The 72,089-nt window shown below is 35.5% G+C and overlaps 1 pseudogene; it reads right to left on the reverse strand.

The window, feature by feature from the left end:
- Nucleotides 1-20,235: 20,235 nt before the first annotated feature.
- LOC114209888 (large ribosomal subunit protein eL21 pseudogene) lies at nucleotides 20,236-20,714 on the reverse strand (annotated as a pseudogene).
- Between the last annotated feature and the right edge of the window lie 51,375 nt (nucleotides 20,715-72,089).

Raw genomic sequence — 72,089 nt, forward strand, 5'->3', positions numbered from 1 at the left:
TTGATGCACTTATAGGGTACTAATGTTTATTATAGGAAGCCTTTTCCTAATTACCTCTTTAATTAGGTATTTTACGTGGTTATTTTGCAGTTGCATATATGTAATGTAAATACATTTAACATTGTTTTAGATTTCATTAAACTTATACTAGCACCTCCATTTAAAAAAAAATTAAAGTCAGTGTCATTTAAACTTCATCTTACATTATCCAGCTCAGTCAGATTATCCATCCCTTCTCAAAATGTATTTAAAGTGAACAAACAAAAAATGAAGAAATATAACATTTAAAAACTTTCATGTGACCACAGGAATTGGTATTCAAAATACGTACTTCGTATATGACAGAGTCTATCCACATAAATACTAATGTTCCAATGGACTGAAATTTTAATCCATCAGGAGCAGAAATGAGGGCATGCTTTCACTTCTTTGTGTAAAGAAAGGAACTTTGCTCATTGTTTAATTAAGTCTGCAAGGTATCATCTGAACACTAAAGATCCAAACAATGATAAAAGCGAGACGTCAGAGATGCCTGAGGAATCGCTGTGAGGGAGGAAAGACAAATGATTTCAAATCAAAGCAAAATAAAATTCTAGCAGAATCAGTTGACTTGAATGCCAACATAATGCATGTGTTTTCTCATTCAAATATGACTCCAAGATAATTTTCAAGATCTAGGGACCCTGGTAAGCTCAGTCAACTTAGCTTTTACAATATTTGAGTGTGGTTTGAGACAAATTTGCCATGAGGGGAAATAGAAAAGTGTTTAAAATGGAAGGTGTTTGGAGCTTGAATTTAATGTTGAGGATCATGTTGCAATGTTGCCTTATACTAAGGCTTTCTGTATATTCCAATTATAAAATTCAACTGGAGAGACGACAAGGAGATGCTCATCATGAATTCCATTCTGCAGCGGCGTGTTGCTACTGTAAGGCACCTGCTGGTCTTCTTTCGTAAATCATTTCACCTACCCCACCTGTAGTAGGACTTGGGCTAGAGAAAGTCTATTTCTAGTCAGAGTGATAGGTTTGTTCTTGTTCCTAATTCTGTCCATAATTCCTTGCGGGAACCTACTTATGACAAGTGGCTCAAACACTCCAGCTGAATTTTCAACATTTGGTTTTAGTGGCCGTGGTGAAAGAAAGTGTGTGTGTGTGTGTATGTGTGTGTGTGTGTGTGTGGGTGGGTGTGTGTGAGAGAGAGCGAGAGAGACTGAGAGAGAGAGAGAGAGAGGAGGACAAGGAGGAAGATGAGGAAGATGAGGAAAAACATAAGGAAGAAGGAACGAAATGGAGGGGAGGAAAGAAGGATGAATAAAAAGTAGGTAGACAGAGAGAGAGAGATCCAGCTACAGGTTCCCAGAGAGACAGAACATGTGTCTTAAAATAATCAGCATAACCATCTAACTCAAAGCCTGTTTTTAGTTGAAAAATCTTTTCTATGATTTTAATGAAAAAAATAGTACCTATTATTGCAAATTTGAATAAAATGAAAGTCTGTGCTATTAGAATTATTAAAATTCAATGTTGTTTATTCCAATATTTAGTAAACAAATTTCCCAAGAATAGATCTGGATGCCTGTATTACTAAAACAACCTCCTAACTGGCGTCTGCGTCTCCATCATTGTTTCCATTGCAATTCATTCTCCATATTGTAGAAGGAGTGGTCTTTCTAAAATGCATCTCATTTCCCTGCTTTCAATATTAATGACTCCCTTTTATCCATGATAAATGCTACCTAATGTCAGAAGCAACACATCGTACAGGAATTACCTAGTTACCTGACCAAAGTCTTCCTAGATAGCTACTGTTTTGTCCATCATTTGACTCTTACTGCCTAGCAGCATTTGACAAATGATAGTAGCTCAATAGATACACCCCTAGTGAATCAATTAATGAATATAAGTTTTGTACGAGAAGAATTATATGAGAATACCTCCAAACACAGAAAATAATGTATTTATAACATTAGGAACATGTTAGGAATATGCAAAGACAAAACAATATTTTAAAAATTGCTCTATGTGTGTAAGACAGTGTAACGCAGAGTGGTGATGAGGGAGGTAAGATGATCCCATGTCCCTTCTCTTATTTGACCCTCAGAATCAAGCTATGGCTTAACATAATCAAGGGTAACAAAATAACATAAAAGTAAACATTTTAAAAGACTGACCATAGAGTTCCATTTTGTAGTACCTGCTTTTAGACATAGCATTAAGTTTCGAATATTATTTTTTCTTCCAGTAGTTTACTATTTTTACTTGCTATTGTGTTTTGAGTATTTATACACACAGAGTATTTACAGATTATTAATATTTAGTATTATTTTCCTAGTGGGTGCAAATATGCACATGTGTATATATGCATAGAGAAAGTAGACTGTGGGTAGGATTCTGAGCTCTGGCAAATGGCTTCTCTATGCTTTAGTTACCTCTTCTATGAAATAAGGATAGCAATAGCACCTACTTCTATATGTCTATATGAAGCTTAAATAAGTTTACTTATAGAGTAATAAGAATAAAGCCTGGCACATAGTACACACATCAATTATTAGCTTTTATAATTATTACACATACATGATGAGTTACTAATTTGGACCCTATCATTTTAACTGGAAACTAGTACCTTATCTATACATAGAGGTCACTTTCAAAAATTTATACTAAGCTTATTGGAAGGCATTTGATAAAAGCATTTATTGGTATTTAAATTGTATACATGCCATTTTTTCTAATTATGTAACAACTCTTATAGGTTCTTGTCTTCCTTTCTTCAAATATTATTTTCATTAATTGACAGGGAAACTTGAGTTATAATCGCCAAGGAAGTTTTCTCTAGAATCAATGTACATTTAACAAATTCTACACTCAGATGTACTAAATACTTCTTGAATATTTTCCCTCATCCCTTACACTTATACAACATTTTCATTACTTAGTTCTAAGAGCAAATGACTATTATTAAAACCAAATTTTTAGAGGCTGTTAGTTTCTAGTGCAGATCATTGCCTCTAGGTGTTACAGAATCAAAATCAAAACAACTAAATAATTTAGAGGTAAATTAGCAAGTAACTGAAAATGACTTATCACAAACTGTGGTTCATATGTGGCAAGGGGGCTGACAGAATTGTTACAACTTGCAGATCAGCTGATTCTATCCCTTCCTTCCTCCCTCCATCTTCCTCCCTCCCTCCCTCCCTCTCCCTCTTTTTCCCCCAAAGACATACAAATGTATAAATGACATAGTAATGTGTTTATATAATTACATAATATTACAACTTCATTTCTCTTCTCATGAAAAATTATGCCTAAAAACTCCATAATGGGCAAACATATAATTGCCACTATATTCTTATCAGTTAGGAGAATTCTGTACGTACAAACAGCTGGAAGGGACAGTATGGAGGTAGAAGTTTGATATTTCATCTAATTTTCTACTCAGCTGTATTCTAACACCCCAACTCATTCAATCATTTTAAAGGAAATTTTAAAATGGAAAGCTGAATTTGGGTTAATATATGACTTTGTTAATGCCTCATATTGGAAAAAAATAAACACAATAATAAATACTACCTTTTGTTTTCAAACACCAACATAAAAGTGATTGTAAAAATCAAAATTATGGAGTTGGAAAGCATCGTATAGACTACCCTCAGATTTTACAGCTGAAAGAAATGCGATGCAGAGGGGATTCATCCTCATGCCAAAAACAACACATAGATTTGTACCATTCCTGGAACAAGAACCTCTGTCTTCTAATGCCAAGTTCCATGTGCTTTCTGTCTCTCAATTCAAAACAAATTATTGTGGATCATTGGTTCTTGCTAACTTGTTTTTAAGATAAAACACTTGTGTCTTTCACACAAGATCGCCCATACTTTAGAGCACAGCGAATGTGGTTTGACTCTATGCCCAATACATAGAGGTAAAGGAACATAGGGTTGCAGCAATACACCAATTTTCTCACATTGCTCATGTTTCAGACAAGGTCATATCTAAACCTCACTAGAAAAAGAATAACTGATTGTGCTTAACTTGCCCTTCGTAGAAGAAAACGCCCAATATCCCATTCTACCATTCTAACATTGAAGAATTCAGTTACAGATCTCAATTCTCTTCTTTCTCATCCTGATGTCTAAGGGTCTCCTCGATATTATTTTGCTCTCAGTGGGAAAGTGAAGACCAGAGTAACCATTTTCAGTCCAAGAGTGCTCTCTACACACAAGTCCATCCAACAGTTTGCTAAACCATGGCATTCTTGAGAGCAAGATTAGCTCTTATTTAGTGTCACTTTCCATAGTATGCCCAGCACCTGATATGTGCCAAATACATTTTAGAATAACTAAACTATTGATTCAATCAGTCATTGATCTTGAGGACTATTTTCTTCATGCTAAAAATTTACTTTAACTTTTTTCTACCTGTTTTTGTATGTGCAGGTGTGGTTTACTCTTAATTTTCCTCCCAATTTTTCTGGTAAAGAAATATAGGACTATGCACAAGGCTCTAAGCACAAACACCAGTATTTAATGGAAAGATTATTTCAAGATTACTTCATAATTTCAAATTGTAATAAAATTTTTTGGAGTCCTTAATTCTGTTTCCTTAAAGAAAATAACACTTTCCTGCTGACTCAGGATCAGCCTGATATCCATTCTCACAACCTTCACCCCTCGGGGTCTATTTCGCCTGTATTAGCACTTAAGCAGCCATTCATTATAATAGAATCCCAAGATACAGGGACAATTATCTTTCTAAATTAGTTTGTTCCTAATTAGTGAAAAAGAAATACTTGTAGCCCAGAAGTGTTTATTTTCCTTGCATCTCAACATATATGCATACTATTGTTTTAGCTTTCAGACCAACGTTATGAGCATGATTTACTTTCTCCTTCGGTACCAGTATCTATAGGCAGTAAAGACACATTAAGTAGCCAAAACCAAGAGAAGTTGTGTAGAGGTGAGCCAATAATAGAAATCAGTGTCATACCGGAGGGCAACAGTGAGCTGGCCAGTCTGATGAAGGACACACATAAGCACTGAGGTCAGGGTAAGGAAGGAAAGAAAGCCAGGTGGACAAATGAGAGGCTGACAGATGCAGACACAAAAGGTCAGATAGGTAACTGGGACGAGAAATAAATCTAAAAAAACAAAACAAAACAAAACAAAACAAAAAAAACGTTAACCAAGAGAAACCAGGACAAGAGCAAAAAGAATTAGCTTACGCAAGAACTCTTGTTGCATCAGCTGTTGACTCCACTGTTCTGGTTGCCTCAGAGCTACTTCTATTCCTCCCTCATCCTGAATGAGATGAGCCCAGGAGCTGCAGAAATGGCCACTGGACAAAGTTAGCTGGGGAGAGAGTGTAGAAGCAGGGCATGCTCATGGATTGCAGATAATTCCTATAAGATCTGCTGTTCCCAGTCTGGAAAAGCCAAACTGGCTTCATGTTGGATCTTGAGTATTACGGTAACAATTCAACCTCAGTAATATTAGTTTACTTATTAATTGAAGCCATGCATTAACATTTAGAAGGACCTTCATACTAACCTTTAAATATCATGGTCTTTTCAAAGGGATTTTTCCGTACTGTCTTCTTCTGCCAGAGACCCACTTTGGTTTGGAAGTCAAAGCAGAAAAAGGGCAGAGAGCCAGTCAACCTACAGGAGCAATGCTGGAGACCTTCCCACAGTGCTCAGCAAATTTGGCTTTCCTGTCCACATTGCTTCTTCTGGCATGATCTTCTAGGAAATTCAACATCTCTTCTTTATTAATTTGTGAAATATTTGTTGAGTACCTACTGTGAGAGAGTGGTCCACTATAGAACACAACTGTGATACAAGGACGGAGAGCGGGACGTGAAGGACTCAAAGAACGCCCCCATTTAGTCCCTCTGATTTCGACCATATTGACCTTAGGTTTCCTATCCTAGTTCTGGCTTGAAATTTTATTTCTCTGAAACCAAATCAAATGTGTTGCTCATATATTTGTGGGACATTTTTGAGACTCCTTAGGATGTGCCAGTTGGTAAAGAAGCAAAGTTAAAAAAGATATATTCCTGGCTTTAGAAATTCTATGATTTATAAAGGACACATGGAAACAACTTGAGTATTCTCTCCTCTTACTATAAGGTATTTGCAAATACATGCCTATCTATTTTATCAGAAATCAGGAGAAATTCTGATTCTGGAGTTAGAAAAATGTTAATCTCTCATTTGAAGAAAATTATAAAAGGAGAGAATCAAGGATTAAAAGTCAAAAAGCATAAAGCAAGGAGCAGAGAAGAGGTTTCATGTGTGTGTGCATGCCTATGTGTATATATATATATATGCCTATACACATAATATATGTATATTATAAATATATATAAAATATCTTTTTTCTTCCTAAGGAAACATTACGGCAGTTGAGGGAAAGTCAAATTAGGCCTTGCAGCTACATTTCTTAAACACCTATGTGAAGAAGAGTTGCTGAGTAGGCCATGCAGATTAACTTGGTGATCACAAGTTGGAAGTGGATTTTAAAGAAATCTTTGGCAGATATAGAAGAAATGACCAGAAAACATTAACAACATTTTAAAGGGCAGCATTTATTCATCACCTTATATATTCTGGATATTGTGCTAGATACATCAACATAAATTAGCACAATACTCCTAATAACACAGTGCATTAGCTAGACCCTCCCAAAGTGGTTACCAAAGGATTTTCATAGACGTCTTGCATCCCCCCATACACCAAATCAATTAGCTTTCAAACAAATTAATGAAATACTAAACTAAAACAAAAGTCAAAGGAGTTTGTTATACTACTGGTGTTCTTGTGGTCTTTAGCACAATAGAGTAGAAATTGCAAAATGGAGAATATGGTATAGAGCAATCCACACATGATTTTTAAGCAATTGAACCCCATTTTTCATGGAGTATATTGAAGTGTTAGTGTGTTAGTGCCCTGAGAAATATGCTTTGGGAAATACTGTGATCAGGCACTAAGCACTGGGAAGGAATAACTTGAGACAGAAAACAAATGACTGTTAATATTCATTTATCTGCACTAAAATAAAATTACAAGTTCAAACATAGGAGAGCTTAGGAGAAGGAAACTCCTAAAAGTTTCTACTTTGCATGAGAATGGGCATTACTAACATTTCACTGTCATTGCTATTATGTTGGGTTTTTATCTTTATTGCCTTATTTTGGCAAACTTCAGGTGACCTCATATCATGGAACTTTGATCATTTTACTCTTAGGTCTCAGCTTCCTCAGTCACAGATCCTTCTATCATGGGAAATTTCAAGAACTTCATCTCTGAATGGTAAAAGAATCACTACAATTTTAAGAGTTATGAACAAAGTGACAGGGACGTACGAAGAGAAAGAGCTGATTGTTCCTGCAGGGGGTCAGTGGGGGTGGATTTTATAAAAAGATGACAAAGGAGATGTTATATAACTCCCACATAAGCTGCTATGGTTTACTCAGAGATTTGGTCCAAGAAAATATTTGAAAAGAACAACAAAGAGAGATCATTTTAAAATGGGTTTTGTCAGAAAAAAAAAAAATGGGTTTTGTCAGGCCATTTGCTAGAAAGTTTCTGGTTCATGTTTATGCCCATCTTGTAAACGGTGTGGATCATTGTGGTACATACGTTTAGTTATTCTTGTGACTTCACTTTGTCTCTGATGCAGAATGATTGTGTGCGCTAACTTCTTTTTATAGCTTATTTAAATTACCCCTGGCCCAGTTCCAAATTTTATCTGAAGTAGCATTCTTTACTACTATATTGGGTTCATGGACAGAAGGGAAAGTCATTCTAGCATCTAGCCCCATCCTCCAAGGTTGACATCGGGTTAGAAGATTCTTGTATGAACACAATTTCCCCATAGAGTGAAGGCAGCTTGCAACAAATTCCATTTGGATTATTCCTGCAGGCCCATGGCTGAGCTATGAGTCTCCACCTAATCAATCCTAGAAAAGGTGAGTGCATTGGGTCTCAGACAACTGTAATGATGATATAGTACAATATATATAGTACAATTCCAGATAAAATCTCAGATGGTTTGTTTTTTCCACTTCTCCTTCAACACTTACCCTTAGACTTAACAATCAGAGGAGAAACTAACACTATCCCCGGTCACACTTATTCCAAAGTTATTCAGAAGTGAGCAGCAGAGAACAGAGACCATGGTCACTCTCACTGACTTCTTCATTCTTAAGTGGATTAAGAGGCTGAGTCCTCCTTTATCTTACCTGGGGAGACTAGTTAAATACCTCAGATATTTTTCTGGTTGGGCCTTCTTGATAATTATATATTTATCTTTTGATTCAAGATTTAAATTAATTCCAAAATAAACATATTGAAAAGCAAAACTGTATGTTTTACCTGCTGTTGTTTTTTTTATAAGAGAGTAAAGATAAACCAAAAAGTTCCCACTCACAGGCTAGACATTTCACCATCTACAACACAATTATCAAGCTTTCATAAGCTTGATATTATGCTTTAGAGTTCCTTTTCTCATTTTTCTTATTTTTTCCTACTTGTTTACATTTGTAGGCAATTGTAAACCTCCAAGGTACTTTCTGGAGCAAGATATGCCGTAAACAAACAAACAAAAAAAATATGATGGAAAGAGAGAGAAATAGTCAGCTGAAACTGAAGGCTACATAAATGAAGTGGCCTAAAGCAGAAAATGAAAGTTGAAATGCTAACCAAAAAATTAACAACATAAAAAGGTATTAAATAGAAAATCACTTGGACCATTAGTAAAAGTGGATATCTCCAGGCTTTCATTATTTCTGAACAGATGTGGGTTACTAAAACCAGGAAGTATTTCTATACATAAAGAAGAGAGGTCACCAGGCTACACCAGAAGTTAAGCTTATATAGAGTTCTAGCAGGAAAAAAAAAAAAATAGAATAAAATTGTTTGAGATGGATCAGAAGAGTAATATTTTGGAAAAGAGAGCTGCAGGAAGATCCAACTTTCTCTCCTAAAGTTGCTATCCAATGACTCATGCCAGTGCTACACCAGTATTTAACAAAAGGTCTACATAATTATAAAAGTTTTAGAATACAGTGAGATGCCTCTTTAAAGTCCTACTTGTTGTTTTTCCTAATTGATTTAGCTGTGTATTTCTTGTTTCTTTTGGAAAATTTCTAGTGCTCTGCCCTCAACAGGCCAGAGAGAACCCAGTGGCAGCTGCCAGAGAGGCTGACATAGTGATTGGGCATCAGACCAATATTATGGTTTCTGCTTCTGTCAGAATACAGGAAAATAAAGTCTTCGAATTCTACCTTAGGGGAAAAAAAAGGTAATCAAGTTTATTACTAGAGTGCAGGAATAACTAAACTGTATATAAAAGTATCTTATGAATCCAATGAATATCATTTTGAAGTAATTTGTATTTTAGCATATGTGTGTCACCTAGTAAGGAATGTGATGATTTCCAGTTTTTAACAATTAACATCTTGCTAAAAATGTTTTCTTTGTTGTTTTAGTGGCTTTCTGTGTCTCTGCATGTTTTGAAAATACAAAAATATGTAACTATGATTATTCATATAGGTAAAGCTCACAAGAGAAACAATGTCTTTTGAACTAAATGCTCCCTTATGTTTGACTAAAGATTAATAAACAATTCGATGGATCTCTCATATGCAAAGGTAGTATTATAATCTGTGAAAAGAGTATGACCTTACGGAGATCCTGGTTTAAATACTTAGCTTAAAATGTAAGAATAGAATCAAAATGATCATTCAAGAAAGAAGAAAATGTTTAATTATTATGAAAGTCTTTATCATGACAATATATCTAATCTTTCTAAGAAAAATATTGTATCATCATTTTTGTTTATTATGACTTCAGGTAGTGCAGTATTATGGTGCTTTTCAGTGGACATGTTGTTTTCAGAGGTAAAAGTATTATAGATGGCATCAGGTATAGTCAATGTGTAGAACCTCTGCAATGTATGTGAAGAAATATGGCTGCCGGAAAGAAATACCATATTGGTGGATTCCTCTTCTCTTCCCCACTACAAGTGTACTGGCAATTCTTCTCTTCCTCTGGATGTTCCCGCCTGGCTTCAGGCTAAGCATGGCCTATTCCAAGTGGCTGGGGGGAGGGGTGTGTTCCCAGTGTGTAGACTCAAACCTCCATCTCCAGCCTCCACAGACAAGGGCTGTGGAAGCCCCACTCCTTCTTCTAGTAGCGCACTGCTTCAAGAACTCAATGGCAACAGTTACACAAAACTGTTCAGGTCCAGACCAGTTTTGTCAGCAGGAGCTTTATTTCTGGACAAATGCTAACCAACTATCACTGCACTCTGCAATGACAAGGTAGATAAATACAAAATAAGGGCAAGATTTAAATATCAATATTTTAAGAAATTTGTAAATGTTCGGTAAACTAATTCTTTTTTAGATGATAGTCACATTTGGTTTTGCAAATGTATTCTGATAAAGTATAATGTCATGAGTTTCTCAGTCAGTGAAGTGTAACTTCCTAGTCTCTAATTGACCATGCATATGTTTAATATGTTCTTCTTCAGTAAATTGATCTCCTGAAAAACAAGGATAGATTTCAAAAAGGCAATTTCCTTTTCTTTTTTTAGATTTTGGAACAGTTTTAGTTTCACAACAAAATTGAGCAGAAGGTACAGAGATTTCTCATATATCCCCTACCCCACACAAATACAGCTTTCCCCACTATTGACATCCTGCGCCAGAGTGGTACCTTTGTTACAATTAATGAAACTACATTTTTAAACCTGATATAACGAGGTTGCAGAATACCAGGTTAAGGGCGCCTGGGTGGCTCAGTTGGCTAAGCGACTGCCTTCGGCTCAGGTCATGATCCTGGAGTCCCGGGATCGAGTCCCACATCGGGCTCCCTGCTCAGCAGGGAGTCTGCTTCTCCCTCTGACCCTCTTCCCTCTTGTGCTCTCTATCTCTCATTCTCTCTCTCTCAAATAAATAAATAAAAAATCTTAAAAAAAAAAAGAATACCAGGTTAATCTACAAAAGTCAATTGCTTTCTTATATAATGGCAATGAACAAGTGAAATTTGAAATTAAAAACCTAATACCATTTATATTAGCACCCACAAAATGAATTACTTAGGTATATATCTAACAAAATATGTACACAATCTGCAGAAGTCTGATGAATGAAATCAAAGAAGAAATAAATAAATAAAGAGAAAAATTGCAGAAGTCTGATGAATGAAATCAAAGAAGAAATAAAGAGATAATATGTTTGTGGATAAGAAGACTCAATATTGCCAAGGTGTCAGTTGTTCCAATTTTGATCTATAGATTTGACACAACCCCAATAAAAAAAATTCAGCAAGTTATTTTGTTATTTTCATATCATCCACAAGGTATTGTAGATATCAACAAACTGATTCAAAAATATATATGGAGAGGCAAAAAACCTAGAATAGCCAATATGATAACGAAGCAGAAGAACAAAGTTGGAGGACTTATACTACTTGATTTCAAGACTTACTATAAAGCTACAGCAATTAAGACAGTGTGCTACTAAAGAAAGAAGAAACAAACAAATCAATGGAACAGAATAGAGACACCAGAAATAGATTCCCATATAGTCAACTGATCTTTGGCAAAGGAACAATGACAGTAAATGCAATGAAGCAAACACAGTCTTTTCAACAAATGTTGCTGGAACAATGGGATATCTACATGTGAAAAAAAAAATAATCTAGACACAGACCTTCACATAAATGAACTCTAAGTGGATGATAGACCTAAATGTATAAAACTCCTAGAAGATAACATAGGAAAAAACCTAGACGACCTTGGGTATGGTGATGACTTTTTAGATACAATACCAAAGGCATAATTCGTGAAAGAAATAATTGAAACTTTAGACTTCATTAAATTAAAAGTCTCTGCTTTGTGAAAGACAATGCCAAGAGAATGAAAAGAAAAGCCACAGACTGGGAGAAAATTTTGCAAAACATCTGATTAAGGACTCTTATCCAAAATATACAAAGAACTCTTAAAACTCAACAATGAGAAAACAAACAATCCAATTAAAAAATAGTCAAATGCCTATCCAAAGAAGATATACAGATGGCAATGCAAAGTGGCACAACCACTTTGGAAGACAGTTTGGTGGTTTCTTGCAAAACTAAATATACTGTTACCATATGATACAATAATTAGGCTCTTGGTATTCATCCAAAGGAGTCGAAAACTGGGTCCATAGAAAAACTTGCACACAGATGGTTATAGCACCTTTATTCATAATTGTCAAACTTGGAAGCATCCAAGATGTCCTTCAGTAGGTGAATGGATAAATAAACTGTGGTACATCCAGACAATGGGATATTATGAATATTATTCAGCACTAAAAAGAAATGAACTATCAAGCTATGAAAAGATATAGAGCAACCTTAAATGCATATCACTAAGAGAAAGAAATCAATCTGAAAAGTCTAAACACTATATAATTCCAACTACATGCCATTCTGAATAAAGCAAAACTATAGACAGAGTAAAAACAGATCAGTGCTTGTCAGGGGCTGGGAAGGGGGGGGGGAATGGATAGGTGAAGCACAGAGGATTTTTAGGGCACTGAAAATATTCTGTATGATACCATAATGATGCATTTATATCATGAGACATTTGTCCAAACGAACAACCCAATAGAATGCACAGCATCAAGAGTGAATTATAATGGAAATTATGGACTTTGAGTGATTATGATGTGTCAGTAGAGGTTCATCAATTGAAATAAATGTACCACTCTGGTGGGAGATGTTGGTAATACAGAAGGCTGTCCATGTGTGGTTCAGAGGGTATGTGGGAAATCTCTGTACCTTCCCCTGAATTTTGTTGTGAACCTAAAACTACTCTAAAAAAATAAAGTCTTACTAAAGAAAGAAAAAAAAATCTCAAAACAATAAACTGATGTTTTGATTAAAACAGTTGTCACTTGCTTAAACTCATCGACCACAGGATAAAGTGTTGTATACATAGTTTAAGATGAAGAATCTTGGTTCTAGTGTCTCAATTGCTGCAAATTAAGCAACCCTTGAAGAAAAGTTCTCAAAAAGCCTCCTCCTAGTTCCTCAGAGATCACACCCATATTTGACATCTCTCATCTCTCACCCTGGGAGTCATGACACCATAGGTATCATGTGTTAGGGTGTCCCTGACACTTTTGGAATTACCTCACAAAAAGTCCAATCTTCATTATACTAATGGCTTCAGAGACTAAAACTAAGTTGATAATGCTTATCCAATGAATATTAAATCAAGACAAACCTGAAGCAAAAACTCTGCAACCATATCACAGTACCAGTCTGAGCTAAAACTGAGCCATTAAGTGGCTGATGAATCTCAGAGTGGGAGAAGACTCATCAACATAAATTTGCCATACGGTAATGACTTGCAGAAGTGTTTAGGAAAAAAAGAACCTTATCTGTCCACGAAAAAGGCTGTAAGTAGCACGTCTCCTCACATCTATATATCACTATCAAGAGTATTAGGAAAAGTTCAGAAAATCCCAGCAGTCATCAATTCTCATCTGTGTTTAATTACCTGAAAAATCCAAACAAGTTTGAATCATCCAAGGCTGTGGCGTTTTCCATAACCAACTGTTTCTAATAAACATACATGAACAGAAGCAGTTCTGCTTTCTTAACCCTCAGCATTTTGAAATATCTGTAGAGAGAAAAGCAATACTAGAGAGAGCACAGAATATACCCTGTGGAGTGTTACAAGGCAGTACACTCATTAAGTACTTCTTATGACACTTTAAATATTTTACTCATGAACGCCATATAAAATTACAGTCTTTCTAATGTTGCAGTTGGGACGGCTTTAATTATTGTATGTCCATTGTAACTTTCCCTCATGATTTTTACCCTTGATTCTTGCCCAAAATGCAACAAGAGCTTATTTTCGATAAATTCAGACTGGTGTCATCATTTCTAGGATAACCATACTTAGGGTCATTTATGGCTTTGAAAGGATCCTTTGTGATAGTTAAATAATCATTTGTCATTTCTCCCACATTAAAAAATCATCTGATGATGACATAATTGAACATCAGTTGGAAAATCATTAACTGTAAACAGATACTGATGAGCTTTTTAAAAATCTACATGACATAAATTATTCGTAATCTATAACTATACAAAGAATAAAAACATGATGTGAAGGTAATTCCTGCCTCAATTAACCCTAAAGGCGAAGTACATGGTAAAACCTCACAAACCTCAAATGATAAGAGGAAAGTTGGCTTGAATTACTGAATACCTTACGAGAATGCACCATTAGAACCTTTAAACAAAAAATAAATAAGTATGTTTAATTTAAGAACCTACCTTTCTCATCTAACGTGTCAGAAGAATAAAAGGGCTATTTTTAGAGTTGCCACTTGGATTTTTTAAAAACACACTGATGCTCAGTTAAACAAATCTTTTGTTCTAGCCCCATAATGGCAGACACTATCTTCTCCAGCCTCATGGCACTGTGGATACTAAAGACATAGGATCTGTACAACCTCACTCACATTTTTTTGCCCTTCGGATTCTTTTAGGCCAGTTAAAGACATTGTTCAATAGAAAATAATTGCAATATAATGAGATATGTTATATTAGACAAATACACAAAACTGCAAAAGCACAGATAAGAAAGAAAATCTGGTGTAGTCTATTACTCTCATTATTTTGTTTTAATCAGCTTTAATATATGGTAAGTAACAAGGAAAACGGGCAAGTTAAGCCAGTATCAGCACTGAAGTGCCATTTTCAAATACTGATCATGAATAATCTTTAAAGGAACTGCCATCCTGGGCGCCTGGGTGGCTCAGTTGGTTAAGCGACTGCCTTCGGCTCAGGTCATGATCCTGGAGTCCTGGGATCAAGTCCCACATCGGGCTCCCTGCTCTGCGGGAAGCCTGCTTCTCCCTCGGCTTGTGTTCCCTCTCTTGCTGTCTCTCTCTCTCTGTCAAATAAATAAATAAAATCTAAAAAAAATTTTTTTTAAATAAATAAATAAAGGAACTGCCATCCTACAATCTTTAAAAAGTTCAGGTAATACGACTTTTTGAGATTGGGAAACAAAGAGCAAAACAATGTGACAGGGAAATAAATCAAAGACGCAGTTCCCTAAGACCTGTTAGGGTCTTAACTAAATATGTTTCTCCAATTAAGTTGGCCCTTGAACCTAAATAATTGTAATAGTAAGAATTTTTTTATTATACATTTATAATATATAGTTGACTGCTACATGTTGAGACACTAGCTAGTAAAAAAATGTTCTGAATAATCATTAGTTTTTTAATATGCATATTTCATGTCAATTATGACTTACATGAAAAGTGAGACTATGTCACTTTTTTGTTGTTGTTGGATTTCAGTCCTTCCCAGGAGTCTTAAAATTATATTTCTATTTTGTTTATAAGCACAAAGTGTAACTATCAGCTTTCTATTTCCTTCACAGGCCACATGCCATGTTGAGCCATAATCCTCCTCTTGTTCTGGATGTATGAATTCTGTCCATTTGTACTTTTCAAAGATTTTAATCAAATTACATATTTCATTGTTAGTAAAGCTGTAAGGTTTCATGAGATTGCATTCAGAAATCAGTTGCTGTGAGAGGCTTGTTTTCAAATATGTGTAACTAATGCATCCTGGTACATACAGATAGGAGCAAATACAAGTCTGACCTCCTTCCCACTATTTTATGTATATAAGTCTAAGAGTTGATGCTAAAATTTCAGAGTGAGATAAAATAGTTGCTATTCTATAGAACATCACAAAAGAAATTACTATAAAGATTATGTGAGTCACAAATAAAAACATTTTCCTGTGTTTGCTTCTCATGAATTATTTTCAGCATTTGGTTGAAGGATAAAATATTATCAAAAAGTTTTCCATGAACTTACAATTTTTCTCCAATATAAGATGACAATCTCTGAGTTCCTGTTTTATCTAATAAATGTCTAAAATTACATGTAAAGTAGGGTGCCCTTGTGTACATATGTAATTATGGAGATGAAAGAAAGTAAAGAAAGATAATCATTAAATTTTACTAAGTTGCAAATGGTCTTCTAAATCTGCCTCTTTCTGACTGTGTGTTATACCTTAATATTGCTCTTTACTGATTCTAACTTTATGCATCCTTGGGTTTTTCAAGATTGAAAGGAAAATAGCCATATCTACCAAATACATTTAGGCAGCAGCACCATTTAGGACCAATGAAAGCATGTTGTAGCAACATAGTGATCATCTTAGACTTCAAAGGTCCTATCAAGACTCGCCTGATGAAGCCTTCTTCATGGACTCTCCTTTCTTCTCAGAACTCCTGTTGTCTGTACTAAATGCAGCCTAACCAGAAAGGGATGGTACTGGGTCTTACCACTACTCTGGTTCCCCCAAATCTTTACCATAATAACTGCAGTAATCAAACAGGGCATCTTAGTTGAGCACTCACTCTCTCTTTCTCTCATTCTGGAATATTTATAATATTTATGTCTATAAATACCATGCATCTATTTTCATAATAATACCTTAAAGGAGCATTTAAATGAATACTTTCAAAGATGATCAAAAAGTGTAGCCAGAATGACTGAGCCCACATCCTATACAAAAAACCATATGCAATGTGTTCAACATATTAAAATGTATAAATGTGGTATAATAGAGGATAGCTGTCTCTGATTTCTCTTCAGTGAGGACCAAGAGGTAAGTGTTAACCAGAGTGACTGAGATTATATCCTTGTACAACCACCATGCTGTCTGCATGCCCTGGTCTATAGTTCCACTTAGCCAGTTTTGCTTCAAAACCTTTAGGACTGGTCACACAATACTGTTGGTTTCTCATTACGTACTCTAGGGATGGCTGACACAGTGTTATGCTCAATCATTCTGCTATGCATCTGTAGGGTCTGGGTGTGCCGTGTTGGCATTACAGGTAGTAGGTGTTAGTGGAGTGGAAGAGGGCTACAATGGGTTAAGTGTCTTTTGGTGTGATTTCTCAGTTAGGTGAAAGTTTCCAATGGGTCTTCATTTGAGCATTACCATGATGTACCCTGTGATATAATATTGAGCATTCACTTAGCTGCTGTTTAATCCTTTCATGTCCCATTACATTGCAGTTACATTTGTAGAATATATTTTAAAGCTTTATAAAATCAGAAGAGCATTGGGATGAAAAGGGTCATGGCTAAAATCACAGACTCTAGAATCCACTACATGGTGTGATTTCAAAGCCACTTTTTCCCAACTGTGTAAACCAAAAAAACTGTTGGTTTCTCAGGTTTTTCATCTTTTAAATTCCATAATACCTGACTCTTTTCTTTTGGTAAAGATTAACCAAATATTATACATAAAGCACCTCAAATAGTGTCAGGCATGAAGTAAATACTATGAAAAACTTAGGGTTTTTTTTTATTATTATTATATCTCATTAGCAGAAAGGGACATCAAGGAAGATTTTGCTCAGAAATAAACCCCATTTACATGATCAGTTAATCTATAGCAAAAGAGGCAAAAATACACACTGGGGAAAAGACAGTCTTTTCAATAAATGGTGTTGGGAAAACTGGACAGCTACATGCAAAAGAATGAAAATGGACCACTTCTTATGCCATACACAAAAAATAAACTCAAAAGGGATTAAAGATCTAAATGCGGGACCTGAACCATAAAACTCCTAAAAGAAAACGTAGAGAGTAAACTCTTGGACATCAGCCTTAGCAACATATTTATGGATATGTCTCCTTAGGCAAGGGAAACAAAAGCAACAGTAAACTATTGGGACTACACCAAAATAAAAAGGCTTTTGCACAGCAAAGGAAACCATAAACAAAACAAAAAGGCAACCTGTTAAATGGGAGAAGACATATGCAAATAACATGTCCAATAAGGGGTTAGTATGCAAAACATATAAAGAACTTATACAACTCAACCTCAAAAAACAAGCAATCTGATTACAAGTGGGCAGAGAACCTGAATAGACATTTTTCCAAAAAATTTATATAGGTGGTCAACAGACACATAAAAAGATGCTCAACATCACTAATCATCAGGAAAATGCAAATCAAAACCACAATGAGGTATCTCCTCATCAGTCAGAATGGCTGGTATCCAAAGACAGGAAATAAATAACAAGTGTTGGCAAAGATGTGGAGAAAGGGGAATGAACCCTCATGCACTGTTGGTGTGAATGTAAATTGGTGAAGCCACTATGGAAACAGTATGGAGTTTCCCCAAAAAAATTAAAAACAGAAATATCAAATGATCCAGTAATTCCACTAATGGGTATTTACTCAAAGAAAATGAAAACACTAATTCACAAAGATATATGCACCCCTAATCTTATTGCAGCATTATTTCCAATAGCCAAGGTATGGAAGCAACCCAAGTGTCCATCAATAGATAAATGGATAAAGACGTGAGATATCTATATCTATCTATCTATCTATCATCTATCTATCCATCTATCTAATTAGCTATAAAAAAGAATGAAATCTTGCCATTTGTAACAAAATGGATGGACCTAGAAGGTATTATTCTAGGTGAAAAAAGTCAGACAGAGAAAGACAAATACCATTCACTTATATGTGGAATCTAAAAAACAAAACAAATGAACAAACAAACAAAAACAATCATTCTTAATACAGAGAACAAACTGGTGATTTGCAGAGGGGGAGGTGGGTGATCGGATGGGCAAAATAGGTGAAGGGGGTTTAGAGGTACAAATGTCCAGTTATAGGGTGCCTGGGTGGCTCAGATGGTTAAGCGTCTGCCTTCAGCTCAGGTCATGATCCCAGGGTCCTGGGATCGGGTCCCGCATCGGGCTTCCTGCTCAGAGGGGATCCTGCTTCTCCCTCTGCCTCTCTCTCTCTCTCTCTCTCTCTCTCTGTCTCTCATGAATAAATAAATAAAATCTTAAAAAAATGTCCAGTTATAAAATAAATAAGTCATGGAGATGAAAAGTACAGCATAGGGAATAGAGAAAATAACATTGTAATGCCATGCAAAAGAATGAAATCTTTACCCATGTTTAGAATAGTTTCTTCCTGGAAGGAAGATGCGGTTTTAGAGTGTTAGTATGACACCAACCTTTTTTTTTAAACCTTCATTCAATAGTTGGAGAGACAAAAACAGGTTCACTGACTTACTCAAGTTCCTCTGTTAATGTTGGATTTTGAGCACATGGGGACCTTGAGCTCTGCATCTTATTTCTTTTCTATTTCACCACAGGATCTTAAATATTATATAATCATATTATGAAATTTGGTTTCAGTAGGACTTAACAGTTATGGAGAATAAATATTTCTTGTATAAATACTCATTGAGATTTGTGAAAATTATGATTATAAATCTACCCCCACAAAAATACAAGTCAACAATAATAAACAGCCAGAGACCCAAATAAGTCAACCTAGCCAAGAAGTCACATCTAATTAATATTTTTATGAAACAAGTCATGTCCAATTTATACATTTTATTGCAATGTGGCCAGGCTGCTTTTCTAGAAAATTCTAAAACCAGATTAGGATTATTAGTACCATTGTACAGAATGGTTTAAAATGAAGGTAAATACACACTGAAAGCAAAGAACAGGTAAATGGACAATTTGAATGGAACTGTTGAAAGAGGCCTCTCTCAAAATCCACCTGAAAATGTCAAACCCTGAGGCAAGATGAAAGAATTATTTTTGCACCCACAGTAAAAACCATGCAGTTTCTGCTAAGGAATTATAAACATTCCTTGTGGATGGTCCATAACTAAAATCTGTTTCTTCAGGACTTCCCATACCGTAGCGGCTGGCCCCTCAACTGTTAACAAAAATACCACATACATCCAATTGCTAAAAATGTTGATGACTTGATGAAATGGAAATTGTCATGAGCCAATAAAAATTATGAAAAGTAATCCTATACAATACAAAAAACTTGAACCGATAAGTAAAAAGAAGGAAAAAAGAGCCAGTCACATAAAAAAAAAGCAACAGAAACAGAGACAGATGCAGAGACAGAGAAGGAGAGAGAAGGGAACTAGTTTAGAAGGGCATTTGATTAAAAATTCAGTTCTACTATGATTTATCTTGAACTCTAGGCAAATGTTTTATATACACATTCTCCCTGTGGAATAAGTAAGACAAATTCCTTACTATCCCACAGAAATGTTATTACAACTAAAGAAATAAAAAGTCTGTTGTTTGTTTTTTAACAGTCTTGAGGTCTTTTATTTTTTTGACACTTATCATGCCATGAATTCATAGGGAATGGGTTCCAGCAGCTCAGGCTCCTGTCCATTGTTTCTCACAAAATGTGCTTCTCTGGGTGGGTCAGGCTGGCCCTTCAGTTGAACCCAAGTACCTTTCTCTTTGGCTTCCTTCTTTTTCTGATCATTTGCTTTCACATGCTTCAGGAAACTATCTCCACTGTTTGAATGCTTAATATGCCCAATATATACATTAATTACCTTGGTAAGAATCTTGCCCTTAACTTACTTGTTTATAACAATGTGAATAGCATGTTGGGTAACACTGTAGACTTCCAGTGTTGTCGTGGTAACATCTGCAGTACGTTCCTTTTTGAACAGTCTCCATTCCCGTTGATGTCTACAATATCACCTTTCTTGTAGATTCCCATGCATGTGGCCAAAAGAACCACTCCATGTTTTCTGAAAGGCCTAGAGAACATATAATGGGTGCCTCTCTTTCACTTTGTGTTGGTCATTTTAGTGAATTAATGCAAGATGGTGGTTCTGGCCAAAAGGCAGAAATAAGAAGTCTTTTAATGTGGAATAAACAAGGCTTTGTGGAAGTATATATATATATATCACCAGGTCACTCAGTTCTTGTCCCAGATGTACCAAGGAACTGGAGACCTGAGACCAGAATGGGGAAATAGAGTTTATTGAGTAGGTAAATGTAGTACACTTTTTTTAAAGTATTTTATTTATTTATTAGAGAGAGAGAAGGAGAAACCATGAGAGAGTACAAGTGGGGAGGAGAGAGAGAAGCGGGTTCCCTGCAGAGCAAGGAACCCGATGCTGGGCTCGATCCCAGGACCCTGGGATCATGACCTAAGCCGAAGGCAGACACTTAACCAACTGAGCCACCCAGGTGCCCCAAGTGTAGTACACTTTCAAGAATGAAAGGGCCACTGCCAGAGCAAGAGTGGCAATGGTGGTGAGAAGCTCTAGCTGCATCCTTTTAAGCCTGTTTTGTGTACATGTAAATTTGGCTTTGATTGACATATTTGATTGACAGCTGGTGGTTAGATACCATTTTGGTATCAAAGAAAACAAGCTAATATAAATATCTTAGTATATAGATATACCTACTAAAGTATATGCCCCATTCTAATTGTTTGTATTTTGTATTTGCAATATAATAACTTGGACTTGTACTACTTTTATACACATAATATAGTATAATATATAATTTTATTATAACACATAATACATTTATAGGCAATATAATTGTATACTTACATATACATCTAATGTATATATATATGCATGTTTGTATACATGTGTATATACACAAACACATACACACGCACACGTACATGTTTATGTAACAGTCCCACACTTGTTCATGAACTCTTTAAGGAAGACTGAATTATATTCATCTTTTAGGCACTTGCTATGTAATCAGTAGTTTGAAGGATGAATAGATCATGAGAATGAGACTGTTTCTTCTCTTTTCCTCTCAAACCAAGCACTCATAGTGAGGAAGGTATCATATTTGAAATTTTGTCTTGGCATCTATGTTTCATAATTTCTTCCTGATGAAGAGTTCTCCCTTTCCAGTCAAAAACGCTCTTTCTTTCTGTCTCTTTTGTTGTTTTTCTTCTTATATTTCTAAATTATTCTGGGAAATTAAAAGCTTAGATAACCTAAGTATCACTCCAAATAAAACAAGTATACAAACACATTAAAAAGGTAGACATATAAACGTTTAATATATTTTTGGCTGTATGAGTACGTGGCATCATTTGAAGTAATCATGGTAAGGGACTACCAGTAGATGAAAATAATAAGTATTCACGGATTTTAACAACAGTGACCCTCCCCCATTTTGTAAAGAAAAGAGTCAATAACAAATCAAAAGTGGTCACTGTAAGGGATATTATTTATCATAAATTAAATTGATTTCAGTCATTTAGCTTCCTCAAGCTTAGACTTTTTCTTTTTGTTTTCTTATTGACTAAGAGTTGAGACTGATAGCTGGGCAGGGCAACCCACCGGGTCAACACTTTGTAAAAAGAATTAATGGTCATGCCAATATAATAATTTTACTAAGTGCTTTGGTTCAGCAATGAGAACCTAAGCTCAGGCAAGCCCACGCCAGTTCTTCCAGGTGCCGCAACTCTGAATGAAAATAGAGCCAACCCAACAAAGTCTGGGGAAAGATCTATCTACAGACTCTGTCGCAAAGTATTCTGTAGTTTTCAAATTTATGCCAAACTTTGATGTAAGGACTCCAAATAGATGAAACTTCTATATTTATGCTCATGAGGAAAGAGGCACAATTACCTGTTCCTTGAGAAGCCACTGTTGATTTCCATAAATTAAAGATTCTACAGCCAGTGTGCTTTATTTAGTGATTGCAAAGTAATTAATTACTGGTTATATCAAATATAACAAGCTAATTTAATATTTTCTTGTAATTGACCTCGCATGAACACTTGTGATATAATCCCAGACCTGCTTCCTTACTTTTGTCATCCACTCAGGAGAATCAGTAGCCAGAATAATTCAGGAAAGGTGATTGTTCTACGTATTCTTAAAATGGTGCTTTCACTTCAGGTAACTGAAGTGCTGCTGTAACTGGGGTAAATATCAATATCTACTAAATTTAGTAAAATAAAAATCTACCCTTAAGTGCCAGGAAGTATTTGGGATGCCTCTCCTACTCAAAAGACACTTTCATAATTTGAAAAAAAAAATCATTGTAGTATCACATTTCTGAAATATAGAAGATGCTGGCTTTCACATTTAAAATATTGTATTTGTTGGCGGTTTATGGGCTGTGTAGGAAAATCAGGAGTTACTGATGTAGGACCTACTCACCTCTTTGATAGATAAATTCCATGCAGCTATAACAAAATGTTTAAATAAGTTATTTTTGAATGAGGGCTTTTATGTCCAATGCAGTTCAATGCCTCAGGCTGTGAGTTTCGATAACTTGGGTTGAAGGATGGCTAGTATCTGCTGAAACAAAAGTATGAGATGAATTGTGTCAAGAGAAATTCTAGTTTATGCTGTGCTCTGGCTTACTCATAGAGGTTTCTTTATAAAATATAGTGCCTGAGGGTGCAGGCAAGGAGCACATTCTAGTATTTCTCTGGTCAATTCCAAACAAACAAATGAAAATGAAATAAAATGGCAATAATACCGTCTTACAAGCATAGGGAAGCTTGATCCCTCTGTCAGCCCCTTTAACTTTTTTCCACTGTGCTTAGCGTTCTTCCTTTATTATTTATTGATTTAGAAGCAAAGCTTTCCTTTGCACTTACCTACTGGCTCTACAGAAATTATATCTCCAAAACAATATCCAGCTAATATGTCCTGACTTGTAAAGCATTTTTAAGTGTACATGCCTCTCAATTTCCCCTCCTTAGTGAGATCTTCATGAACATGCAACACTCCTGTTTCCTACACCTTTTCCTTGCTTTCTCTTTCTCTAAAGCATTTATAACAGTCTAAGGTACTGGAAACTTCACCAGTTTGCTCTATGGATTGCCTGTCTCCCCTTCACCCTAGATTATAAACTCTCTAAGAGAAGGACTTTGTATCCGTTTTAGTCACTGATAAATCCCCAGAGGCTTACACAAGTGACCGGTGCTTATGCTGTTAGCTTTGGTTCCAGTTCTAAGAGTTGGGATTCGCGGGAAAACAAGAGAAGTGCAGAGCTGGGCTGGAACTACAATAGAGTGGGGCATGTGTGTGATCTCAGTAGGCTGTCTCTTTATTGATTCTGGTTGGTGACTGACCCAAGGGAATTTTCCCAAATAGGCCATCTAGATCTCTTCATATCATCCGTTCTACCTCTTTCCTAAGCCCCTCCTGGCTCTCTCCCCAGGCACCCAATGCTCTTACCTACCCATTCCCCCAGAGAGCCTCCATACTTGTACTTCGGAAAGATGAGTAAAGACAGTCCACACCTTCTTTTAAATCATAAAGTATTCCATGACCCCAGTTATAGTTTTGTGCCCCCCTCTCCCCACATCTTACCCAAAACTTTATTCTCTTTGAGCCTAGAGTAGATAACTTTTAAGGAGAAAGACACAAATTTAAACAAATTCATTTTAACCCTTAGACTCCCCAGGTTCTTTTTGCCTGTTTATCTATTTTTCTTGTCAAATCAAATTAATCTTGAATTTTTAAAATGTCAAGAGTGTGACAAAGCTAAATTATTCTAGATAGTTTGAGAGATTCATCTTGGGGGCGGGACATGGAATGACCAACTTTTCTTCCAATTTAGCACCGGCAGTCCCACGTTCCTCTCAATCTCAGGCGAAACCGGACAGTTGGCCACTGCAGTCAGATCTCCACATATGGGCAAGGGCTCCCTGCCATAGAACACAACCCGAGACTTAGGTTTCTTCAGTCATCCCAGCTTATCTCCTCCTTTTACTTCTGCTCTCCTAAAGCTATAGAGCTTCACACAGCAGCCATCACGGCTGTGTAATGCTGGGCTGACAGTGGGGAGAGGGAGTGGGAGGGAGTCATGTGTCAGTCCAGCTATGGCTCTCCTGGAGGCTGTGAGTTCGATTTCGACTACCCATCCTGGATGCTTACTCAGGACAATTCATTGAAATAGCCAATGCAAACCAAACCGTAAAACAATGGGCCTCTGAAAATCAATGCAGGATTAAATGTTGTCTTATAATCAATACATGAATTTTATTAAAAATGCATTCTAATCTGTAATATATGCCTTCCATTCAAAGAATGACTTGACACTAGATATTTGAAGGCCAGAGAAAAATTGTTCGCTTGTTTTTCAGTTTGTATCACAGATGGTGAATAGTCTTAGTTCACTGAGAAGGTGCCATAAGCTTTGCAAGAAGGCAGCATCAGTTCTACTATAAAACCAGCCAGGGAGATTCATTTCAACATAGAACCCAGCTCCAGGGGCTTCTGTCTCTGTTATACTACATGTATACTTTATCTATATTCTGGAAAGAGCACTAGTTTAGAACTTAGAAGGCCTGGTCAGTCCTAGATTTACTGTGTATACGACATGAGAACTTGGGCAATCATGAAACATTTCTAAGGGGATCAATAAACAGGGAACAACAAGGGAACTAACCTGCACACTTCGCATGGCTATTTTTGGATCAATAAGATAATGACCTTGGGAGGTTTTCTCACACATGTAAAATATTATTGACTATTTAGCAGTATCAGTTCTTCATATTAGATTTACTGATGGAGCATTAATCTATTGATAGGAAAATTGAATTATAGCAACCAAGATGTTTGGGAGGGCAGGGTCCTTTAATTGGTAATGGTGTATTTGAGTAGCAAAGCATAAACTATATCACTTAAAACTTAGAGCAACCAGGTAGAATAGCCATCAGTGGTTGAGGTGCTGTAAGGTGGGCGTGGGGAAACCTGTAAAGCAAGAACCAGTTAAATGGTTTGCTCAAGATCACATAGCAATATATTTTTATTTTTGTTCTTACCTCCTTCTGGTAAAATTTAAGGTATCTCACAAAGCTGAAAGTGGAAGAACTAGCAACAAACCTGGGTTTTGAAAAAAGTCAATCTTGAGTTCTTTTCGTTGAGCCATAATGAAAATATGCCATACTGGGAGTTAGGGGGTCAGAGGTCTTCACGTAGCCCTCTGCTTCTCCTTGGGAAAATCACGCAATCTGTCTGCAACACTTTCCTCCCTGGTAAAATGAGGAGATTCGGGAGTGGTTTATGTTTTTCAAATTATTAGGTAAAATAGAACAAATTAGAAAAAAATACTTTAAAGTACATAGCATATAATAAGGATAATTATTGTTTCTTGAAAGGTGTTTTAGCTATGTGTGTGTTTACACATATATGAGTCACGATGTGTTTCCTAATGTGGTTTGTGGTCAAAGCCACTTAAAAAAAAAAAAAGATGTCTTCTAAGCTTCTTTCCAACACTTCTCTTCCACTGATTTTATCATGTTCTCCCTCATTTTAAAATAAAGAGGCATCACCTAGACTTCAATTATTTTCATGGATGGTTTATTAGCCTAAAATATTTCCCTAAGATTATGCTGCACACAGTTGATTTCCTTACCCTTCTTGATCTCTACCTCCGCCCCCATCCCTGCTCATAAATACTTCAAAATCTTATGTTTTAAGGATCATTGTGTTATAATAAAGTTTCTCTGACCGTGAATTAATTGTAGTAATGTTTTGTACTTAAATGTTGATCCATTTGAATACATTCTTAGTAGAATATTTATAAAGTTAACAATATTTATATGATCCTTATTGTTTGTAAAAAAATGGCCAGGTCTAGGGTACCCGCGTTTGATGTTTTCAAATGACTCTTTCAAAGAAATGCTTCCTAGAAGGCAGAAATAGGCTCTGGAAAATAAAAGTGATCCGAAGAGCTAAATAATCATCACAAGCTGTGATGAGCAAAATGGAATCTTCTCTCTTCCAATACACATATGTTCAAACTGAGAGAAACATGCCCATACTTCAATTACAAGCAAAACTTTCTTGAGAGACAAGTGGCAGGGAGCACTGAAGCTGAAAGCAATGTGACAACATGGTGGCACACGATGGTGAGAAACAGCTCAACCCTGTAATTAATTTCTATCATTAAAGTCCCATCAATATCACTTAGCTGGATGGCTCTGACAGGATGGGAATATTAGCTAGAGACAGTTTTCCTATTTCAAAGGCTGTAGTACTGTTTGCATATGTACTGTCGAATACATTATAAAAAGGTGAAAAATATGGAAAGCATTATGTATAACCTGAGAACAACAGTGAAGCATAACTATGTGCTTGACATTGGCTGTGATGAAGGCAAAGATTTGTACCTTGTTTTCGCTTAAAAAGAAATGCAAAGGTTCAGTTTCCGAAGTTGGATTGGGGAAGCAATGTGCATTTAGGATGAATTTCTATGAAACCCTAGGACCTTTTATTTGCCATCTGTAATGGTTAATACTAGCGTAGTATACAAAATTGCCTCCAACCGAGGTCATTATTAAAGGAAACCAAAGAGAAAAAGAAATGGGGCTGGGGGTAGCCAGTTGCTTTCAGGAGACAGTTGAGTAAATGGATACAGAATGGACAACATAGCAAAAAATTCCCTTGGCAGTCATACCAAGAAAGCAAAATTGTTTGTAGAATAGTGGTCCTCATGAAAGAAGTTATATGCAAAGCTATAGAAATTTCCCTCAGGCTCAAAATGAAGTCTTCTCATCCTAACCAAAGTCTGGCAAGTAATTTATTTGAAAGACTATTCTGAACTCCCCAAAATGAGATATACCACATCCTATAATCCTTCCAGTCTAAGATACATTATTGCATAAGGTTTATTGTATCTTTAAAATGTAGACACATCACTTAAAATGACTTCTAATCTTCAGTGTTGGTACTGCTTCATTCTCTTTCTTTCTTTGAAAATCTAAGTAGATTCTAAGTAATGATATCAGGATAATTGAACACTATTTTGTGAGATATGACAGGCTCTGGAATTAAAATTACTTATATTTTGAACTTAATATATGAAATAAATCAAACTTTTAAAATTTTTCTTCAGACTAAATCAATGTAAACAACAAAATGATTCCTTGTTGGGTATTTCTGACTTTTAAATTAAATGCACAATTTGACAAATTATAACTTAAACATGCTCCCCGCATATGTGTGCATAGCATGGTGACATTTTCTTCAGCATGCAAAAAAATGGAAAAATGTTTAAAAGTTGATAACATGAGTTACTTGTGGAGAAGAGAGTCATACCTCCTAACTTTGCCTCAGGGACATCATATTCATTATACCGTCTCTCAGTTTTTAAAGGAGTCTTTGAATTATCTCATTGTGAGACTCAAGATCAGTTGAGTGTAAGCTGATGGAATTCAAATACCATACTCTCTGTAGGCTAGTAAAGTTCAGAGCTCAGATTTTTCAGTATATATACCAGATGTACCAGATGTGGTAATATTGTTTATTTGTTCATTCATTCAACAAATACTTTTGAGTGTCTAAAATACGCCCGATATTGTATCACACTATGGTAGACACTAGAGATATAACAATGAATATGACATTTACAATCCCTGGGTAAGGGGGGAGAAAAATAAACAAACAAACAAACAGAAGTGATTAGAAAAGAGGAGTGCAATGAAAGAAACAAATAGAATTATGTAAAAGAAATTAACAAGAGAGGACCAGATTTAGATGCAAAAGTTGAGGACCTTTTACAAGCAGGTGGTACTCACGGGGACATATGAAGGATGAAGCAGTTAAGGGAAGGCTGGGAATAAATCTTTCTCAGAGTGGAAAAACAGCTCATCCAGGTCCCGAGACAGGAGAAAGTTTGCCGAGTTCTTAAGAACTGGGAAAAAACCAGGGAGATGGAAGCAGAGGTGAAGTTCCACAAATGGGGAGCAAAGAAAAGAAGAGTATGACGTGACATTGGAGATGTCACTCAAGGCCAGTGCAGACAGTATTTCCCGAGAAGTCATACCAACAAGTCAATATTTTACTCTAAATGCAGTGGAAGCCATTAAAGAACTTCAAGAAGAAATATTGTAGCTGATGGGTCTTCCAAATATGATTGTTTATTTACTTAAGAAATAGTTGTTTCAAAAGAGTATCAATAACAAATCAACACATAATTGAGAAAAGCAGATGAGAAACTCCAGTAAAAATATGGAGAGTCATACTCAAAGAAACTTAAATAGCATTATGCTTGGCATAGAAAATGTATATAATACTAACTAAATAGAGTGATTATATTTTAAGACTAGGCTTGCTTCCTACCATCCCACTTTTATCTCCTTCTAGGTGACAAAATGTATTAAAAATATGTCAACACATTTAACACAGCAAATGTAGTGACTGCTGCATGAGCATAGTCATTACCACTGCAGAGGTTCCCATACTATTGTAGGAGTCTGACTCTCCACTGATATCTACAGAGGATCATATGCTCTGTGATAATGAATAACAAGGAGCTCCTACCATTTTTTCCTCTGGCTGAAGAAGCTGAAGCTCAGAGTAGTAAAGCCACTTCATCATGTCCAAACTCACCCCAAAGTCAGAGGCTAAAGAGACGATCTAGGTCTTAAAGTAGATGTCTCTTAAAAATATATATATATGCTTTTACAAAAAAAAAAAAGAAAGAAAGAAAGAAAAAGATTATGACTTACCAAGTGGTTTTAGGATAACAGGAAATTTCTAGGTGGGCTCATTTGGTTTATGTCTACTTTTTGTTTGTGTGTTTGTTTTAGGTTTTATTTTTTCAAATGTTTTGTATACATGTGTAGGTGTAGTGTGATATATTGAAGGTAGGGGGAGGTTTACTACCTATTCACATTTATATTCACGTTTTTCTTTCAACTCTATTACACAAGCAGCTAAGGATCGCCAAAATTTATTGAGCTTTCACTAAGTGTCAAAAAATGGTGAAGCCATCCATTAGGTTTCCATGCCAAACATATGTGAGTTATCCTGACAACTTTCTCTTACTTACACGGAACATCTAATCAAGCCCCAGGTCCAGTAAATTTCACCTACTAGATATAGTTTCAGTACAATCCCTTCTCAATGTTATCATTGCCACCATTCCATATCAGCCTCCATCTTTTGGCCTACACTGCTGTACCAGCTTCCCACGTCCTTTTTTATAAAAGTCCCTTCTAATCACTCTTAACAAGGCTGCCAAATTAATTCTACAATTATTTTCTACTCAAATGCTTCTATAGCTACTCTGCCTTAAGAAAAGAACCAAAATCCCTAACATGACCCAAGACAGTGTTTCCTTTTCTGCAACTCTCTCTCTTTTACTTGCTATATTATAGTCCATCTTCTTTTATTTTGGTTTTTGTTTTATTGTTTTCCATTTTTCTCCATGTTTCAGCTTAGAGGTCCAGACTTAAGGTCTTCCTTCACCTTTGCAATTCTCTTTCTCTGAAATTTTCAACACCTTTCTCTTATCTTAGTGACATTCTCTTCATCCTGAGAGAGTCATCTTATATATCACATATTATATATTAGGAAGTATCCTAAAGGTAAGCCAACTTCTGAGTTGGCAAGTTGTTGACTATACTTCCCTATCCTAGCACTAATTGCAATAGTGATTTTTAATTAAAATTAGATGTTCATTTATGTATTTGTTTGTGATCATATACTGTCTCTTCTTCCAGTCTGTAAGCCTCAGGTGTGTAGGGATCCAACTGACAGGTTTCCAACTCCGTTTCTAGTACAGATCAGAGTCAAGCTTGTGTTAGCACTCAATAATTATCTGTTGGATAAATGCACAGAATGTTATTGTCCTCACTTTAAAAGAATTTTCAGACAAGGAAAAACTCACCTTAAAGAAAGAAGAGTTATCTTAGGTTGGCAAAAGTTGATTATAACCTAAATAAATTACATTAATGTAGCTAAGGAAGTCACAAGTCAGCCACAGGGCATGCATCCGTCCTAAGGGCTTAGGCACTAAGCTAAAGCATCTGGAAGTGTCCTCCAAGCTAGGTCTATCTCTGAGGAGGATGGACGGGTCAGCAATTATGCTTCTTCCCACAACAAGTATTTTCTTATTACTGAACAATTTTTTAAATAAAAATTTCCTGATTGGATTAATGTGGATTCATATCTGAGAGTGAATACACTCTTTAGAGTTTAAAACTTAATACGGTTGACCTTGAACAATGCAGGGGTTAGGGGCACTGACCTCCCATGCAGTCAAAAATCCACATGTAACTTCTGACTCCCCCAAAACTTAACTACTAATAACCTACTGTTGATCAGAAGCCTTACTGATAACATAAATAGCCTATTAACACATATTTTGTATGTTGTATGTATTATACTCTATATTCTTACAACAAAGTAAGGTAGAGAAAAGGAAATGTTATCAAGAAAATCAGGAGGAAGAGAAAATATATTTTACAGTATTGTACTGTAAAAAGCCCACGTGTGAGTGTACCCACACTGTTCAAACCTCTGTTGTTCAAGGATAAACTGTATTTATGTTCCTAGTCTGCCAAGGTTGATGACCAAAACACAGACCATGGTAAATGCTCAAGGTAATGACTATCACTCACTAAGAGAATTGGAAGTCAGCTTGCAAAGCCCTTTAGATTCTGATATTCTGTCTTCTTGTCTATTTTTTTTAATTCTATACTTGGAAATTGGAAAACATTTTCCTTTAATAATGATTTGTTCAAGGTGGAGAGTAAATATACAATAACAAATTATTTAATAAAAGCAAATCAAAATATAGAGGACATAGCAAGAGCTGTACATAGAGAAAAAACATTATTAAAATAAGAGAAAATAAACAGAATATTTAAATGAAGTTTGGAAACAAAATAGAGAAGGAAAAAGACAATGAATTATAAAATAAAAAATCAGGAAAAATGATAAAGCTAAGACACACTTTTTTTGAAATTTTATTTTTAATTGACATAGATTGTCTTACGAGTTGAATTGTGTCCCCCTGCCCACCCACAAATTCATATGTTGAAGTTTTAATTGGAATGTGACTAGAATGTGACCTTTTTTGGAAATAGGGGCACTGCAGAAGACCCTTAGTTAAAATGAAGTCAAGCTGGAATAGAGTGGGCTTCTAATCCAATACAGCTGGTGTTCTTATAAAAAGGTAACATTTGGAGACAGACAGACATACAGAGAGAATGCCAGGTGAACAAAGAAATGACCATTTATAAGCCAAGAAAAGGCCTGGAACACATCCTTCCCTCACAATCCTTAGAAGCCAATCCTGCCAAAACCTTGACTTAAGACTTTCAGCCTCCAGAACTTTGAGTCAATAAATTTCTGTTGCTTAGGGCACCTAGTTTGTGGTACTTTGTTATAGCAGTCCTAGAAAACTAATACTAATTGAATTAAAAAAAAAAAGGAAAAATACAAATAAGCAAAATTAGCCTAAGAAAAAGAAAAAGCAATCATAGGAACATACTATAATTCTTTTACTAAATTTGGTATTAAATATGAACCATATTCCATAAAAAATATAGATATCTAAATTTCTTAAGCAATACAAAATTAAAAAGACAATTACAATAAATATAAAAATGTAAAAATAAAAACAAAACAAAACAAACAACTCCTGGAAACTCATGGGCCAGATTGTTTTGCATATAAGTTATATTCCACTCTCAAGAAACAGGCAATCCTATTTTTAAAAAAATAAGTGGCTCAATGCATTACTAGGTTCATTAGATAACCCTGATATGAAATCTAACCAATTTATCTATTAATTGATTAAGCTCACTTATGAATGTGCATGTAAAAATCTTCACAAGAAATATGTAGGATTTATGTTGGAAAACTACCTATGATTGTTTTTGAAAGACAGGAGCATATCTAAATAATTAAGTGTTCCTGGATGGAAACTACAAAATGTCAACATTCCCTTAATTAATCTATAGGTGTAAAAAAATCTAATTCCTTTATTATTTATTTATTTAGAACGTGCCCCAGGGGCAGGGAGGAGGGCAGAGAAAGAGGTAGAGAGAATCTTAAGCCTGAGGCAGGCTCCATCTCAGGACCCTGAGATCATGAGCAGAGATGAAATCAAGTTGGTTGCTTAACTGACTGAGCCACCCAGGCACCCCAAGAAATCTAATTTCTTTTAAATGTCATTTTTAAAACTTCCTTAGTTATTCTAAAACATATCTGAAAGAATAAATGTAAGCTATTCATAAAACAATTCTTTTTTTTTATGAAATAGTCATGTTTTTGGCTTACTCTTGGCAAGCCAAGCTCTTACCTACACACGATTTGTGTTTAATCTTCACAATTCTGTGAGGAGTGAATTTTTTCCCTCATTTCACAGTAGAGAAAACTTGATCTTCAACGGTTGCATAAATTTCCCAAGATCACATGTTTATTAAATGGCAGAATAGAAGTTGGGACACAAGTCTGTCTGTCCTCAAATCCCCTCCTAGTAAGCACATGCTGCATCCATTTGCTCCTCATGTGTTCACTGCAGAAGTGGAAACATTGTTCTACTTGCCCCCAGATAAACAGGGGACTGACCAGAGAGCTAGGAAAGGATTATAGAAGTAGGCTATGGGACAATCTGCAGGGTCGTCACATCTGATTTTATGTATTTATTTGTTTGTTTGTTTATATTTTTTTTATGTCACTGCTGTCGCAGAGTGTTCTTTTTCTGTTCTGCAAATATGCCAATCAATCTGGTTCCACCCCAGGGCCTTTGCACTCATTATTTTCTCTGCCTGAAACTTGCTTACTTGCTTACCCAGACTTCCCATAGCCGATGCTTCTTCATTTATGTCTTAATTTAAATGTCATCTCTTCAGAAAGAACTTTCTAACCACCCATCTAAAATGAGAAATAAAAAGCGAGAGGTGAAACATAAAATCTCTTACCTCACTATCTGCTCCTAGTTGTTCTCTATCCCATTAGAGTGTTTTTCCTCTCTTCATAACACTGATTACTCTCTGAAATTACCTTGATTCTTCATATTTCACTGCTCCTCTTCCCACTTCCCTCATCTACAGCACAGGTTCTGTGAAGGCCAGTCACCATGACACCTTCAGTGCTCCCAATGGGGCTTGATAAATGGTAGGAGCTCAAAAGTCTTTGCCAAACGGATGGGTAAACTAATATGAATACATAAAAGAGTAAGTGAATAAATGCCTGTTAATAATGTTACCTCTGAGCCTGGAAACTGGAGGCAGGAATGAGAAGGGAGATTGGATTTTTTTACTTTTTTCTTTTTTTAAGATTTTATTTATCTGACAGAGAGAAACACAGCGAGAGAGGGAACACAAGCAGGGGGAGTGGGAAAGGGAGAAGCAGGCTTCCCGCTGAGCAGGGAACCCTATGCGGGGCTAGATCCCAAGACCCTGGGATCATGACCTGAGCCGAAGGCAGATGCTAAACGACTGAGCCACAAAGGCACCCTGATTTTTTAATTCTTAATTAAAGCTTTTGCTACTATTAGGACTTTTAAAAAGATAATAGAAATGCTTTATTCTCACTCTCATAATAAAAAGAAAGTTTTAGTTCCTTTAACTAAAAGTTCTTTGCTCACTCCACACACTAAAATAAATTCCAGAAGGTTAAAGTTTAGAGAGATAGAAAAAAGATAAAGGAAAAGAAAAAAAATAGAGAAAACTTAAAAGAGAATAGGCGAGGAGAATATTTATCTGATCGCTGAATTAGGAAACATTTCCTAAGTACTAAAAATAAATAAACTTCCCAAGAAAAATACTGATGGATAAAAGCACATGAATATATAAAAGCCTCAATAAACAAAAAACATTTAAAAGCTAACAAAAAGAATGAGAAAAATATTTGCAACTGATACAACAGATAAATAGCTAACATTATGTGTAATGAGAAACAACACAATACACAAAAAATGGGAAGGCACATAAATAGAAAATTCACAAAAGAAGAAATATGAAATGGCTAATACATTTGTCTTAAATTTAAGCTAAGTAGTAATCAAATTAATGTAATTTAAAACAAGAAGCTATCATTTTTCACTTACAGAATTTTCAGTGAATAAGCAAAGGACCATGCTTAATGGTCTCAAGGGTGTGTTAAATTGAGCATTCTTTTCCACTGTTCCTTGGAATGGAAATTGGTCCATCCTTCCTGGAAAACAGTTTAACAATATGTATCAAATCTAGAAAATATCCTAACCTTTTTACTGGGCAATTCCACTTCTAGGAAGGTATCTGAATAAACTAGTAATGAATGTATTAAAGCTTTGAGTTTTATTATGTTCATTTTAGTGTTTATCTTAATAACAAAAATTGAAAATAAGACAATAGAAATGCCATATAGTATAGGAATGGGGAGAAATGGTTTTATTCATGCTACACAATAACATATGGTTAATAAAAATATTTAAAAGAATTCTTAAGGATATTTACAGGTGTCAGTGGTATATAATATTAAGTGTGAAACATCAGGATAAGTAACTATATTCATGGTATCAAGAAAAAGAGTAATATATCCTAAAGAAAATACACCCAAATGTTAGCTGTTTCTATATAAGGGATTATCTACCAGTAATTTGTTATGTATTATTTATTCTCTATATTTCCCATATTTCCCAATTTGTTTAATTACTTTTTTTAAAGATTTTATTTATTTGAGAGAGAGAGAGAGCGAGAGCACAAGCAGGGGAAGGGACTGAGGGAGAGGGAGAAGCAGACTCCCTGCTGAGCAGGGAGCCCAATGCAGGGCTCCATCTGAGGACTCCGAGATTACAACCTGAGCAGAAGGCAGACACTTAACTGACTGAGCCACCCAGGTGCCCCTGTTTAATTACTTTTAACGCTAATGAAATTCTTGTTCTATGTGATATGAATGTTCTTATTAATAAAATAATTATAAAGATAAGTTCCCTTTGTATGGGCTTCAAATAAAATACATGCATGTTTTCTCTTTAAAAGTCATTACCAAAATATTTTAAAGTTGCCATTTTTCTTTGACAGTCACAAAAATGAGGTTTATAGTATTTTAGTTCAGGTACAAACATTTTATTAGATTTCAAACTCCAGATGGCTCATTATTATAAATATTCCTGTTTATTATTTGCTTTTTTAGGAAAATTAAAAGAAAAACTCTTTTTAAAAGAGTTTGTAAAAAGTTCCTATAATATTTTTAACATTACTATGGAAAACTATTGAACATTACTATTCAAAATTTTTTCCAGCTTTGTGTTATAAAATAATTATACTGCATGAAGACCAGAAAATAAATGCATAAAAGAAAAGAAAAATCTGCCTTCATCCCGTACCCAACCTGAGAAGAACACAAAAAAGAAATGATCACTCTAAAGAATGAAAATAAATTGGATTTCTGAAAGTCTTTAGTGTTAATAATCTACAATGTTATTAGTATCAGGGAAAATTAAAATGCACAAGCTTTATTTTGTCTGTACAATATTATTTTAATTGATTTTCTTTATTTTGAGGTAATGGACACTGAAATCACATTTTCAGGATTTTGTGAAGCCTGGAAGTTTGACCTAAAGCAGAACTTTATCCAGTGAATGACTTACATCATTTTAATTTATTTGATTTCTATAAGAACCAGTTTTAATTTATTAATAAGGTAGATGCTAGAAAATAAAACTTACAATCTGACTCCAGAAAGTATGTATTATGTTTTTTCTGTTGCTACTGAACTTTCTGGATGAGGTACTTCTAATAAAAATATGTATTATTGCCCGTAATATTCTGGATAATAATAACCAAATGTCTTTTCTCCAAGGAGAATTGGCTACATATTAAAATAAAAACAGAACTACACAATTTTATATTTCAACACATTTTTAATATTTATATATTAAGTATACACTGTGTGTATATATACATATATAGACATTGTGTATACACACAATATATACATATATACACACACACATAAAGTAGACAATACACACACAGACAATAAAATATTATTCAACCCTGAGAAAGAAGGACATCTTGCCATTTGTGACAACATGGATGGACTTTGAGGGCATCATGCTAAGTGAAATAAGTCAGAGGAAGACAAATACTGTATGATATCACTCGTACTCAGAATCTAAAAAAGCCAAACTTGTAGAAATAGAGAATAGAATGGCACTTACCAGAATTAGAGAGATTGATCAAAGGGTACAAATTTGAAGTTAGACGAGAAATAAGTTCTGGGGATCTAATGCATAGCATTGTGATTATAGTTAACAGTACTGAGTTGTATACTTGAAAATTGCTAAGAGAACAGATCTTTAACTTTCTCACCATAGAAAAGGAAATGCTGATTGTGTGATGTGATGGACATATCAGCTAACCTTACAGTGGTAATCATATTGCAATATAGAAGTATCAAATCAGTACCGTGTATACCTTAAGCTTACAGGTCAGTTATATCTCAATAAAGCTGGGGGAAAATACAAGATAATGATTCACTAGAGGGAGAAGGAAGAAACAGGATGAAAGATAAAAATAAAACTTAGTCTTTTTTGGAAATAATTAAATAAATAACATTTTTTAAATAATTAAAAATTTAGAATATAAAAAGAGGACTGAGACATGCTTGCTAAAATCATGCAGTTCAAAAGTAGGAAGAGTTCATGTAGCCCACTGTTGTGCTGAAACAGGCATTTAGGCTGAAATAGTCTCAAAAATGTTTCCCCATCTTCAGTGAGGAGGTAGGAAGTTATAGGTGGTATGTAATGACTCTCAAGTCACAGAGCACATTTCACAATGACAGCTGATTCTATCTTTATTTAAAATTTCAATATTTTGTTCATCACTGATTTTTGCATTTTTAAAAATATTTTATTAAAATATTCACCTTGTTTACTCATTTTTTGGCACCCCCTTAAATTGTGCACCTGAAGCAAATGCTTTGCTCACCTCACCTCATCCCAGATCTTAGTTATAATTTCTGGTATATTTCTGGTTAACGTTATTTGACAGATGAATCCCTAACATTTTGTTGTTGTTTCTTTTTTACAAAGAGAAAACAATAATGTCTATGAAAACAACAATTTCAAAAGATATATGTAACTCAAATAAGTTCAGATCATCTGCATACAAGGCAAGGAGTGTAATTCACCAAATGGTGGTTGGCAGAGTTCTGCCAAATTTGAAACCAGGGTGACACGGGGTTGATTATACATCTTTTTGTGCTACTTTCCATGTGTGATTTCGTTTACTTCTCACCACAGCCCATGGCATGGACATTTTACAGATGAAAATGCAGAACCTGGGAGCAGGGCTCTTGCTCTAACTTACATATCTTACGTTGTGACAGATCTCTGACTTCAGAACCACAAAGTTTACACCTTCTGGTACTTGCCTCTACATGCAGAACATTTCACCTCTTCCATGGTCGTTCAGTTCTAATCGTTATAAAATGATTTTGAAGCGAGTCCTCGTCTCCCGCCCCACAAACCATCCCCGATATTACTCTGAAGCAACGAAGTAAAAAAGATAACCCATTCCTATCTTTCAAACATTTGAAGACCACACTAGTCCACTTCATCTCCTTTTACCATCCCTTCTCTGGGGTGAATATCTCTGTTTCTTCAACCATTTACCATGTGGCATGGCTTCCAGTTCATCCACTTAGATTTGTTACCATCACCACACAGTGTGCCCAAGGCACCAGATGTGATCTGTCCAGGGCAGACCCTATAATGGATAGGGGTCTTCCTCACAGAGTCAATTATCACCCCATGGTCTTGCAAATCAGGTTTCCTCTATTCCACAGTCTAGCACACTTTTGGTGTAAAAGCCAGAGAGTACATATTTTAGGTTTTGAAGGTCGTACAGACTCAACTACCACTACTCACTGACATGGTAGCATAAGAGCAGCTGTGTACAAGATGGACGAGCATAGTGTGCCTGTGTTCTGATAAAACTTGGTTTACAAGAACAAGCAGCTGACAGATTTGGCTCACGAACCACAGTTTGCCAACCTCTACTCAATCCTGTGTTTAGTAAGTAACTTCTAGAATCTCAATGCAAAATTTTTCTTTCAATCATGGTTTCATTTGATTAAAGTTCTTTAAAAAAAAATCCTCAATTCGGGGTAGGGGGATGGGGTAACTGGTGATGGACATTAAGGACGGCACAGGATGTCATGAGCACTGGGTATTATATAAGACTGATGAGTCACTGAACTCTACCTCTGAAGCTAATAATACACTATATGTTAATTAATTGAATTTAAAAAATAAAAATGTAAAAAATAAATAAATAAAATAAATCCTCAATTCAATATCAGGTGCATTAATTGACCTTTTCAAATTTGTGTATTTAGCTCTTTGAAATGTGTGCCTGCTAAACTTTCTAAGTCCTTGAGGGGGAACAAACAGGTGAACTAGGAGGACAGACAGTGACCTAAGGCACATTACTATAGTCTCCTCTCTACTGGAGTTATCCTGTTTTCTATCTTATACTGTCTTAAGTTGGATGACTCAGAAAACAACTCTGAGTCTCTGAGATTTGCATTCACGGGGTTTGTTGAGATGCTCTTAGGAACATTTGTGAGGGTTAATAGAAGCAGGATTGAGTGAGGGAGAAGTTAAACTGTGAAGCAGCTGTGACAGGGGCTTAGCCAACACTTGCAGGAGCTCCAGATCTGGGATGGTCTTTCAGAGTTATCTCAATTGAAAAAGGAGTCTGGGTGTTTGTACCTCCATGTTGACTAGTCATTAGATGTGGGTTGCTTTTGGAGAAGAGGAGGGGACAAAGCAACTGCCTTTGGCCAAATGTAATTCCTATAGACTCATCAAAATTCCTGGGAGCTAGTGGTTAGGCAATATGTGTTTGCTTCTAAAAAGGGGACCTGCATACCACCCTAAAACACCCACTTGAGCTGTTTGCATCCACTTTCTCCATATGTTAAATGTATCTCATCTGGAACACAGCTGCCTGAGGATTCTGATTGATCTCTTTTCATGGGGAAACTTACAAGCATATCATTAATAAGAATCATTGCTGTAGCTAGTCTCAAGCCAGCAATTATTAATCATCAACTCTTTTCTTTACTCCCATTCTAGATTACACTCACCCTCAGCTAGCGCCTCCACTGGTCTAGGTACCATGATGCTTTCAAGCAAAACGATGTAGACACATCCCTGATTATCTTTCCCTTCTCATACTCTGGCTGCTGTACTTGTCCATTGAGTCTCAATATTGGACAAAGAAGTACAAGAAAAGCTCCAGTAGATCACCTAAGTGCCAAGTATATTCTTCCCTGTTAAAATTATGTAATAGCATCCCTACCATATCCTCATGATCAGAGTCAACCTTTTGTCTCTTTATCTCTTGGTTCAAAAAATCTAAAGAAGCAGGCAACAGACATAGCTCAAAGTTTAATGGGAGTCTCCTTGTCTCCTAAATTAGAAGGATTTTTCCCTCTGGAAAAAAATCCTACAGATCCAGAGCTGTGAGAAGGTGAAGCACAAATTACCCAAGTGGGTCACTAAAAGTGCTGATAGTTGCTGATCACTCCAATTTCCATCCTCTGTTTTGGAGACCCATTTATTCTGGAAAAACCAGGAGGGTTGGCCATTCTAAGATGAAGGATGCCAGCGTCTAAGGATGAGGGATATCTGATGTCAAAGCTGGAATCAGTGAAAACCAGCATGGGTTTCAGTTCACATTTATAAGTTCCATCTTGTGTTCATGGGTTCCAACTTGGATTTTTGTCTCTCCTGCTTTACGTCCATTTTCCCTTCCCAATTAGATGTCCTGTAGATTTCAAACAACAACATCAGATACAAAGCCAACAGATTTACAGACACTGCTTAACTAGTTCCCACAAATGGGTAAGTTCAAATACCTATAACAAAGCTGTTCTGCTTCTCTGATTGAAATTTGACTGATACACCAGATGCTCCCATAATCTAAAAATCTCCAACTGCAAATGCATTAACTTTCTGATAGTATCTCTTGAAATATTATTCTACAGTAATTGAGAACATTACTTTGGAAACAGGCACACCAGTATTTGAATCCTTCCTGTGCCATCTACTCGATGTGAAATCATGAACAAGTCATATAAATTGTGTGTGACCTCTTCCCCAACAATAAAATGTGGGAAAACTAAGGATATTGTGAGGATTAAATGAGATAGTATTAAAGAGGGATTAACACTGTTTCTGCCATATAATTAGCACCCAACAAAATATTTTATGATTATTAAATTTTCTCAAAATCCTTCAGAAATTTAGATTTTTTTCTTTCATCAAAAAGAAACAAAAATAACCATCAGAAAAACCTCTCTCCCCTACAACCAGCACGAATGGAATACAAAACATTCCAAAACTTGGCAAAAAATAATTAATACACTTTTTGGTAAATAGGAAGGAGGTAAAGCCATCTGGGGAGAAAAAAAAATTGTCATCCTCTTGGAATTTCTTTAGCTGCATTAACTGATCCGGTTCTCATTGCAAATCAGCTATAAGAACTCACAGTTCCTGTACCTTTAGCCTTGAGAAAAGAGCTTTACTTAGAACTATTTCCAAGCAATGTGAGCCTTCATTTGTTTTCCTTCCTCATACTCTTTGCACTAAGACCCTATAAGGGCTCCCACTTGTGTGCCTGCTTAAATAGCTTCCCTTCAGCCGAATTGACAATTGCTGATTCCCTAATGGCCTCAATAATTCACTGATCAGGTGAGTTTTCCTTTACATTTTTCACAATAGCAAATGGAACCTTCTCTCCTAGCTGTCTCGTATGGTCTATTTACCTATCCCCATAGATTACTCTGGCTTTTCTTATTGACCTATTGCTGAGACACAGCTGACTGACTCCTCACTTGTTTCTTCTGCCTGAGAAAGGGAAAATTCCCTTTAATATAACTGGGTTCTTTAGCCTGATACTGAAGTAAGCATGTCTGTAAGATGGGAAGGGAAGTCTTTATGCCATAAAAAATTCAGAACAAATGGAACATAATGCATCCTGTAGCTTTTTTTTCTAGGTTTCCCAGCATTTACAGGGCTTTTTGAATCTTTCAAACTATTCTAGTTTCTTTTAGCAGCATCAAGAACAGTGTAGTCAGTGAAAGTATAAGGGTCCAGAAGATCAGGAAGGTCTTAAGCGCTACTTTTATGTCATCATATCATGAAACAATGCAGGACCCCCACTATTTCCTATATTCCCATCCTTCCAACTTCAGGATCTTTATTTTGGAGCAGTCTTCACAGGAAACAACAGTCCTATTGTAAGGATCATCCACCTTTGTGGTTTGCCTAGATCTGTCGGAGTTTTAGCAATAAAACTTTGACATCCTGAGATATTTCCTTCAGTCCCAGGCAAACGAGAGCAGTTAGTGACTATGTAGAGCCATTGGAAATACGTGCTCTGGAGACAAGAAGACCAGGGAGCAATTCCTAGATCTCTATCATATTAGTTGTGCCACCTTGGGCAAGTAATTTAACCTTAATGAAACCTCAATTTCCTCTACTGTAATTAAGGACAGAAATGCCTTTTTAAACAGTTGCTCCAAATCAAAAATGAAATAATGAATTGAAATCATTTGGCATAGCTCAGGCATGAGTTATTAATAAATATCAGTTATTGTGTTTAAGATAGGTTGACATGCTTGACACTGAGTATCTTATTTTTTTTCCTATAATCTTTGGAGGTGTTGATAGAATGGGAACATTTTAAATTTACTCTTGAGAATAGTGGATATGTGGTCCCAAAATCAAGAGTTCCTGAATTTCTAAGTAATTTATTCACTGAGAAATTAAATCCCTGAAACATTTTGTGCAGGTGAATTCTGGAACATACTTCATGGGAAATGCCACTGGAAATGGGAGTTGACAAAGTCATGGTTAACTGTATGACTATGAAGCAAAAAGACCGGGTTTAACTCTTGGTTTCCCCTTACAGATTGCATAGCCTATTCTCTCTGAGCCTGAACTTTCCCATAAGCTAAGTGGGGATGATAATACTGATCTGTTGGGAAATTAGGTGGATTCGTAAGTGAGATAATACTTGTGAATTGCTTAGCACACTACCCAATCATTTGAAAGTACTCAATACATATTATAAAATAATAATAGCTAATAATATTAACTGCTTATGTGCCATGCACTATTCTAAGGGTTTTCATGTATTGACCAAATTAGTATTCAAAATAACTGTGGGAGATAGATATTGTTCTTTTTGTGTGTGATAAATATGAAAACCTAGGCACAGAGAGATTAAGTAGCATGCCCAAGTTATACAACAGAGGATGTATGATTAAGGTTCAAACCAAAGCCATCAGGCTTTATAGCCCAACTTTTAATCACTACACTGTATTAAAGTCTCCCAGTGGTAGAGCACAGAAAGTTGAGATGGTGAGAGAGATACTCTTAAATGTGTACTTTTGAGAAGTTGAAAGTGGAAGGATGTATAGTGGAGTTATAAGCAGATTGAATGTTCAGTGACCTTGAAGGATGAGCTGTACTCATAATCACATGAGACTTCCTTCTCAAAGGAAAAATTTCCACTCACACAAAAATGTGTACTCAGGGAAATCACTTTTAGGTGGGGACAGTGAATGATGGCTTCCTGTACATCTCTGAAGACACCGCTTAGCTGGGCTACCCAAGACACAGCCACATTAGGAAAAAGCATCTTAGCATTGCTCTTATTCAGTCTTATTTTTTCCCCAACTAAAATTGAGAGTTCATGATAGGTTCCTGAAGAGTTACTCTCTTCCCATTCAAATGATCTTATTAAGTATAGGATCAAAGACATTGCATTCAGCTAAGGAACTCAATGTTTTTCTGCGTTTATTATTTGCAACACCAGTGACTTAAAAGCAGCATGTTGGACTCCTGCTTTCAGTTAGAAAGACTGTTGCTCCCATACTAATAATGAGAACAAGCCAGATAAGCTTCAATATTATACTTTTATCTTTTTAAACCCACCAGAAAGCTGAGGCCACAAAGAACATGAATGAATTAAATTTGCGAAAGTAATGAACTCTTCTAGGAGTAAAGACACCTGCAGTTGCTTTCATCAAAGCCACCTGAGCTGTGATAAGGAGAAACCAGCTAAATTTTAATGAACTTTTAATGGCCACATGTAGACGGTACTGATTGATTGAAATCCTAAGGATCCCAGCCACCTGAAATCTACACTCACCCATTAACTCTTCTTCATGAGTCTTCAGTGAACATATGGGTAATTATAATGCAACAAAGTCTGGGAGAGTTGATAGAGTGTCCCGTTCCCTGAGAAATAGGTCTTCCCCACTAGAAAGACTCAGGCTTGTCAAACACTAGTGAAAGGGCAGAATACTGAGAGAAATTCATCTGAGGCACTCCAGACTGTTATGTTATGCACTATAGAAGCTCTCAGAAAGCTGGAGAAATGTCTGTAGTATGGGAAAAGATCTCTCGTTGTTTAGAAAGCCAGAGGCGGGATTGGAAAACAGTAACACCTTAGTGACTAAAAGCTGACTGCCCAAACTTAACGCAGTAAGAGAGAGAGAGAGAGAAGTCCCTTATTATTCAGAAAGTTGGCACCAAGTAGTAAAGCATAAAGAGATTGCTAAAGTCTTAGCATGTAAAGGTCTCAATTCCTGATAAAGGAAAAGCCCTGACAAAAATTTGAGACCCCTTGAAAACTAAAACTAACTAAATCTGCACCAAGCCCAAACTCAAATCAAATACTTTTTAGATTAATTCAGCTCTTCATACTAACAGCCTGATCAAAGAAGGAGCACAGCTTTTCTAGGTGTAAATATTTTTTTAAGTCTCTCCTTTATTTTACACATAATGTCTGGCATTTAATGAAAAAGTACATGACACAGAAAATAAGTATAAAAATGTGATTCATAGTAAAGACAGGAAATACTCAAGCAGAAAATAAGATGGTCCCAGGTACAATTATCAGATGGAGATTTTTTTAATGTTTATGTTGTGTATGAATTATCTATTAATTATCTGACATACATTAACTAAAAATTAGAACTAAGAAAAAAATAGCATTAGAAAATACCAAATATCTAGAAGCAAATGTAATAAAATATATGCAAAATCTCTACGTTAAAAAGTTTGAGTATTACAAATAATAATTAATAAAAACAAATAGGCATAACATGCTATAAATTATTGACTCGATAATGGTAATGTGCCCATTTTCCAAAAATTTATCTTCAGATTCAATGCAAAACCAACAAAATTCCAGACATTTTTTTGTTTGAAAATGATAAATTTACTCTAAAATTAAATCCAAAGTATCTAGAATAGTCAAAACAATCTTCAAAAAAAAAAAAAGAACAAATTAGGAGAACTTTCTATATCTGACTAAGGCTTACTGTAAAACTATAGTATTTAAGATAGTGTGTTAAGAGCATTAGGAAAAATAAAGACCAGTGAAATACAATAAAGTGCAAAACAGTTGCACATCTATAGGAACAACTAACTTTTGACCAAGGGGAGAGAGGGACAAGCAAAACTTGTGCTGAGCATGGAGCTCGATGCGGGCTCACAACCCTGAGATCATGACCTGAGCCAAAATCAAGAGTCAGATGCTTAACTGACTGAGCCAACCAGGCACCCCTAAAAAATTTTTAATAAGGAATTGACTCATACAATTAGAGAGACTGGCAAGTCCCAAGTCTGCAGTGTGAGTCAGCAATTTGTAGATCCAGGAAAGCCAGCGGATTAGTTCCAGTCCAAGTCCAAAGGCCTGAGAACCAGGAGATCCAGTCATGTAGTACCAGTCTTAAGGCCAACAGGCTCAAAATCCAGGAAGAGCCCATGATTGAGTTTGAGTCTGAAGTTAGGAAGCCAGTGTCCCAGTTTGATGACAATCAGGCAAGAAGAATTCTCTCTTACTGAGGGGAAGGTCAGCCTTTTGGTTCTATTCAGAATTTCGACTGTCTGGGTAAGGCCTACCCACATTAAAGAGGGCAACCCTCTTTGGTCCTCTTTTAATTTGGTCTACCAATTTAAATGTTAATCTCATCCAAAAACACCCTCACAGAAACATCCATAATAATGTTTTACCAAATATCTGGGTACCTTGTGGTCCTATCAAGTTGACAACAAAATTAACTTACTGTATGTAGGTAATATTTTCTTAGACATGAACTAAAGAGCACTAACTACAAAAGAAACAAAGTTATAAATTAAACTTGTCAAAATAGATACCCCACTCATAAATAACTGTCCTTAATGAGATAAGCCACAAAATGGAGAAAAAAATATTTGCAATACATATATCTAACAAAGAAATCATATCCAGCATACAAATAAAAATCTCCTTCAAATCACAACAAAAAGAAAACAATCCATATAAAAGCTGGCCAAAATACTTGCAAAAAGTTACTTCACAAAAGAAGATATACAAACGGTCAATAAGTACATGGTTAATGTCATTTGACAATATGTAAATGCAAATTAAAACCACAATAATATGCTATTTAACAGTAGTAAAATAATCGAATTCAAAGAATACTGACAATGGAAATGTTGCTTGAGAATAGGAAACTGGAATTCTATATTATCTTTCCCTCGGATCAGCAATGCATGACCACTTTGAAGAAGTGTCTGCCAGTTTCTGATGAAGATAAACATACTTTCACCAGATGGCCCAGTTACTCCACTCTTAGTATGAGGGCATATGTTAACCACAAATTTGTACAAGATGGTTCTTATGGTACAAATAGTAGCCTTATTCATGGTGGCCAAAAACTAAAAGCAACAAAATCTTCACCGATAGAATAGGCAATTGAAGGCTGTTATAGTCATATATGTAGTACTACTCAGCAATAAAAAGAATAAATACAACAACATGTACAAGCCTTAAAATATCATATTAAGTGAAAGAGACACAAATGACAGAGTATTGTATGATTTTATTTGCATGTGGTCCAAACACAGAACTTTATGGTGATAGAAATCAGAAAGCCCTTGTCTCTGAGAAATGGAGATTGATGTTTGGAGACAAAGAAACTTTCCAGGGTGTTGGGAAGGTTTGAGGCCTTGTTCTGGTTGGGAGACATATGGTGGGATAGAGTTTTCAAAATTCAGAAAACATGTGCATTTGCAATATGTGAATAAACTCTTAAAATATGTACATCTATTATATGTGAACTATATAGTTCATTTGAATAAAAAGAAGACAAAAATAACCCTTGTCTGAATCTAGAGATAATGACTTTAAATCAAGAAGCAATTAAGTTTATAGATTAGATTACCTTTAAAGGTTTATATGTATATTTTTGACACATTACTTAAAGAAGTAAAACATAATTCTCTCTCTCTCTCTCTTTTTGTTTCTTTTTAAAGATTTTATTTATTTATTTGACAGAGAGAGAGTGAGAGAGCACAAGTAGGCAGACAGGCAGGCAGAGGGAGAGGGAGAAGCAGGCTCCCAGCTGAGCGGGAAGCCCGATGCGGGGCTCGATCCCAGGACCCTGGGATCATGACTGGAGCCTAAGGCAGACGCTTAACTGACGGAGCCACCCAGGCGCCCCTCTCTTTTTTTTTTTTTTTAAATAAAGACTGTTTTTTAGAAGAATTACTTAGAGTTTTTCACCAACCTCTAAATACTCACATAGTCTATCTTACCAATGATTTTTATTTGGCCTCCTGCTGTTTCAGTGGACAAGACCAGGACAATTTTAGGAAGTTGTCTACATGGGAGTACAATGGTTCCTTTGAAAGTTGCTAGTTTTTATTTCACCATTAGGATTATTGCCAAAAAGTATATGTTTACATAAATTAAAGGGAGGGGAAGAGATAATTATGTAATATCCACTAAAGATGGAATTTTCTCCACTATTTGTTCTCCTGATTGCTAATGCAGGAAAAGCTAAAAGGGGAGAGGTGAGTACAAACTAAAATGGACAGGAGTTACTGAGTTTCAAATGAAATAAATACTTTTTTCTTTTTTTTAATTTCAACTTTATGGAGGTATAATTCACAAATGATCTTATAAGATATTTGAAATGTAGTTTGTGGTAATTTGATATACATATACATTATGAAAGGATTTCACCCATCTAGTTCATGAAAAGTAGCACATCCATCACCTCACATATTTTTTGTGAAAACATTTAAGTTCTTACTCTCTTAAATTTCAATTATGTAATACAATATTATCAACTATAGTCACCATGTTTTATATTGGATCCTCAGACCTTACTCATGTTATAGCTAAAAGTATACACCCTTTTACCAATATCTCTCTACTTGACCCACTCCCTAGCCCCTGACAACCACTCTTCTACTCTGTTTCTGTGAGGTTGACTGTTTTTTAAGATTTCACATATAACTGATACCATACAGCATAGGTCTTTCTCTGTCTGGCTTACTTCACTTGGCATAATGTCTTCAAGATCCATCCATGTGGTCACAAATGACAGAATTTCCTTCTTTCTCATGGCCAAATAATATTCCATTCTATGTCTGTACATCTTCTTTATTCATTCATTCACTGATGGACAATTAGGCTATTTCCGTATCTTGGCTACGTGAATAATGCCGCAGTGAACACGGAAGTACAGATATCTCTTTGATAACCTGTTTTCATTTCCTTTGGATATATACCCTGTAGTGGGATTACTGAATTATATGGTATTTCTATTTTTAATTTTTTGAGAAACCTCTGTACTGTTTTCCATAGTAGCCACATAATTTACATTCCCACCAGCAGTGCACAAGGGTTGCCTTTTCTCCAAATCCTTGCCAACACTTACTATCTCTTGTTTTTCTGATGATAGCCATTCTAACAGGTGTGAGATTATATTTTATTGTGGTTTTAATTTGTATTTCCTAGATGATTAGTTATGATAAAGGTACTTACCATATATATTATGATTATGATATATTATATCATAAAGGTATTATATACCTTTGCCCATTTGTACATCTTCTTTGGAAAAGAGCCTATTCAGTTTCCCTGTTCATGTTTAAACAGACTGTGGCTTTTTTGCTACTGACTTGTATGAGTTCTTTATACATTTTAGATATTAGCCCTTTATCAGATATGTGATTTGCAATATTCAGTAGGTTGCCTTTTCATTTTACTGATAGTTTCCTTTGTTTTAGTTTGATGTAATTCCACTTGGCGATTTTTACTTTTGGTGTCATATCCAAAAATCATTGCCAAGAATAATGTCAAGGAGCTTATATTCTGTTTTCTCCTAGCAGTTTGACAGTTTCAATTCTTACACTCAAGTCTTTAATACATTTTGAGTTAATTTTTGTTTACAGCAGCCATCCAGTTTTCCCAACACCATTTATTGAAGAGACTGTTCTTTTCCCCTTGTATATTCTTGCTTTATTTGTTATAAATTAATTGACCATATATATGTGTATTTATTTCTGGGCTCTCCATTTTCTCCTACTGATTTATGTGTCTGTTTTCCTGCCAATATGATATTGTTTTGATTAGCATAGCTTTATAATATAGTTTGAAATAAGGAAGTATGATACCTCCATCTTTGTTCTTCTTTCTCAAAATTGGTTAGAGTAGGTCAAGTTTTGTCTATTTTCTTTATCTTTAAAAAAAAACTAGCTCTTGATTTCATTGATCTTTTCTCCTGTCTTTTTAGTCTGTTTTATTGTTTGTCCAATTTTTGCTATTGTCTTTCTTCTACTAACTTTGGGCTTCATTTGTTTATTTATTTATTAGTTCCTTAAGGTATAAAATTAGGTTGTTTGAGAACTTTCTTATTTCTTAATGTAGGCATTTATTGCTATGAACTTCCCTCTTTCAACTGCTTTTGTTGCATCCCATAAGTTTGGATGTGTTGTATTTCCATTTGCATTTGTCTCAGTATATTTTTTTATTTCTTCTTTGATCCACTGGTTGTTTAATCTTCACATTTTTATAAATTTTCTAGTTTTCATTGTAAATGATTTCTAGTTTCATACCATTGTGATAAAAAAGATGCCTGATAAGATTTTAATCTTCTTAAATTTAATATAAGTTGTTTTGCGGTCTAACATACGATCTGTCCTGTAGAATGCTCCATGAGTACTTGAGAAGAATGTCTATTCTGCTGCTATTGGGTAGAATGTTCTGTTAAGTCCATCAGGTCTAATGTGTAGTTTAATTCCAAAGTTTTCCTATTGATTTTCTTTCTGGATGATATATCCATTGTTGAAAGAGAGGTATTAAAGTCCCCTACTATTATCATATTGCCATCCATTTTTCCCTTTAGTTCTGTTAATATATGCTTTATATATTTCGGTGCTCCTATGTTTAATGCATAAATGTTTACAAAAATTATATCCTACTCTTGGATTGACCCATTTATAATTATATAATGGTCTTCTTTGTCCCTTATTACAGTCTTTGGCTTAAAGTGTAGCTTGTCTGATATAATATAGCTACTCCTGCTTTCTTTTGGTGTCCATTTGCATGGAATATCTTTTTTCATCTTTTCACTTTTAATCTGTGTGCTCTTAAAGGTGAAGTTAGTCTCTTGTAGGCAGCATATAGTTGGGTTTTATTTTTTGTTTTTGTTTTTTAATAGCCACTCTACATTTTGATTGGAGAATTTAGTATATTACATTTAAGGTAATTATTGGTAAGTATAGACTTACTATTGCCATTTTGTTAATTGTTTTCTGGCTGTTTTGTAATTTTTTCGTTCCTTTCTTCTCTTACTCTTTTCTTTGTGATTTGATATCTCTGGAGGAGTATGCTGAGATTCCTTTCTCCTTATCTTTTGTGTATCTACTATAGCTTTTAGCTTTGTGGTTACCATGAGGCTTACATAAAACAACTTAGGGTTCCAGCAGTCTATTTTAAGCCAATAACAACTTCTAAAGCATGCTAAAGCTCTGCATTTTTAATCTCTCCCCAATGTTTTGTTTTTGATGTCACAATTTACATCTTTTTACCTTGTATATGCATCAACAAATTATTGTAGTTATAGTTATTTTTCATACTTTCTTCTTCTTCCCTCATATTAGATTTACATGATTTACTCACCACCATTACAACATTCAAATATTCTGAATTTAAATATATATTTACCTATACCAGTGAGTTTTATACTTTCATGTATTCCTGTAATTAGGTTTTTTCATTTCAGCTTGAAGATCTCCCTTTAACATTTTTTTGTAAGGCTTGTCTACTGGCTATGAACTACTTTAGCTTCTGCTTGTCTGGAAATCTCTGTCTCTTCTTCAGTTCTGAAGAAGGACAATTTTGCCAAGTAGAGTATTCTTGGTTGGCACACTTTTTCATTTAGCACTTTAAATATAGTAGTAGGCCATCCCTTCTGGCCTTCAAAGTCTCTGCTTAAAAATCTACTGATAATCTTATGGAGATTTCCTTGTACATAACAAGTTTTTTTTTTCTTGCTGTTTTAAAGATTCTTTCCATGTCTTTAAGTTTTGACAATTTAATTATAATGTGTCTCTCTGTGGGTCTCTTTGGATTCTTCTTATTGGAACTCTGTGGGCTTCCTGGATCAGTGTGTCTCTTTTTTTTTTCCCCAGGCTAGGGAAATTTTTAGCCATCATTGCTTTGAAGAAGCTTTCTGCCACTTTCTCTCTTTCGCTTCTGGTACCCTTATAATGTGAATATTAATGCACTTGATGATGTCCTATAAGTATTAAGTTAGTTATCTTCACTCTTTTTCTTTTTGCTCCCCTGATCAGATGGATCCCATTTCCCTGACTGTGAGTTTGTTGAGTCTTTCTTTTGCTTGATCTAATCTAACACTGAACCCCTCTATCGAATTTTTCATCCCAATTGTTGTACCCTTCAGCTCTATGATTTTTGTCTGTTTCTCTCTTATGTATTCTCTTTGTTGAATTCTTTTGTTTGGAGTACATTCTTCTGTTTCTTCTTTATCCTGACTCTGTGATGATTTCTGTCCATTAGATAAAACAGCAACTTCTCCCAGTCTTGATGAAGTGTTCTAGTGTAGGAAATAAATCTTACTGTTTAACTCTGTTCTAATGCTTCTAGCATTAAGTTGTCTTTCAAAATTTTGTGATTGTCCAAATACCCTCCTTGTTCTTAGTGGTTCCCAGTAGCTTAGAGTGTCAAAACCCATTTTGATATGCATATTTCCTCATTCACCCAATGTGGTGGAGTGACTTGACTAGTTTGTAGATTTCTGTCAGTGAGAATTACTCCTTGGGAATGTGTCCTTGGGAAAAGGTGAGTTCAAGATCCTCCTATGTTGCCATCTTGGATTGGAATCCATATGTGCATTTTTTGATGATGTGTCAAAACTGTTTAAATGCTTTTAAAATTAAAAAGCATATATATATTGGAGCTTTTTAACTTTTAGAAATATAGAGGCCATAGGATATGGTTATGTCTATTTGACATTAGCTATATTCCTGTTGAAATCTGTAAACTGAGGACTATTAAGAACTACCACATATGAAATCAGAGGACATAATAAAACGAACAGTACTGTAAGGTGTTAGACTGAATATATCCTGAGGTTAGATGGATAATTCAGAATATTGTATGGTCAGTTGTATCCATTTTGTTTTACTTCTGTAACAAATTACCATAAATTTGGTGGCTTAAAATACCACAATTGTATCTATCTTATACTTCTGTAGGTCAGAAATTCTGCACAAGTCTCCTTGGACTAAAATCAAGGCATTAGTAGACTGCATTCTTTTCTGGAGGCTCTAGGGGAACTCTGTTTCCTTTGCTTCTCTAGCTTCTGAGGGCTGCCCACATTCATTGGCTTGTGGTCTACTTTCCCCATCTTTAAAGCCAACTACTTTGCATTTCTCTTACAATTTTTCCATAGTTAAATGTCTCTCTGACCATATTCCAGAGGGGAAGTAGACATCTTTGGGAAGCCATTATTCTGTATATCACAGCAGTGAAAAAATATTAAATAAAACAACACATTAGAAGACAAATTTATCATTCTGTTTCAATATTATCCTTTAATATATTACATTTTACAAAGATTCTTCTATTGCTTCACACAAAATATTTATAGCAGTCATTTTCCCCTTTTATACAGTGCTGAAAAAAAAGACTATGTCTTATAACCTCTAAATTACTTTCATAAATCTAAGAAAAAAATATCTTTTCTCACTAAATATACCAGAGGTACTCAATAACATCACATTATACTTTTAGTATCTGTTAGTGAGCACAATCATTGACAATAAACAAGCACCTCCAAAAGATCAGCAGATAAATTCCTTCTCTTTGAGCAGAATTAATTAAAGGGTGAGCTTAAAATAATGAGTGTCAGAGTGAGATATTTATTTTTAGTTTTGCATTTATTTTTTTAACTTGGGGTTGTTATGAGACAAAAAGAAAAGGGAGACATTTTTAATAGAAATTCTAGTAATATGTGGTTAAGTGCCCATTAGGGTAGATATGGTATAGTTTAGGTTGGGAGGAGGAAGCCACAGAGATAAAGGCTATTGGAGGGGACATTGCCCTTTGAACTGAAGATATTATAATGGTCTGTTGTATCATGATGTATTCCAGTTCTGAAAGAGTTTATCAAATTTTAACATAATGGGCAGTAACATAGCTTTCATCTTTAGAAAAAAAATTGGTTAAAAGAATTTCGGTTATGAGGGTTTTTTAAAAGACCCTATCTTTACATTAAAATCCTTAAGAATTTATAACTTTAAATTTGTTTTGTTAAAGATTAAAACATATAGTTGGTAAAAAATAAATAGCAAAGTACATATTCCAATGTCACAAACTATGATTCAATAACATTCTAAATTTGCAATATTTGGAAATTTTATTTCCTGTTATCAGCATACACAAAATTTTGGAGCCTACTGCCATTACAGTAATGTTGCACTAAAATTCAAGTTGCATGATCTTGTCCTGTTTTTAGCTTCATGGTTTATAAAATAATATTAAAAGCCTAAAATCATAATCTCTATCACTACCAATTATAAACTCTTCATTGAGCATATATTGAATTTTCTTAGTGTGCTTTATGACCTTTAAATTCTGACAACATTTTAATGGACTTTTTGGTCCTGCAATGAAAATTTTTTTTTTTTAAGATTTTATTTATTTATTTGAGAGAGAGAATGAGAGATAGAGAGCACGAGAGGGAAGAGGGTCAGAGGGAGAAGCAGACTCCCCGCCGAGCAGGGAGCCCGATGTGGGACTCGATCCTGGGACTCCAGAATCATGACCTGAGCCGAAGGCAGTCACTTAACCAACTGAGCCACCCAGGCGCCCCATGCAATGAAAAATTTTAAGGACTGTGAGAGGGCACATAATAACAAAATTACTTTTGGTTTTATATCCTTTTGGTTTGATTATTTTTAAAATCTTAAATTATTATTATTAGTTCAAATATAAAAGATGACTAGAAAGTCTTTTAAGAGCCTTTCTGTCTCAAAAATGTAATTCAACTGTTCAACTGTTTTAAGTTATTTCACTTTATAGAAAAGTAGGAATCGAATCTCACAATACAGTCCATCATACTGATCTTTTTTCTACACAATGAAATAAGAAAAAGAGGCAATTATCTAGACAAGTAGCCCCCAACTTAGGAACTGGTTGTGTTCCAAAATGTCATTCAATGGTCAGTCAAATGCATTGGACCCAGGGAAGTCCAGCAGCAAAATGTCAGTACCCAGCCAATAACTCAGTTAAAAGGAGGAAAACTTTAGTCTTCACAGGAAAAAGTCACGTTCCCAAGTCAAGAGAAATTTGAATATTAACAGGCAAGACCTTAGCACAGTGTGAAGAAGGCATAAGGCCAGTGTCAACCACTGCTGCCCCCCACCCCTGCCATGTTCCAGCAGGAATCACCAAGGTCTGGCCGTTCTAGGCTCAGTCCCTTCCACCTATGTGGCCGTCTTTCAGCATGACATGAATGCATGGGCAACCCTTCTTTAGTAAAGCTGGGGCCTAGCCAACCCACGGGAAATTCTGAAATAAAATATCTGCCAATTAAGTATCTCCTCTCACTGCCTCCCAACTGTCTCAGTTAAATTTGGGGCTTCTGTCCTGAACTGCCTTCAGCACCTTATTTCTCAGCCCAGATTATGCTTTCTGCTTCTACATGTCCTATCAGATTTTGTATTATGCTAGGCATATGGGAGCAACAATGTAAATACCTGTGGATCTCTTAAGTAACTAAACTGCCTAGCTAATTCTTTGGATCAATGGTGATGATTATTAATAATTCCAGATTAAATACACCAATTAGATGATCATACATGCATCATGTAAGGACTTTGGAAAGACATTCAAACATCTCAGAACATTTACTTTTGGTCGAACTACATAGAAAAAGGATTATGATTTATCAAACACAGTAGATAGGGAGTGTGTTTCCCAACTTCAAAATGATATCACTGTATCATGGTGTGGTTTTCATCCCCACTGGTGTCTCTCAGACAGTTCTTGGAGGTTAGGTGCTTCGTTTTCCTGTGGCCTTCCTATAGTGACCACTGCATTGCCTCTCCACTGACCACCTCTAGCAGTTCTTCCTATCTTGGAGAGGAGATGGTACCTTGGAGTGGGATTAAGTGTCCCTTTATCACTCTATCTTAAGAGTTTTCTCCCTCCCTCTTATGTAAGTCCTACACCCCCAGTCTGTCATTTCTGCTCAAGAATTACCCCTTTACACAATGATAAATTGTTAATGGGAACATCCACATCCTATAGGGGAAATTGTATTTCCTGCCCAAAGAGATGAAGTATTATTCTATAACCCCAATGAATGATTCCGTTTATTGTATACTGTATTACTGTTCCCAATTATTTACTTCCTTGACTTGCAGACTTCTTATACCAGTAAATTTTCCCATACAACTGACTTTGACCATACAAACTTGCCTTGGCATAGCAGATCTCAAGTATCCCATATTCTAGCAGAAACTTAAGAGCCATCACATAGTTCAACATTTCTACTTTTCCTTCCGCTTTAAGAAGATCATGTCCAAAAATAATGACTGCCAATATAGTCTGTATCTTGGGATGAAAAAGACACATGGCACATAGACAACTCACAGCTGCCTCAGCTAACACAGAGCTTGAGTGAGAAATAAACTTATACTGTTATAAGTGATCGATTCTTTAAATTTCTGTGCTGTTACTTAGCATAATAGAGAAGGATGACTATCTTAGCTCAGGCTGTCATAATGAGTGGTTTAAACAACAGAGATTTATTTCTCACAATTCTGGAGACTGGGAAGTCCAAGACCGAGCTGTCAGCCAATAAGTTCCTAATGATAGTTCTCTACCTGGCTTGTAGACCTATGTTCTTACATTGCCTTTCCTCCATGTTCCTCTTTTTATAAGGGCTGCTAGTTCCATCACCACATGACCTAATTTACTTCTCAAAATCTCCATCTCCAAGTACCATCATACTGGGGATTAGAGCTTCAACATACGAATTTGGGAGTGGGGGACACAAACATTCAGTTCATAGCAATGGCTAATATAGAAATTGGTATCAGAAGCCAAGTGCTGACACAATTAAAAAACCTAAAACATGTAACATTAGATTCGGTGCAGAGATAGTAAGACTATCACCCATGGTTTTAGACCAGTGGTCCTAGGCCAGAGAGAATTTTGCCCCAGGCAACATTTACAATGTCTGGGGACATATTTGGTTGTCCAGATGAGTCAAAGGGGTGTTACAGGAATCTAGTCAATAGAGGCTATGGATGCTGGTAAGCATCGTACAGTGCAGAGGACAGCCTCCTACAACAAATACTGATCCTAAAATGTAAATTTTGTCAAGGTTGAAATATTTTGCTTAAAAAAAGACATTAAGAATAAAATTATTAGCGGGGATGCCTGGGTGGCTCAGTCAGTTAAACATCTGACTTGGTCCCAGCTCGGGTCTTGATCTCAGGGTCATGAGTTCAAGCCCCGCATTGGGTTCCGTGTAGGGTGTGAAGCCTACCTTAAAAAAAAGAAGAAGAAGAAAGTTATTAGCATATTTGGTTACATTTGACAAAGTATTATGAAAAAAGAGATAAACTCAAAAGAGTTGAGCAATTTGCAAACCAGTATAATGCTGAATACAATTCATCCAAAATCAAGATTTTCTGAGTTTTTATTAACGTCACAACTATGACATCAACAAAATCATCTAAGTTCAGGTACATAAAGAACAGCTCATTTCCTTTTTTTATTTTTATTTTTTTCATCATGATAGGTGTGCTCTTTAATCCTTATCACCTATTTCACCCGTCCCCCCACCCAACTCCCCTCTGATAACCATCAGTTTGTTCTCTATAGTTAACAGTCTATTCCTTGGTTTCCCTCTCAATCTTTCTTTTTTTCCTTTGTTCGTTTTTTCTTTTTTCTTTAATTCCACATATGAGTGAGATCATATGGTATCTGTCTTTCTCTGACTTTTTTCACTTAGCATTATACTCTCTAGCTCTATTCACATTGTTGAAAATGGTAAGATTTCATATATATATGATATATATATATCATATATATATATATATATATCACAGAATATTATCAGCCAGTCTTCCATGTTCTGTGTCTTCTCTAGAAGAGACCCTAGAAGATGATGGAACCACAAGATGGAAAGAGCCTGAACCCTGAATCTTGGTGTGAATGAAAGGACACCCACTAAACACTCAAGTATAGCAGGAGTAACCAAGATAAAAGCCAGTGCTGGAATGTCCGCAATAGCCAAACTGTGGAAAGAGCCAAGATGTCCATCGACAGATCAATGGATAAAGAAGATGTGGTATATATATATACAATGGAATATTATGCAGCCATCAAAAGGAATGAGATCTTACCATTTGCAACGACGTGGATGGAACTGGAGGGTATTGTGTTGAGCGAAATAAGTCAATCAAAGAAAGACATGTATCATATGACCTCACTGCTATGAGGAATTCTTAATCTCAGGAAACAAACTGAGGGTTGCTGGAGCAGTGGGGGGTGGGAGGGATGGGGTGGCTAGGTGGTAGACATTGGGGAGGGTATGTGCTATGGTGAGCACTGTGAATTGTGTAAGACTGTTGAATCACAGATCTGTACCTCCGAAACAAATAATAAATTATATGTTAAAAAAAAAAGAAGATAGCAGGAGGGGAAGAATGAAGGGGGGGGCATCAGAGAGGGAGAGGAAACATGAGAGACTATGGATTCTGAGAAACAAACTGAGGGTTCTAGAGGGGAGGGGGATGGGGGGTGGGTTAGCCTGGTGATGGGTATTAAAGAGGGCACGTTCTGCATGGAGCACTGGGTGTTACACACAAACAATGAATCATGGAACACTACATCAAAAACTAATGATGTAATGTATGGTGATTAACATAACATAAGAAAAAAAATAAGGAGTGAAGCCCCCCCCAAAAAATAAGGGCACAGGGTGTTACATGCAACTGATGAATCACTAAATTCTACCCCTGAAACTAATAATACACTATATGTTAACTAAGTTGAATTTAAATAAAAACAAACAAATAAACAAAAAGCCGGTGCTGGTTTGAATTCTTTTGTTGCTGCTGTTCACCTCCCTTACTACTGCTTTGATGAATCCAGAGCCGGTTTGTGGAGTCTCGTGGTGGAGGAGACCTGCACTGTCCTTCCCATATACAGTTGGGAAGCCAGTAAGAGCCTTGGAAGGAAGGGATTCATGTGGGTCTAAGCAGACCAGAGCCTGATGTGGTCTCAAAGCAGCCCATTTTAGGACACAGTGGCAGAGCAAGGGCAAATGACACACAAGATCAATACAGTGTGTTTTCGCCCTCAGTGCTGCAGCTACGTTCTCCTTTGTGGTGCTCCACAGACTGACATCTTCTCCCTTTATACATCCTTCCTTGTGGCTCAGGCCTGATGCGAGAGTATTGGAGAGAGTTGCCAGACCAGAGAGACCCAGCAGAAAGAAATATACGTAGTGACCATACATCTGGTTTGCCTTAGGTAGTCATGCTTTATGTTTGTTATCTTCACATAATTATTTCCAGCACGCCCTTTTATTCTGGAAAGTGTCGGTTTAGATAATAAATAATATGGTCTCTTTAGGAATAAGGGATATCTATAAAGATATGTTCATGGATATGTAATATTAAGGATGAAGTGTCCCTCTCTGGCTGTATTCCAAGACAAGACCTCTAAAACTTAGCTTCAACCTCAATGAAAGTGCAAAAATGCACAAAACTAAGATTATACTTCTATCACTGAGTAGAATGTAGGCTTGAAAGAGAAATTAAATTTAATTATAGAAAAAAAAGTTCTGTTTTACATACGTGAATTATAGTAAGGTTTTTATGTCTACCCATACATGCCACCCCCCACACACATTTTTAACATAGGACATCTCAGACTTCACATCTAAGTTCTTTTATTTACTAGTATTAGGGTTTGTTTTTCAATCTCCTTGAACCTGAGTTTCTCATTCTTATGTGTACAATGAAGATCACAACGCTTGATTTTATAGTTACTAAAAGAATTAAATGAATTAACATCTTAAACACGTTAAAATATGAGTCTCTACTGAAATTTATACTTATCTGCATGTGCCTGTAATATCAAGAGGAGTTTACTCAGTTCTATCCATTTGATTATGTTGGTCTTAATGAATACAAAGTGTCAAATAACACGTTTCTTTGCTTCCTTCCTGCTCACATTCCCCTCTTTCACACTGGGACCAATGTTCAATTTTTGATATATCTAAAACAGAGCCAGCAGCCATGGCCCTGACAGAGCTGATTTCTAAACATTCTTAGAGAAACAAAGGACAGAGCGACCATCAACGTCAGCCAGGTTGGTCACTTGCACGCCACACTAATATTGCTTGCACCGGACTCTGGGCTTCCAAACACAACTGTCCATTCCGCTCAGCTTTCATGTCCCTGGGGCAGCCTGGCAAGCTGCATTCACAGGCCTGCTCCAGAATGTGGCACTTCTCATTATGGTTCTAGCCTTTTCCTTCATCCAGCTGGCCTAAGCTAGCCCTCCTGATCTCTCCATATCCCACCTAATTCCCAGTCCTTATTAAAGTAGCGCAATCTCCTAACAACCACCACCCTCATAAGCGTGTATAGACACCAAGGCAATTGTGTCCAGGAGGGCAAAGTAGAAACCCAGGAGAATGACTATTGATAATGAAACACAGTCACTAGGCATCACTTTCATGCTGGGCACTGTGCAAAACACTTTCCATTTATTATCTCTTATAAACCTTACAACAACTTTATGAGGTGGGGGTTATTTTGTGGTCATATCATAGATGAGGATGCTGGGGTTTTAAAAAGGCAAGTTCCTTGCTCAAGTTCCCAAGTATAAAGGTAGATATTTATTGAGGGCTTAACAAAAACCAGATAATGTTTGAAATTTTATGCATATACTATCATTTAATCCTCATAGCAAGTCTATGAAGTAGTGCTAATATTTAACCTGGACAGATGAGGAAAATGACTTCTACAAAGTAAATTGAATTGGTCATCACTAATTAGTGGTAAAGCTGGAGTTTGAACCCAGGCAATCTGGTTCCAGAGTATATATTCTTAATCACTTTATTATAATGAAGAACTGGATTTCAAAGTCCAAGTTCTTAACCCTACGATCGTATTGTTTGTCATAACTGTTATAGATTCCAAATATACCCCTTTTATTATATAAATAAGAACCTGAGGTCAAAAGGGCTCATTGGTCCAGGATTCTTCAGCAAGTTCTTAGCAGAATTTCCTGCAGTATTTGTTCATTGTGAGGGAAACGTCCAGTGAAGGAATAGGCATTTGTATGTCTCTGGGGGCCTATGTGAGCTCTCTCAAGCAACTTGACACTTTGGGATGAGCTGGGACTCCCGGTCAAGAATGTGCTAGATTTCCTTCGGCGTGAATACATAGGCACGCATCCAGATTCACCTTATTTCTGTTCTAGTCTTCCTGCTTAGTAACAAAATAAGAGGAAAATTAAATAGTTGAAGCAAAATTCTCCAGTTGTCCAGGCTCACAGACATATATTATTGGGGAAAAATTATATAGAAAGGCAATAATGTTAAAGACCATAAACCCTGGAGCCACACTTTCTAGGTTTAAAGCTCAGCTCTGTCAGTTACTGGCTTGGTGGTTTGGGGCAAATAAGTAAATATCGGTATTGCCTTTCTTTCTGTATCTATAAAATGGAGCAGTAATAAAATCCACTTCCTGGGATTATTTTGAAAATTAAATGAATTAATATATGTACAGCCCATAGTAAGTTCTATGTAAGTATTTGCCATTATAATTACTAAGGTCTTTATGTGTTAAGGAGCTGAGAAACTATCATCCAGTTTATTTTTACTTCATCCCTTTTATCCAGTTGGTCTCCAAGTCTGGTTGAATATAGTGTTTTGGTTTTTTTTTTTTTTTAAGTCTTATTTGTCTAATATAAGTATTGCTACCCCAGAGTTGTTTTCACTTCCATTTGCATGGCAAATATTTTTCCATCCCTTCAATTTTAGTCTGTATGCCTCATTAGGTCTGAAGTGAGTATCTTGTAGGCTAATAGATGGGTCTTGTTTTTTGTATTCATTCCATCACCCTGTCTTTTGGTTGGAGCATTTAGGCCATTTACATTTAAAGTAATTATTGATAGGTATGTACTTATTGACATTTTGTTATTTGTTTTCTGATGGCTTTTTGGAGCTCTTCTCTGTTCCTTTCTTCTCTTGCTCTCTCTCTTTGTGACAGATGAGTTTCTGTTGTAGTAGGTTTCAGTATCTTTCTCTTTATTTTTTGTGTATCTATTATAGGTTGTGGTTACTATGTGGTTGCTATTTGTGGTTACTATGAGGTTCACACATAATGCCCTCCGTATATAGCAGTCTATATTAAGTTGATGATCATTTAAGTTCAAACACATTCTAAAAAAATTAAATTTTTATTCCTTCCCCCTCATTTTATGTATACGCTGTCATATTTTACATCTTTCTATTCAGAATTTTCTAATATCTAACTATGGCCCTTTCTTTTCCATTTAAACAAGTCCCTTTAACATTTCTTATAAGGATGGTTGAGTGGTAGTGAACTCCTTTAACTTTTGTTTGTCTGGCAAACTCTTTATCTGAACAATAACCTTGCTGGGTAGAGTATTTGTTGTTATACATTTTTTCCTTTCAGCACTGAATATACCTTCAAGGTATCTTTGCTTTCCACTCAATTTCCATTGCTACCAAACTTATCTTGTCTTTTAATACTTGTCTATCCTGTGACTCTTCCAAATCTATACTTTTGAAGTCAGAAAGGGGCAGGCTCTGATTTGGTGGTGTAATAGGCACATTAAAATGTTAACAGTTATTCTCTCACATCCACACTTAATTTTGATAATTTAATAAACAGTAATTTGCAGGGGTGCCTAGGTGGCTCAGTCAGTTAAGCAGCCAACTCTTAATTTCAGCTCAGGTCATGATCTCAGGGTCTTGGGATCAAGCCTCATGTCAGGCTCCAAGCTCAGTGGGGTGTCTGCAGGAGATTCTCTGAGTGGAAGGCAGATGCTTAACAACTGAAACACCCAGGTGCCCCAACAATATTATTTTTAATTTACTTTTTTAATGGAAAGTGCCCTTACAAAATCAGGATTTAATTTATCTGTTAATATGCCAACTGTTAGGAAATTTTCTGTAATTCAAAATCCTATGCTGGATAGCTCTTCAATAACAGTCCTGTATAACAAGCTGGTGAAATTATGCTTATTATAGAAATAATAGAGTTGTATCTAAAACCTTCCCATATTGCTTCAGCTTTTCAACTCTTGCGGGAATTAAAAATGATTAGACTCTATTTCTAGCGAAATCCCATTTGGGAATAAGGATGACTTAAAAGAAGGGAATAAACCTGGTTATTAAAAAAGAGACTCAAATAGAATTTGAATAATATGTTCTCATGTCCTTTTCCAAGTATAGTAAAATTTTACTATAAATGTATGAGCCATTAGTCAGTTAGAAATCCAGTAAAAATAAAAACATAAAATATAAGTATGCTTCAGGTAAATTCACACAGAAGAAATTTGTGGAGAATAAAATCAAACTTGAATCAAACCCAGAAGATATATACATTTTTTAAGATCTAGAAATAACCATACTTCTATGGTTTGATTTTTTTTTCTTTCAGGTGTTATATTACCATCCTTTCTGCATCAGCTTTTGAAAGACAAAAAGTTCAAATCCACCTCAAAATTCGTAAAGATCTAATACTAATGTTTTCCCAATTCCTGATTTTCCAAAAGAACAGAGCAAATAAGATAACATTTTCTAAAAATCTGGTCTCTGTTATGCTGTACCAGGCAATGCACTAAGGAAAGTCTCTCCCATGCACAGAGTAGAGGCAGAAAGACTATAGTCAGGTGAATGGGACCCAATTGGAACCACCAATGCAAAACTATTTACCATAAAGTGGAGTCATTTGGCCAAGTATCCATGGCCAGCCAGCCACAGACCACCACTTGAGAATCTACAAAGTCACAAGCAACAGAGCAAGTCAATGGTTCTCCAAACTGCAGAGTTTATAGGATTTTGCCTTGTCCCACTTTCAGCACACCCCCATCCAAAGCTCAGTACCTCAGATTGTATGCAGATACACATGAAATATGAGCAGTATTTTTTAACAGTGATATAAAAATGATCTGTATAAGTAAAACCATATTTATATTCTCAAAGTGCCAGGTTTAATTCTGATTTTTTTGGCTATAGTAAATTAACATTATAATCAAGTCAAATTATTTGTATAATGAAGTAGAGAGGAAAAAAGAATGAAAGGAAAACAGAAGGTGGGGGAGGAAAAGATAGAGGGGAGAGAGACAAAATTGTAAATTAAACTTTGTCTCTATATTTTTTTGTTTCCTTCTTTTTATTTAAATTCTAATTAGTTACTATACAGTGCAATATTGGTTTCTGGAGTAGAATTCCATGATTCATCACTTTCATACAACACCCAATGTTCATCATAAAAAGTGCTCTCCTTAATACTCATCACTCATCTAGCCCATCCACCTACCCACCTCCCTCCATCAACCCTCAGTTTGTTCTCTACCATTAAGAGGCTCTTATAACTGTTTTTTTCCCCTCTCTCCTTTTTTTTCCCCTTCCCATGTTCATCTGTTTTCTTTCTTAAATTCTACATATGAGTGAGATCATATAGTATTTGTCTTTCTTTGACTGACTTGTTTCACTTAGCATAATACACTCTAGTTCCATCTACATCATTGTAAATGGCAAGATTTCATCTTTTTGATGGCTGAGTAATATTCCATAGTTTATATATGCCACATCTTTTTTACCCATTCATTGGTCAATGGACATCTGGGCTCTCTCCATAATTTGGATATTGTTGATAATGCTGCTATAAACATTGGATTAACAACACAAGAAGCAAAGGGTGTTGGTGAGGATGTGGAGAAAGGGGAACTCTTTTGCACTGTTGGTGGGAATGCAAACTGGTGAAGCCACTCTGGAGAACAGTATGGAGGTTCTTCTGTGTTTTGTCTTATCTTTAAAAATACACCTAATGACAGCAAGGAAACTAATTAATTCAGCTAATCAATATGTGGAATTCAGAGACTATTTCTACCTGTACCAAGCAATAAGATATTGGAATATCATATTTTTTCTGTATCTATCAGTATCAAGCATATAGGGCCAAAATATCTTTGTTTATATGTCTCTCAAGATCCCTTAGTTGCATTTTCTTTAGTTAGACTTTTATACTTATTTCTTCTATTTAAGGTTTTAATAGTAACATCAATAATATATCATCTCAAATTTAAACAAAAAACACTACCCTGTTATCTTATTTGTACAAATCTACCTTATAATTTAATTCTAACACAGATGTGTACTAATACTTAGATGCAGCTTGAATCCATTAATTAATTTGCATTATAGATGTTGTTGGAATTTTAACAACATTATTGTACCTCTTAGAGTAAACATTGCAGCCAAGGAAGTACATCTTTCAATTTTCTGCACAATTATCTTGTAAACTGGCATGTGTTCTTCTTATTGTTGTTACTATGAAGACTTTGCTAAGCACTACAAAATTACATTTTAGTTTTCAGTTAGTCTGAATAAAACTCTGGTGTCAAAATTTTACCATCTCTATTGTAGATGAAGAAAGTGATAGCAAATTGTTTTCTGACAATTTAATCATTTGTATTACACCAAACTTCATCCACTATCATAACAGCCAATTTCTGATTGATAACACTTTGGGGATGACCACATGTCATTTCTGTTTATTACAATTTTGAGATGGTCATCTCAATGCTTTTCTTAGCAGGTATGTATTTAGCAGTCAGTGCAAAATAACAGTTAATTCTAATTGATACCCAAGTGAATAGCCTCAACAAAGAGGTTTATAATTAAAGAGCCACCTGACTGAAAATGATGAATTCCCTCCTTCCCTTCCATGCTGTTTCTCCTAGAACAGGGTTGAAATATAGATTGTGGCAGCAAACCTGAAATCCTGTACAGCAGCACAGAAGCCATCTATCTCTGTTCCAACCAAACAAGACCTTTAACCAATATTACATATACTCAGAGCAACAAAGTAATAATTACTGAAAATGCTTTAAAGTGCACAGGGAACATAGTAGGTACTTAATGTATGAATGAAACATTCTGTTTAGATATCATATGTTGACTTTTCTTACATCTCAACTTAGTTCCCAGCAATAAGTCTATAAAAAGGTTATAGTCTCATGTAAAAAAGGACGATAAAAATAAAATCTGGAGATGTAAAATACTCTGAATAATATTATGCCAACATCATGAGAACTGGTCAGAATTTCCCACAAATAACTGAATCATTGATGCCTTAAAAACTCTCAAGGAGAAAAATTTAAAATTTCTGAATACAATGATGAAGGCGGCAAAGAAGTATTGCAGCTGAGCATGATTCCTTCAGGGTGTATGTGTGGACCAGCAAGTTTCCTCAACGGAGAAATACTTGTTATTTCTTATAGAATCACTGTCATCCAGAAGCAGCCTGGATAAAAATTCAATAGACTGTTTGTTGTTTTTCTCATTCCAAATCAGATAAATCCCCCATAATAGGATCCTTGGGAAAGGATGCATGGTCAAAGTTACAGAATTTACGGGAAATGAAGACAGAGTATTTGAAAGAAATATCTAACAGACACAGCCCCTAAGAAGGAAGTGTGAGAAAGACAAAACTCAATCTTTCTGGATTGAGCTGTCAGGCTGAAGTCACTAAAAAAATACAGAATCCTAACTGAAGAAGACACCCAGGAAATAATTCTTTTCAAATGCATACATTTCTCAGTCTAAGTAGTAATTAGAACACTTGAAAGTCTTCTGTATTCCATGTCTTATGGTCTGCCCATGGTTTTCCTCTCCAAGATGGTTCATTACCTTTCTTCATATTTTAATCTTAATTTTTTTGAACTGCTACTCTTCAAGGATATTTACAGTTTCCTTTTCCCCAAATGATCTTAACATGAAGGACTTATTAAGAATAAAAGTAATGATATGTTCTGGTCATAATCTTATTAAAGTGGATTGACCATAAATTACACATTGTGTGGTCTTATGAATGCTATCTACATCTATGTGTTTCTTACCATCAACCTAAAAAATAACGTTCCTCAAAAAACATTTTATCAAATGAATAATGGGGCCATATGGACACCATATAGGAAAACACAATTAAGAATAATTAATTTTAAGCAGTTTTCATAATAGATGTCTGAAAACATGATACACATGTTCACTGGTATTTGGCATTGTTTTAGAAAAATGCTTTGTATCCTTCCACTAATGCTTTTTGTCTGAAAGTATCTTGTAGCAGCCCCATTAATCTGAACAAATTCAACAAACGCAGAGCAAGGTTGTTTTGGCAGAAGGACAAAGGACACTTTCCCCTCAGCTCGTAACAAATTGTTTTCATTAAGAACAAATGGTCTTGGAGCATTATTTTACTTGAGCCTCTGCCTGGTGACAAGCCCAAAGGGTAGACCCAGTGTTCACTGTAAACAATAAGAATGGGTCTCAGCAAGTGGTATGTCCTTCTGTAGTTTAAAAACTCCATATTTTGGGAGAATGAGATGGGCCATTTTCAACCACAAAACATCAATTTGTTATAACTTTTAATAGTTTTTTATAGCTTCAGACTATGTCCATAATTAAAATAATTTTGAATAAAATAGATATCATGAAGTGGCAGAAATTTTTTAAATACTCTTATTTTTATCATCTGAGATATTGCTTTTCTGAAGTTGCATTAAGAAATTAGTATTTTTTAGATATCTTAACAAGAGCATCTAGTTCACTTATCTCAAGATCTTTCTACACTATCTGGAACTGGATCTTGAGGAAAAATAATCATTTCAAGTACCTTTTAGGAAATTCTTACAAAAATTAAAATAAGTAACATTAAAAATAAAAATAAATTTTAGCTCAAATGCAAAATAATGTAAAGGGGAATTGTAACATAATATAAAAACAACATTCTGTATTCATAGTTTTAGCTGATTTTTTGGAACCACTGTTGGGGTTTTTTATAAACTTCTGAGTAGTAGGAATTACAAAAAGACTATATAGGTATTTTATAATGTGACCTTTAACTCTCATATTTTAAAGCATGTTTGATTTTGAAATAACTTTAGCGTCCGTATTTAATACTTGAAAAATAGCATCACATCAACCACTCTTCATAGTGCTATTTTATTACTTCGATTACTGCATTACATCTTTACTATGCATTTGTAAATCTTAGGTTCCAGCATGCTATAACTCAGCAGTTTAAACTGAATCAGATTTCCAGATACAACTGATGTTTTTTAAAGGAAGATTAAAAATCAGCTAAACCCGAGCACTTCAAAAGCTTATTGGCCTTGCCGTGAGCAAGAAGTTGAGGAGAGGGGAGGGGGTCATAAGAAGTACATTTTGTGTTTAAATAAGAAATTGATTTGGGGAATAACTCCAGTCTAGCTGAGACAGAAGATCATAATTTTCTATTCTTCCAACACTCCGTCAATAAAAGAACATTAGAGAATCTATCCTCTAAAGAAACAGTTCATCTTTGGTTTCATCATCAGTGTCAAAAAGCATTTTTGCTATTCACACAGCTGTTTCTCTACAGGAAGCAGGATGGATTGCCTTGAGTACAGGAGGGAACCACAGAAGAGTCACAATTACTTAATAAATGCTTACATCATCTACAAGGTGGGTGGTAAATAGTATCTTTACCTTGGCTCTCTGCAGCTTCATACACACATGCCAAAAGGAAACAAATAGATATATAAATAAATCATTTTTAAATCAAATAAAATCAAAACAGAGAACACTTAAGTGACTCTATCAAAATACTACAGATGAATTAATATCCTTCATTTATATTGCCTATGGATATGATCCCTCTTGCATTATATAAGTTATTTACTTCAATCCAATAACTATTTTAGAAGCACTTCGTATGTTCAATCACAGAGATGCAAAAAATACAGTTTTAATTGAAGAAAGAGGCACAATTTCTTTTCCATGGTCAATAGTTTATAATTTTATACAGTTGAAAGAGAAAACATTTTAAAGAATATTGACTCTATTAAACTATAATCTGTTAATTATCTTTATAAAAACCAAAAACTTTGAATTTGAAAAATTTCCACCTGGAATCTGTCATAAATTCAATGACATCAATATTGTTGAAACATTATCTGTACCTAATTCTCTCTGACATTTCAAATAATTAGTGAGGGGGAGAAGGAGCCGAAACTATCAAAAGGGAGGAGAGAAAGAACCCCATTATTTGAGAAAAAGTAAGAGTAGTTTCAAGTTTAAAGCACCATAGACCTCATTGTCCAGAGAGTAAAGCAGATATCCCTCTTGCGTTCTAATTCCTACTGCAGATGTTTACAGCCCAAGCACCATGTTGGCTTTGTCCTTGGAAGCAGGGCCCACTAGCTGGAAAAGAAGACTTTTTCTTTGAATCTTGTTTAATGACATTTTCTATTTCCTCTCAGCTCTGATTCATGGTCACTAATTCTATGTGGTGAGCCCTGTTCTACATGTTTTCTGATTCCAGTTGAACGTATATTAAATCTTGAAACAATGTTCCTTTCTGTCCTGCCTTGGTCATTTTGACCAGGTCAAAATGTATTCAGCCTGAAACAGGCACTTTCTCTTCCTGCTTTCTCTACCTGTCAGGGTATTTACAATGGTTAATGGAATGGACTATTACATTACATTTTATCTGAAGATATCGACAGTGTTAACCAGTGCACTAGTCAATCTCACTATGCACTTCAAAATATTAATTACAATATTTCTAGATGTTACATAGACAAAGTTTTAAAGATTTTATTTATTTATTTAAGAAAGAAAAAGAGCACGTGAACAGGGGGAGGGGCAGTGGGAGAGGGAAAGAAGCTCAAGCAGGCATGAGCCCAACCAGTGGCCTGATCCCATGACCCTGAGATCACAATGTGAGCTGAAACCAAGAGGCAGACACTCAGTCAACTGAGCCACCTAAACACCCCTACATAGACAAAGTTTTTCAAGACAAAAGAATTAATGGAAAAATGAGTGAAATAAACTTAAGTTTCTTTATTGATGACTATCTCAGAGCTCTTTAATATGCTAATATCCACATACATTTTGAAGAGGAGGTGTCTTGGAGCATATCTACCATGTCTAAACCATTTGATGAAGGTGCCCTCACTTTTTACTTACAGAACATATTCAAGACCTTATAGAGAACTCATTTTGGAGACATACTATTGCTGAGAAAAATATAATAATCCAGGCTGAAAAGTCCCCAAATCTAAATATTCAAGATATTTGAATAAACAAGTTGTCCGGATTTAACTTTTATACAAATAGCTTTTAAAAATAAAATTCTTGAGGACACCTGGGTGGCTCAGTCAGTTAAGCGTCTGCCTTCAGCTCAGGTCATGATCTCAAGGTCCTGTGATCAAGCCCCACATTGGGCTCCCTGTTCAGCCAGGAGTCTGCTTCCCACGCCCCCACTGCCCGTCCCCCCTGCTCCTGCTCTTTATCCCTCACACACACGCTCTCTCTCTCTCAAATAAATAAATAAAATATTTTTAAAAATAAAATAAAATTCTTGAAATGTCTAAGATTGATCAAATACAAATATTGCTATTTAAGATTTTTCATAATAATCAATCAATGTCTCCATACTCTTGGTCAAATAAAAAATATTCACAATACTGTCATATCTAATTACTACTCATAACTACAATACATATGATACAACCTCTTATAAATCAATGTAACTAGGCCATACCTAAGAAAACAATTGAATCTTTTGGTATAGATTTGATATAAATCTATACCAAATAAATGATAGATGATAGATAGATAGATAATATTCTGTATTATATAACACATATTCCTGCCAGGACCTAAGTTACAGTGGCCAATAATTGTTAATGCTAGGCTATACATTCACTGAGCTCAAAAATCATGTCTTTCTTCACGTTTATTCTCCCTATAGCAGTTACGCAGTGGCTTACATAGAGTAAGTAGTCAGTGAATAAATGATATATAAAAATACATGGATGAGTCTCATAGTGATATAGGAAGGAAGAAAAAGAGGAGGAGGAGAAAATGAAAGTTACATCTATAGTTAACCATTCCCTAAGTAATTATTGGATGTCTTCAGTTTCCAGATCCTATGCTAACCTCTAGCACAGATATAAAGATGGCCTGGACTTAGGTATACCTAGCCTAGTAGAGGAGATGGATATTTTAAAGAAGAATACATTAACAATATGGTGGGTGTATGACAGAGGTATCTAGACATATAAAGAGAATAAAGAGAGAACAGTAACCCCTGTGTAGGGAAGGAGGCTTTCAGAAGTGATTAATATCTGGATTGTGTTGTAAAAGATTTCATTAAGTGGTGAAGGGAGGGGGAACATTTCAGACAGAGGAGATATCATCAGCAAGTGCGCAGAGAACCATATTCAGGAAACCATGTATTCAAGAAAGTCCTATCAGAAGGGTGATGGGGCTGAGAGATAGGTGGGGCATGAGAAATGCCTAGAAGTTATGCTCAGAACTTGAACATTGGTCCTCTAGATTCATACTTCCCATATTTATTTGATTGAGAGAATTTTTAAAGTATTCATAAACAATAAACAATAATGATTCATGACATAAGAACAAAAATCCTCATCAGAGGTTAATTGCAGTAAGAAATTATCAACAAAACCAAATAATGTCACAAATATATGGTGAACTTATAGGATAATATATAATGCATAAATGATTTATGCCAGTTTAATCCAATAGACATTGTACAACTTAAAGGAAAGTTGATAAATAATGCCTATTTATTAATGGCTATGCATAATGTGATCATATTTGTGACTTCCTAGAATTCCTTGCTGTGGCATATCATTTAAAAGCAACTATTTAAAGCTGTTTATATATGTAATTCAAAATAGGTTATTAAAGAAAAACTCTTGCCATCATGAATTTCTTTTTTTCTCCATGGAATAGAGTTTGAGAATCACTGCAGTTGACAATGGGGAAAAAAATAAAGAAGAAGCAAAAAGTTTCACCTTGGCAAGGAGATACACTCTATACACTAGTTTTAACTCAATTAAAAAGCAATTAGGCCCAGAAAACCTCTTAAAAAGTTTTTTGATGATATATAAAATAGTATATAGAGATTATGTTAGTGTATATAAAAAAGTTCAAGGACCATGAGAGGACAAAACGTGGTCATTTTTATTAGAAAAGTCCTATAACGCTAAGAGTGTTACTGTCTGTTTATGGGAGGATAGATACCTACAAACAAGTGAGTTGGGAAGGAAACCCAATTAAAATTTGAATGAGTGTCAATTAAGAGAATTTCTTTAGATAAAAAAACAAGCAAGACAAATTATCTTTGAAAGCAGATGGAAAATGGCCAATCCAAATTAATGGCTATGGATTTTAACTTATACTTGTTATTCTCTAGATTTTCTGTTGTTATCACTGCTACTGATCATGTATAAATAAAAATATGTAACTTATAAGATCTAATGATAAAATGAGTTCAGTTTACTTTTAGAGAAAGCACCCTAATTCCCTTTCTCTAATGGTTATTCATTCAGTTCACAGGGCCGAAAGGTATTATCTTCTGGCACTGATGCTTTCCAAAGATTAGCCCCAAAATGACTATTTAAGGTGCATTGTAAATTTTTAATCTTTATGTACACATTTTCTCTTCAGGCATCCAAGCTCAGTTGGGTCACTTTTTCCTCAAATGAGGCCTCTGCACACTCAGGTAGGGCTTGCCCGCTACACACACCTACTGAGAGTCTGCAGCATCCTTTCCATCATCCCTGACTGGGGTCTCCCTTCTCTGCCAGTCACCACTTTATTTTATCTGCCTGTGGCGAAGCACACATGAGCATTTCTAGTCACCATACCAAAGATACACTTCCACCCAAACAGGAATGCATGCCTGGAAACAAAGATAGATCTTATTTCCTCTCCATCTCCAGACATCCTTGATTCACAATCCTGAATGCATGTCT

This window comes from Eumetopias jubatus, unplaced genomic scaffold (assembly GCF_037043125.1).
Source record: "Eumetopias jubatus isolate StellerSeaLion01/CBP00866 unplaced genomic scaffold, mEumJub1_p1.0 scaffold_6, whole genome shotgun sequence".
Lineage (NCBI taxonomy): Eukaryota > Metazoa > Chordata > Mammalia > Carnivora > Otariidae > Eumetopias > Eumetopias jubatus.